The sequence below is a fragment of the Excalfactoria chinensis genome, chromosome 1 (genome assembly GCF_039878825.1).
Source record: "Excalfactoria chinensis isolate bCotChi1 chromosome 1, bCotChi1.hap2, whole genome shotgun sequence".
In the NCBI taxonomy this organism is placed as follows: Eukaryota; Metazoa; Chordata; class Aves; order Galliformes; family Phasianidae; genus Excalfactoria; species Excalfactoria chinensis.
Window position 1 is genome coordinate 74,573,564 of NC_092825.1, and position 72,089 is coordinate 74,645,652.

The following is a 72,089-nucleotide window of genomic DNA, read 5'->3' on the forward strand; positions in this document are numbered from 1 at the left end:
AATTCAGGGTCTTTTACAAGACCTTCTGCAGGACAACATACTGCCCTTCCAAATGAAAGAATCTGATCAGCATTTGTTTCCCCACTATTGCACTTAACTCTAAGCACATTTAGACAACATGGTGCTTAAAATGCCCAGGATTCCTCAAGCTTCAAGCATGAAGGAGTTCCCATGCCATGTAACATTACCTACACAAAGATAAAACACTGGGAAATTTTGAGAATAGGGAAAGAAAAAAAGAGTATCCTTAGATCTTAACATCATTTCCCATTAAGGTATGAGAAAAAGGAAAAAAAAAAAAAAAAAAAAAAAAAAAAAAAAAGGTAACATTAATTCACACGGAGTTGGAAAACACTGTTAGATTATTTGTATTCCTAAAAATAATTTCTTGAAGACATGCTATGTTCCTTAGAAATTTCACATATGTAGTTTACAGCACGGCATGTATAAATCGCTTGTCTTTCCCGGATCCTTTAGAAGAGGTCCTTGGATTCCCAGAAATCTGTGGATCAGATGTTGAAAATCACTGAATGAGGGCACCACACTTAACTGGGAAAGATGAGAAACACAATGGATTAAAGATAAAGAAAGGAAAGTTAAGGTGACCCAGTTGTGTAACAGTTTGGTAATCACCAGGTTTACTTTCACATCAAGGACTGCTTATTCCTATGCGTGTGCTCTTACTTATTAACCCAGGGAAATTGAGTAGTAATTGCTAGCCCTCAGGTATGGGCCAGAGGGTCCAGTAATTCTCCCTTCAGGCATGGGAGCCCATTGGAATGGTGATAAATGGGATCAGTTTTTGCTTGTTTGTAACACACTCTACTTTGTTACACCTAAAGCTAGGAAAGGCTAAAATGCTTAGAGGCTATTTTGGCCTTTTATACCTAGAACTCACGCACATCTAAGGTGATGTGCATGTGCAAGAATCTTGAAGGTGCTATATGTGCACCACTGTAAGGACAGCTCTGCTTGTACACCACTTGATATTAGACATTCTCAGCAGCTAGCAGCCATAGCCAGGAAAATTCATTTTCCTTGCAACTCTGAATACTCAACCCCTCACCTTATTTACTGGAAAGGCCACAATAAGGAAAATAGGCTATGGCTACAGAAGAGAACAAAAGCATGTGGCTCACCACAAACAGATTACCAAGACAGTAAATGTCCAGCAGTATTGAGGGAAATTTCCAGAGTCTTTAGACAGCTGTACAGTGATCATTAATGAAAAGGAAAGAAAACTTCTCAAAGTGAAAATATGCCCAGATCTGTCCCTATCCATTAAAGAAGGAGGAGATATGAGCATCGGTTTTTAATGAAGCAGAGCCTGAAAGGAATTTCACATATGTTAGGTGATGTAAGAAGCATTCTGTCACAGAACAAAAGTGTTTTAGCCATGTCTCACTGCATGAATCAAACTACTACAAATACAGTAAGAATCCAAATGTGGAAGGTATCTCATCATTTAAGTTTGTTAAAACAAAGCATGCATTGCTATGTATAATTTTGCATTGGCAATCAAAAAGTGGACAAAATTAGCTGATGCTTGGGTTCTCATTTATATGCATCTGTATTTGCATGGACAGCATATTCCTAGACTGGATTTGTCAAAGAGCATCCTTTTATTGAAACTTCTTAGCATCACAATGTAAACTTCACCAACTAAGACCAGTGTGATTCATTTACCCATGCTGCAAGTATGATGCTTTAAAAGCAAGTAAAGAATCTACTGTTTATGATCTTTACTGCAAACATTTCAGGATCTTGTACTCCAGCGTGCTGCATCCTCTAGGAACACCCACTTCTGATTTACTGGACTCAAAATGAGACAGTTTATCTTAAGGGAAAAACAAAACAAAACAAAGTTCAGAGGCCAGAGAAACAATTTGCCCAGTTTAATTATGGACATTTACTTCTCCATTCTGACAAAGGATGAAGTATCCAATATATTGATTGCACTGTCACTATAGGAGACTTCCCTGTCTGGTTAAAAGCACAGGTGATTGTATAAGTTGCGACAGAAGTTTCCAGCTGGGTCTTAAATTCTCTGCAGACACAATATTAGGAATCAAAAGTACTGAAGACATGGCCCCTGGCTCAAATGGAAGCTGCTCAGTGTTGCAGCACAGCATTCCCATGAATAACTGACTTTAGGTGTGCCTTACCTTTGCTCATGCAAACAACTGGAAGCACTCCCAGAGCATAATATTAGCACAGGGCAAAACAAAAACAAAACAAAACCTAATTAAAGAGTTAATGGAAGGTGAAAACAGCGGGTGAGCACAGTGCAGGGACATATTTCTCTTTCATACAGACCCCCGGTGGCCACACAGTGTTCACACCTCAGCATCTGACCCAGACTTACAGCCTTACCCAGATCTCAGGGGGAAGACAGAACACCAAAGCTCTGTTATTACTACAGCTCTGATGGATGTGTTAGAGCATGTCACCAGCAACCTGACAGTCCTGTTCCCTACAGGCATCCCATCTTCCAGCACCCGAGGGGTGAAAGGCAGCTGCCATTCACCCCAATAGCAGCTGGAGAAGCCACAGCAAAAGACACTCTGTGTAAAGAGTGTCAAAAGTGAAAGCCTCAGGGGCGAAGAGGGAAAGAAATGACGTCACTGTAATGGAAGCCTTTTCTACTTGTCTGTCTGTCTGTCAGCAAGGACTTCTGAGTCAATAAATACCAGTCAGAATGCACAATTCCTGCTGACCTGCAGTCCCCCCTTCATCTCTGGAGAAAATAAACATGGGTTGTGGGTGCTGAGCAGCTCTGCCTTCTTCAGAGCTTCCATTGTATTAGTGTTTGTGGTGTTTCAGCCAGCAGCACCAGGCAGCGTCCATTTGGTAGTCCCAGGAACTTGGAGGAATTCCCCGGTTATTATAAGATTATCCCTTCACTGCAAAATAAACGATTCTTCACCAATTCCATCTCAGGGGTGTTCTCTCACAGATGTTTGGGAGTCAGGAGGGGTCAGGACAGTAGGGACTTGACTTGATGTATAAATCCTCCTTGTGCAAGCTGCAGTTCCCAGAACAATGCCCTTCACTGTCCAAAGCATCCATGGAGCAGCACCAGGAGCTGCCTCTAGAAAATCCAAACCCTACATGCCTGGAAACAACTCAAAATCAGATGCAGAAGGGAGTTCCCTGTCACTGGTGTCAAGAACAGAAACATCAGATGCCATACCCCAGTGTTCCTGGTAGAAAGTGTTCTGCTTTGTGTTTCCCTCCCTGCCTTATTTCCAACCTAAATATAGAGCAATTTGTCCTCCCTATCAGTAGCTGTAGTTGTTAAAATGCTGATAACAAAAGACCCAGCATCCCCTATGCTTGCTACTTGCCTAGGGAAACAGAGACATAGAAATGTTTTTGTTACTCAGCTTACTAGCAAACTGCCATTTCATATGCGGTCTGACCACCAAAAGGGGGATGTGACAAACTTCATCCATGAGTTTTACAGGTACTTGATGACGGCAGAGTGACTCAAATGCTTCTGTATTGTATTCTACTTTCACCATTTGGACTCTAGTAGTGATAGACCCATCCAGCTCTGTTCTCTAGGACCATGGTGCTACTTGCTGCTAGCCCCATTCCCAGTTTCTAGTTCCAGACTTTCTGTATTTTGTTCTTTGGAGCTTAAAGCACACTAACAGCTGTTTTTACACAATGCCTGGAAAACATCTAATAAATTGTGACTTTCCATCAGCAACTTATTCAAGACTATTTTCTCCTTCTTCCCCCCCACTCTCTCCAAATATTTAGTTAAAAGTATAAAAGACAGAGATATTTTTATCTTGAGGTTCTGGATCATTTACTTGCCTCTTCAGACTTCAAGAAATAATTACCACTGACAATTTCTGACATTAGAGAACAGAGGGGATTTACTTCAGAAAAGAACAGGTTGTACAAATACTCTAGCAGGCTTCAGGTTGCCTGTCTTCTGAAGTATTTAAGTCATTCTAAAAGCCAAGGCTGCCTCAGAATTTGTTTCCTGTGTTTTCATACAGAGAGCTGTCGTTTACAAGGCAGTCTTACCAGCCTGAGAAACCATTCAAGCATAATGCCACGAGCCTGAAGATGAGTTAGTATGAAGGTGAAATGTGCTTCACCAAATGTAGGGCACAGATCAAACAGGTCACAAGGGTGGAGAAGATGTGCATGAAACTGTGTGGCATAAGGTGTTCAAAAGAAATTCTTGGAGGAAAGTGCAGGACAGCCACTAGGTGCTAAGAGCTACACCACGGGACACCACAGTCTGTGGAGCTTTGTGGTCAGAGACCCTGATTCCCACAGCTCTGGAGCCCAGTCATGCTCTAGAAATCAAGCTAATGTTTTATAAATCATTTGCAATTGCAGCTATAGAAATAACTGTGAGAACGTGAACCAAGAGTAAACCATTGTAGCAATGAAGAGCCGCCTTACAGCTGGAAACAATAGTTCTCACTTCACCTTCTCCACAGCCTCATGAACTCATTTACTCTTCAGCAGTGGAATGTGGCACTTTCCCATAATATGAAAATACAGTATTTTATCAATAGCTGTGATGAGGTATCTGTTATCAGTTTTTGACCAGCACAAAGCCAGAGAGCAGGCTCTTCATGGCAGGTGAGGCAGTCCTGACACATGGCAGCAGCAAGGCTGAAAACTGTGATCTGATAAGATGTTGAAGTCATCTACAAGATAACTGCTTCCCAGGCACATACCAGAAAAAGAGTGTGCTGGACCATGCTTCTTGAAGCAATACTTCATTAAGCAGGGCCTGACAATAGAGATAGATCGCCTGGAGACATTGTGAGGCCAAAAAAAGATAAAAGCTTTCTTAAAAGAATGGTTGAAAATATTCATTGCCATATTGTGATGATGACTATTTTCAGCAGCGATGGGCCACAGCTGCACATGTTTGTGTGAAGAAAGGAAGACGAGAATGAAAGGATGTTTTTTATATCATTACAGTTTGGCCCCATCTCACTATATCATACACAGAAGCTGGCTCAGCAAAGGCTGTGTTCTTTTGAATCCTCTTAGCTTGGAGAGAGCTAAGATAAATAGTTGTTAATTAATTTCATTTAAGCCATTAATGAGATTCTGAATCTAACTTGCTTCACAGCAGGATAGGTTCTGGCTCATATGCTGTTCCAGGTCTATGTATTCTATAAATAATACTGTATTAAGAAAAAAATAACATGCAAAGTGAAACATTCAGATGTTGAGGATCATCAGCAATAAATCAGACCTTATTTCAGGCCTATCTATGAGCTACCTTACAGTATTTAATTATATATTCACGTAACAGTTCTCCACTGGATCAATGCTGCAGATACTTTGCATTTGAGATCTTTTTTTTATACTTGTAGTTGGTTCACATCTTACTCCATATAAACCAAGCTCTGCTCTGAAGCCTGCATCACTAATTATTATTTTCCTGTGATAAAGATTATTCTCCTGTAATATTCCATTTTGAAACTGCCAACTTGAATTACCTACAGTGTGCTCTATTTTAGTTAATAAGCATCTGAAGCATGTGTCTCTCTTCTATCATGTTTTCGGTCCTACCCATAAGCCCTTACTTGAATATAGGACTGTCCCAATGTCCTTTTTTTCCCTGTATTTCAGTCCCAGCTCCTTACCTCAGCAGTCTTCTCCCATGCTCTGTCAGATGAACACTGAAAACAGAGCAGATGTAGCAGTGCTGTTCATCTCCTGTGACTTAAGACAGCAAGGCCAGACTATGTACTCCACTATTCTGGTAGGAGAGAAGACTGCATTTCACTCCTGGGTTTGAGAATAAAAAGCCATCCTTCAGGGAACATGCATTTCTAACATCTTTGTGCAAAGCGAGTGCTTCTGAGGCTCATAACTTGAGTAAACGTGGGGAAATTTTCACAGAAATAAGCAAGCACACATTCCTGACATCAGAGGGATCCCCGCCCCAACTGCTGGTCAAAACCCATGTCTTTCATCAAAATTAGGTGGGGATTATGAATTCTTTCTAATATCACCTCCAGGTTTTTTATTTTGTACATGAGAATAAAGTCTCCCTAATTTTTCTCTGAAAACTTGATTAATTATCCTTCTTCCCATTCTCAAAGGAAGGGAAAAAGAAGGATGAGAGGCAGAGACATTAATCTCCTACGTGGGAAAGTTCAGCCCAGTTGTTTCAAACGTAGTGAAGTTCAAACTTAACTGAAACCAAGCTATTATAATAATGTCACACGAATAGACAACATACTTAATTGTAAACTTTTACTTTTATGTAAGTTTCCTCAAAACATTTTATTTCTGCTACATGGGAAACAAAACTCGGTTTTTCTACTATATTGACTAGAAGGTACAGAAAGACCTTGCAAAAAATCTTGCAAAAAAACTTGTTAATAATTCTTCCTGTGTCACACTGAAAATGTTTGGCTCTGAGCAACTGCTTCCACTGAGTTCCCACAGCCAGCCCACAGTCATTATAAAGGCAGATTTTTTTCCAGGGGACCTTCTTGTCCCAATTTACGTGACATGGATAAAAACAAAGGACGGATCTGATTTTGTACAGAAGCATTTAAAAGCTGTAAGTCTAAGCACACCTAAGCATTGTTCAGGTTTTCTTCAGAGAGCTTCCCTTAGACCTGAATTTAATATCAGGACAGCCAGGTTGAAGGTAAAAAGTAGTTGCTGGAACTGCTCAGCAGCAAAGAGACAGAAACCCGCTTCCATGTAAACATTAAATCTGGACCAGTCAGAGCAGTACTGTAGGGTGTCTGATACAAATTACCAGGGGATCATGAAAAGATCCAACCTATCAGCCTGAAGGCTTGCATTCCTCTCCTCCTGCCAGCAGCTGACCTATCCGCCCAAGCACCACCGCCACGCACTCTCCATTCCTTGCCCTGCCACCATGGCACCTCAGTCTCTCCCTAGGGTAGGCACTAGGCCTGGGGTAGTACACTGGCTGGGCCAATGCTATGTGGTCTTTAGTAGAAAATAGTCTAGATTACAACAGGAAGCCATTGTTAAATGTGGTAAAGAAATGAGTGACCAAAAAAGAACTAGTAAAATCATGGAATCATAAAATCATTTGAGTTGGAAAGGACCCTTAAAGATCACCTAGTCCAATTCCCCTACAATGAACAGGGACATCTACAGCTAGATTAGGTTGCTCAGAGCCCCATCCAGCCCAACCTTGCATGCCTAGGGAGATGGGGCATCCAACACCTTGCTGAGTATCCTCTCCCATTGATTCACTACCCTTATTGTAAAAAACTTATTTTTCTGAGGTACAGTCTAAATCTCCCCTCTTTTAGTTTGAAACCATTTCCCTTTGTCCTATCAAAGCAGGCGTTGCTGAAGAGTCTGTCCCCTTCTTCCCCGTAGTCCTGTTTAGATAATGATACTGTTCTATGCCTTGGATCATTTTTGTGGCCCTCCTCTAGACATGCTCAAACAGGTTTATTTCTCCGTCTTACCGGGTACTTCACATTTGGACACAGTATGTCAGGTGAGGTCTCACCAGCTCCAAGTAGAGTGGCCTCCCTCAACCTGCTGACTGTGCTTCTTTTGATACAGCTCAGGATATGGCCAGATTTCTGGGCTATGAGGACACATGGCTGGCTTGTGTCCAGCTTGACTTCCATCTGCACCCCTAAGTCCTTTGTGGCAGGGCTGTGCTCTACCTTTATATCCCTGAGCTTGTACTAATAGCAGGGGTTGTCATGACCCACGTGCAAGATGGATGTAATCTCTTGCACTTGGATGTAATCTCATAAGGTTCACCTAGGCCAACTGCTTGAGCCTGTCTAGGTCTCTCTGGATGGCATCCTATCCCCAGGTGTGTCAACACCACACAGCTTGGCATTATCCACAAAGTTGCTGAGGGTGCACTTGATCCCACTGTTGATGTTACCAATGAAGATATTTAAGAGCGTCAGCCCTAGTACTGACCCCTGAGGAACACCACTTGTCACTGAGCTCCACGTGGACATTGAGACATTGACCACCACTCTCTGGGTACAATCTCACAACTACTTCTTTGTCCATGTAACAGGCTATATCTGTCAAATCCATCTCTGTCCAACTTGGAAAGAAGGATATCATGAGGGACTGTGTCCAAGGTCTTAGTGAAGTCCAGACAGATAATATCAGTGGCTTGTTTACTTATGTCCCTGACTATGCTATAGTCAGGGTTAGCTCTGACTCATTTGTATCAATCCTAGCATCAGGGTTGAGGCCTGGTTAGGAAACTGGATTTCTTTCTCTTCAGAAAAGGGAAGAGAAGAAGGTAGTTTTTCTGACCTGAGTAAGGTGCTTATAAGGGAGCTGGCAGACCAGATGCTTTGGTGGTACCTGTTTTGTGGACAAACAAATGACCTCAGTTTCCAAGGCTGTCAATCTGGAGTCATCAAACATCAGCACCAAATTAATAAAAATCTATTTTAAAAGTGAATAAAAAACATGTAAGGAGTGCTAAGTAGCCAGCAATATGGAGCTTGAAGACCAAGATCAGATGGTGGAGAGGGAGCAGGGGGTCTCTTTCTCACCTAGGTAATGATTATACGAGCCCCATAAGGACATAGTTAAATCAAGAATTAAGAAGACTGCACTTAAGAGGGGGAAAATATGTCAATCACACTTTGCCTTTGACAAAAGGAAATTCCTTGAAACTGAGAATGGGGAGAGAGAGGGAGGGAGAGTGTCTCGTCATGTGGGTGGCCAGGAAACTGGAGGCCAGAAAAGTATGAGAGAGAGAAGGGTAAGAGACAGGGGGAGGAAAAAAAACCACCAGACTGAATTCTAATCCAAATGCTGTGAGGCGTTCACACCAGGCCTTGTGAGAATATTAACAAGGTTACAGGAGAGGGGCCTTTAGCCTCGGGAATTATTAGTGAATATGGAATTATATTTGCACAAACACAACCAGATGCAAGTAGCTAAATGCTCTGCAGATGTGAAAGGAGACGGAGTGTGTTCCAAATGGGCAGCAGCTTCATGTGTTTTAACCCTCCATCATGACGCCTTGTTGCCTGCCTGAGAGGGCTAATTTTTTGAAATGGCAAAGGTACAGGAGAGACAGGGTCTTCCGTTTCATCAGAAATTCAAACAAGGGGATACCTTAGGGATTAATCTCTTCCAGAGCCACAAGCATCTCCCAGCTGACCATCACAGTGAAGATTATGTACTTGAAACATACTTTTTATCTCTTTGTGCTTTATCTGAGAGATTCATTTCCTCCAGGTTTTCATGTTTCTTCCATTCTGCCATGTCTTTTTCCAGAATCTCTCTCCATCCTCTCTTTCTGTTTTTCCTCATTGTTCTGTTTTCTCTGTTTTCATTGTCCAACTTCATCATGGCCTGAGCAGTCAGCCAATACTCAAAACATAGCAGGCTGTTTCCATCAGAATGAGAAATTGATTAAAAGAGCCAGGTATTTCTTTGAAGTAATCCTGTTTTACTACAAACAAAGTCCCACTTCTTCAAATACGGCAAGATGGAATAAGAATCCATGGCTTTGCTCATGATCCAGTACTGCTTGCAGTCTGCATGTTGCACTAAATGCTCCCTCCTCTGGCTTTCTTTCAAGGCCATTGTGTATTCATTTCTTGTATCACGATTTTTGTTTTGCTCCCAGTTTTCTCCTGCTTTTCACTGTTTTAGTCACTCTAATTAATTCATTCAGTGTTTACTTTGGGCATGGCCTCCCCAGTTTAAGTTAAACACTAAACACAGGGACACCTGCTTGTTCCCTCATATAGCTGGCATGTAAGACAGTAAGCACACCTAGCAACCTCTCTGGGGTCGATGGCTGGTCCTAATTCAGAAAGTTCAGCTCCCAGCAACACGCTGTTAGGTGTATCACACTAGTAGACCTCAGTGTTTCAGCTGAGAATGTGGCTTCATCATTCTAGATGAATAACTTGTTCTAAACAATAACAGTCTCTACTCTGAAAAAGAGAGAATACATACTGGGTCTTTAAATATAAACTTCATCAGTTTAAATACAAAACAACAAATAGCCATAGGTCTTAAGTGCATAAAGGTCTTCAGTGTAACTATGGCAGGGTTAAGACTTGTGTTCAAGAGGAAATTTCCAGCTATGAAGAAAAATGTCTGCTCATCCTATAAAAGTATAGGTATGAAACTAGGGAGAAATGTATACTTATGTACGTGGGATTTTAACAGATTGCATTAACAGATTACTTGGTTGAGTATGCTACTCTGATTTTAATGACTTTAAGAGTTTAATGATGTTAAGAGTCTGAACTTCTACTAAATAGCATCTTGCCTATTTCTGTGAATCACAATGCTATGCTTTTTTTCCTCTGCTGTGTGTAATCTCATTTTCCCTCTCAGCAGGGCCTGGAGGCTGCTCAGAGGCCAAGGCCCTCCATCAACATGGCTGCCACTCCCCAGTGCTGTGGACAGGCGGCAAGCAGCAGTGAGCCTCAGCTGGTGGCCACGCTGAGAAAGCTTTTTCCCATTGTTCCCAACAAGGTCTGTGTTTTATGAAGCCCTACAGTATAGCCAGTCACCATCTCCCACAAGGGCGATGGCAGTTTTTGTTTCACAGAGAACAATGAACGATGATGGGCAGCCTAAAAACAATTCTGCATGTGGAAAAAACAACAACAACAACAAAAATAACAGTGAGTGTGGCCATTCATAATGAGCATCTGTGAGGAAATAGCCTATTGTGCCAGACTCTCTATGGAGAAGCCGAGAGGGAGGTGGGAGGCAGCATGCTTGTTTGCCACAGTGAATGGGAGGCCAGGAGCACCGTCCTTGGAGGAGAGATGGAGAGGAAAATCGGGCACGTGCTGAAGGATGGCTCCATGCTCACAGCACTGTGGGCAAAATACTGGTGCTAGGGTTCATCTATCTGCCTGTCTATCTACCATCTATCTGTCTGTCTGTTTTATTATTTGATGTTACCCAGTTGAATTTCTTTGTTTTTCAGAGATACTGTAACAAATTTGCCTGCAGCCTTTTTAGTGTCTCAAAATACACTTGGCCATGCCACATTGATATTGGGATATTTCCCAATTATTATTGGTATCTCACCACAGTCTAATTTTTAAGATCGACATAAAATGATCAGTGAAGTGTATACTGAGCAAAATGGATGTTAAATCACTACCAGTTCAACAGGTGTTAAGTCTCTCAGTTAAGTAATTAGTGTTTTTATTAACAGCATGGAATTAAAAATGAGAGCACAGCTAGTAAAGTTTGCGGATGATGCACAGGAATGATAAAAAAGACTGAGAAACAGCCTGCTATACACAGAGGATTCTTCTGTAAGAAAGGGAACTATTAAGAAGCGTGTCAGGTCACGCACCTGAAAACAAAAACGTAAGTCACTTACAGACTGGAACACTGTGGAAACCACTAACAGAAAGTGGTAGACAAGCAGGAAGAATAGCTCTCAGTGCAGCGCAGCAGGCAACAGTATTCTCAAGGTATATACACATTACTTATTGTTCCAGCAATCTATGCATTAACTACAAACTTTCTTAGCAACATCTCTCTGATGTTTTGTTTCATTTTTTTTCTAATGCAGATCATTGGAAGCAGACAAATTATATGGAGTATTGCTGTAGTATTGCGGCACATTTTGGTACTTAATGTGAACAAAAGAGGCTGAAGAAATATGGCGCAGTGGCGCAGTGGTTTAAGCTGCTGCCTGCGGCACTGGAGGGCCCGGGTTCGAATCCCCCCTGTGGCGCAGGGGTAGAAGTGCCACTTCGCTACACAGAGGGCTCGAAACCCGGGAGTTGGACTCGATGATCTCTAAGGTCCCTTCCAACTCGCACGATACTATGATACTATGATACTATGATGATCAGGGAGCAAAAAGTGACTTAAGATATGTAATGCCTATTTTATGATGACAGTTCTGGAAAAAATAGTCTATGCCACTGGCTTAAGGAAAAAGTTATATTCTTTAGTTATAATGGGAGAGAATTTCTGGAAGTAAAAAGCAATGAAGCTTAAAAAGCAACCATGTTCTACAATCTAAAATTGGAAAGTGAAGTTACGCCAATTCACATTGTTGGAAATAGGGCATAAGTTTTAGAAATGGCAACAATTTATACAAATGTATGGTAGGTTTCTCATTGATGACTTTTTAGAGGTATCTGATGCCTAATGACCCCTGATTTAAATGTGAATTGGGTTGATCAGATCTCTTCATATTCTACTCTCCCAATATCCTTATTCCAGAATCAGTTTAAGGGACTAATTTCATTTTCTTTGTAGCATCTAATGAAACTTTGGGATAGACATATTAAGACACAGGAAAATTACACTAATATATGGTCTAGAGAAAGCAAGAGACATGTTCTGCTAACTGCCATTGTTAAAACAGCAGCTTGGAGATTCTCTTATCTGAAGAAACATAGTTACAAAGGAGAGCTTCAGACAATTTCCAAGGCTGACTGCTTAAAAGATTCTTTTTTAACAGATAATTAGCTAACTCTGCCATGTTGGTTTAAAGCTTTTAAGTATGCTTAATTTCTCTGTTAATTCTAGTAATAACAGTCGCAGTCCTAAGAGTCATCTGGGTAGTATTCACATTGAATGAATATTGGCATACAAAGGTTTTGACAGGAGAGCAGTTATGTATGAGATAGGAAGGTCTTGTGGCACTATCTAAACCAATAAATATCCTTTTTTCTTTTCCCAGGGCTAAATTCCTACAGGAATATCAGGTAATATGAGAGCTTACTGTATATCTGACTCCCTGTGGATCTTGCAACATCTTTTCTAGTCTTGTGTTCTTTCGAAGCAGACAGATATGGATGATACATTAGCACTAGCTTTTTTCTTTATAAAGTTCGTTGACACAGACTTTTTTTCTTCCTGTGGATTTAATTTAATTTATAGAGGACAAGAGCATTCATTTTCCATTTCTAATCACAGTTCCTAAAAACACTATCTAGACAAGCAACATTTGCATACAAAACTGAGGCATTAAAAGTACTGGTTGCATTAAAATATGTTAAGCATTCAGTTATTCTCTCAGATGTAGAATAAAATAGATCTCTGCTGGGAACGATGACTGAAGGTCTTCTCAGACATCCAGGCTTGATTAACCACCAGAAACAATAGCAGATTTGGGTTTTCTATTTACTGTGGTAAACTAACCTTGTCTATAAACTCCTTATTGCTGCAAACTAAAGGTGTGTGTCTGGGGAGGGCAAGCTTTTCCCCTTGATGTTCCAGGACATGGAAATACAATCCTTTTTCAGACACAGATGTTTGCAATAGAAAACTTTCACTCTGCTCTCTTCTGTTTTTAATCTGCTCATGACAGGAAACACAGATTCAAAATGAATGTAAAGAACACAGCCACCATAACTGACGATAATACAAAAGAACATGTAGGAAAGATTTCTTTTTCCCCAATACGTCATAGGAAGAAAAGGTTTTCAGATTTCAGAAGATTCTAGATGTTTTTGTTTCCGAGTGGCTACCAGTACAGTGTTTTTCCATGAACTTCACAGAAAATAGTTCTCTGCAATGTTATGATACTATCAGCAGATTCAGCACACAAAGGATAATATCATTCTCTCTGCCAAGTCTTCAGCACATTCAAATGGCTGTCCAGCTAAAGCTTTGTTGAGCAGGCAGGTTTACAAACATGATCAGACTCTTCCATAGCATATGTAAAATGAAAAAGGTAAGAGTAATGGATTCATTCAGGCTTTCCAAAATTTCAAAGATGTGCTTTTAATCACACCGACCTACACGTCTGAAACGAAGGGGTTGTTTTTTTTTAGGTATAGAAATGTGGGGCTGGACTCCTTGTGCTTTTTATCTGCCTGTTCCAACTTCACCTCTGATTCTGTATTCTTTGGATTCCACCCTATCTGACTTGGTTCTGGCTGAAGAAGAAAAAAAAAACAACATCTGAATTATTTAGTATATTCTAGACCACTGGTGACCCTACTGAGCAGGGTAAAACAAGTTTTGCTGTAGAAGTACACCACAGAATTCCACTACAACACTCCCCAGTTCAAATTTGACAAGTACTTTTAGAAGGCTGTCAGCTAATCAGCTCTTAGTATATTAAACATGCGCTTCTCTAAGCTTAATTAGAATGCTCTGCGGTACTAGTTCAAAGACACTAAAAAAGCCTAAGAAGTATTGTCTTCATACAGCTACATGTATTAACTCAAATTCTAATAACCTTGAAAACAAACATCAATACTTCATACCTATGATCTGTACCTTCATTCTTTAGCCTGATGTCACTGAAACCCACAGAGCTTTCATCTTCATTTGGTATACTGATTGATAATAACACTATAGCGTTTCTACTTAGGAGGTGTGGCAAAGCTTTCTCCTTGGTAATTACAAACACGCAAAGCAGATTTTTGATGTTTTATATTGTAGCACCGCACCAGGAAATAAACGTAAGTTACGACCTAAAGAACCGTAAAAGATACCGCTTTAACATGGAAAAAACGCTATTAACAGCCTGCAGGGCCCGGCCGTCACCCCTCCTGCGGCCCTGCCCACGAACTGCCCCTCAGGCCCTGCGCATGCGTACTTTATCCAAGCACCACAGTAGGACCCCAAGCGCATGCGCCGACCTTTCCACACTTCTGGCCCATTTCACCCCCCCGCCCTTTTCCGCCTTCGCCATGGCGACACCGGGCGGCGCGATCCGAGCCCTGCACCGCGGAACCCTCGCACAGGTAACGACCTGCCGCGCTGCCCGCAGCCTGGACCGCGAGGGGCATTCCCAGCCTCTCAGGCTATGAGCTCGCAGCACTGACCCGCCGCCATCAAGCCCACCCTGAGGCCGGCCCTCCCCCCGGCTTGCTTTGCGCATGCGCGGGGGCAGAGGGGCGGTGCAGCCTCTTCCGGCAGCCCGCCTCCAGCCTGCTCCTCCGGAGGGTTTGGGTTACTGTGGGGTTTTACGCATGGCGACGGGAGACCGGGGGTGTGAGAAGGGGCTGAGCTAGCGAGGGAGTCCTGTAGGCATGCTTGCTTACCCTGCTCGCGCCCCGTCAATCGTCTGGGGTCCCTCCGGCTCTGGAGTGCGGCATTGGTCCTTCCGTGTTCCGCAGTGCGTTACCTCCGGTTGTCAGTGTACCCAAAGGCAACGAGCTCCTTTCTTCTCCAGCACGCACATGGAAAAGTATTGGTGTCTGAGCATTAATTAGACGATGGGTGTCAGCCTTCCCATCTTGGTGTTGCACGGCTTTGGGGAAGCGTAGCAGTGCTCGACTCAAACAGAGTCTCTTGTGAATAGGTTTTGAGGAAATTATTTCAAACTAAAAGAGGGGAAAGTTGTTTGCAATAGGTGCGGTGAGGCAGTGGAATGGGTTGCCCAGAGAGGTGGTGGATGTCACTCAGGGTTGGGCTGGACCTTGAGCAACTTGATGTAGCTGTAGGTGTCCCCATTCATTGCAGGGGCCTTAGACTAAGTGATCCTTAATGGCCCCTTCCAATTCACATGATTCTATGACTCTGGGCTTAAATTTCTTAATGCATTTTGAGTGTAACCATAAGGAATTTTTTTCTTCCTCCTATATTAACTTGGTATATAGGAGTAACTGATTTATTTGGGAGAGGAGCAACCAATTAGACTGATTGCGTTTAGAGAGATTCCCCAAGCAATCATACAGATATGCAGGAATGCACCCAATGAGCATGTAATTTGGAGACATCCTCCTTCACAAAGTTTGCCATCTATGAGCTATTTGCTTTAGCAGTCTGATTCTTTATGCAGCTTGTTGTCTGACCTTACAATGAGTGGAAGAATTAATGTATTAAAATAATCTCACGTGGATAATCGTGTTGTTGCCTCATCTCAGGGAATATTTGTTTTCTCTTGCTGGACACTTGGCTTTTTCATGAAAATCATGTTCATGTATCATCTCAATCCTGACTGATATTCTGTGTATCTGAAATGGAACACTTCATCTAGTATTGCTGTCAGGGCAGATGCATTTCAGGTTGATTGTGAGGAGAAGTAGGAAAAGTGGAAAATGAAATATGACTTTCATTTTCTCATTGCTGATGCCTCTGTGGTTTTGCAGTGAGTGTATCTATTACTCTCAATCAAAAAGCTGTAATTCTGAAAACTTTAAGTGGAAAACGCAGTAATATACAAAAAGTTTGTGCAGACTTGGTAAGTCTGAGTAAGTTACAAGTTGCAGGAACATATGAATGATTTCTGAACTAGGATTGTTAAGGTTACACTTAAGAAATGAGAGCGCATTTCAGTTGCTTATCGACGCAGTTAGTGGTATGCAAATACCCTTGACTGCCCTATTTTGAAAGGATTTGTCAAGGAAGGCAGAATGGAATGGAAAAAACAAACAAACAAACAAAAAAACAAAAAACAAACAAACAAAAAAAAACTGTTATCCCATAGAAAACTTCCATAATCACAGAATCACAGAATGACCCAGGTTGGAAGGGACCTCAAGGATCATGTAGTTCCAACCCCCCTGCCTGGCAGGGCCACCAAACTTCCACCTTTACTAGATCAGGTTGCCCAGAGCCCCATCCAACCTGGTCTTGAACGCCTCCAAGGACGGGGCATCCACAGTCTCCCTGGGCAGCCTGTTCCAGGACCTCACCACTCTGCTAGTAAAGAACTTCCCCCTAACATCCAACCTAAATCTACCCTCTTTCAACTTAAATCCATTTTCCCTTGTCCTGCTATTATCGGCCCTTTCAAAGAGTTTACTCCCCTCCTGGATATAGGTTCCCTTCAGGTATTGAAAGGCTGCTATGAGGTCACCCCACAGCCTTCTTTTCTCCAGGCTGAACAAGGCCAGCTCTCTCAGCCTGTCTTCATAAGGGAGGTGCTCCGGTCCCCCGATCATCTTCATCGCCCTCCTCTGGACCCTTTCCAACAGCTCTATGTCTTTCTTGTACTGAGGGCTCCATACCTGGACACAGTACTCCAGATGGGGCCTCACAAGAGCAGAGTAAAGAAGGAGAATCACTTCCCCATCCCTGCTGGCCACCCCTCTCCCGATGGAGCCCAGGATACCGTTTGCCTTCTGAGCTGCAAGAGCACACTGCTGGATCATGTTAAGTTTCTTGTCCATCAGGACCCCCAGGTCCTTCTCTGCTGAGCTGCACTGAGAGCAGCTTCCATAAGTAGTATTTCACTTAGTAACTGAAGGCTTTCTATGGTTTACTGGAGCTTACTGTAGTTGAGAAATGAGGTTTTCACATATATTTTAGATTTTTGTTGTTTCAAAAATAGGTTACATGTAAGACTACCCAGAAGAGTCTTGATGTGCATAAGCTTGTTAGTCATTTCCATTCCTTTAGCTGTTTTGATTTAACATAAATCTTCCTAGGTTTGTAATGCTTCCAGTTTTGAATAGAGTGTCCTTGTAATTTGCTGAAGCAAGCAAATGCAGGTCTTGCGAAGATGCCTCAAATGACTCTTTATTTTTAGAAAGGGAACTCCAAAGTTGCATGTAAAGTAGTAAAAAGGTTTATGTATCTTTTCAACTACTGGTCCTGGCTCTTTGGGATCCACTCAGTATCCTAGCCGATAACCTCTCCTGCTGTCATTCCTGTAGCGATGGCTTCTACATAGTAGAGAAACGTGCTCAGAGCAGATTTGGCTTTGTGATAGCCATTCTCTCTGACTTGAATTTCTTCTCTAGCTCTAAGCAGCTCATCAGGGTTTTTATCACCTGTTTGCTGTTATCTAATTTACATGTGGTTTGTGTGCGAGAATGTACCCTTTAAATCTTTTAATTTAAAAGCCAAGAAGCTCAAAGTTAGTGTTGTGTTAGTATTTGTCCACAGACACTCCCTCAAACGGCAGTGGAACTTTAAATTGTTTTTCTGTTTTCAAATTTGCAAACCCAGTATGCTGTGGGCTTTTGTCATTTCCCTCTCACGATAAGTGCCCTCTTATGGCTATCTGGATTGAATTGCACTCTATTATGAAGGAAGAAAAACTGTCTTCCTAATTTATGCTGTTCCTATTGCCAGACTTCGGTGTAGTTCAACTATTGACAGCTTGGAATGCAACATGTATTTGCTGTGTGCTAATGAAGAATGTTCAAATTTGAAGCTGGAAATATGTTTGTCTTCAAGTTTCAGCAGTATGTACTTATTGTCACCCTTAAAGATTTGATGTTTTAAGCATTTGGCAGTCCAGTCATAGTTATTAGAAAATAAAATTTCTGTGATTTCAGCTGTGTTTCTCTGGAGTGTGCAGTCCATCAGGCTAGATTTATCTGGCTGTGGAAAAATTTCTCAACCTAGTATGTATTTCTACTACACAACTAAAATAAGCAACCAGTATATGTGGCTAAGAAGAAAATACCATTTGTTGCAAAGATTAATTATATTTTGAGTAGCTTAAATTCTAAGGCCTTTTTAAATCCCTTGATTTACTCTTCATCACTGAGAAGTCATTTCATCAAGACTGTTTCTTTGATAAGGCACTCTTAAAAATAGCAACTAACAGCTACATCAAGGAATTACAGGTAAAATACTTTGAAATCCAAATAGACTATCGCTAGGAAAATTTAATCGCATCAAATCAAAAGAAATGGCCAGTGGTCAAATCTAAAAGGATCTTTAGAACTTCATTCCTAACCATAATGGCTACTGATGGAAAATAATTGAAGTATGTGAATGAGGTAAGCATATGAACTGTATGCATACTTAGGGAAGAAAGTTTGTTTGTCAGCAGTACTGCCAATGCCTGTGGCTAACTGACAAGCATTTTTGTACAGGTGTGAACTTAAGCCATTGAACAGTTCTCTCTTTTCTTCCCCATGCCCCACAAAGGCCTTCTGATTTAATCTAAGTCCAGTAAGCGTTGTATGTGACTCCTTCATATACTGGCACCATTTGACATTTTGATCTACATTAATCTTGCTACAGAGTGTGTTTGAAACATACAATTTAATGCTGATGTTAACTCGCAAAGTCGAAGAGTTAGTTGGTCTTGCTTTTAATTATAGCTTCTCATGCATCAGTAGCTGGCATTCCAGGCTCTCAGCTGGAATTACAGAATCACAGAATGGTTTGGAATGAAAAGGACTTTAGAGCCTATCCAATTCCACTCCCCTGCCACCCATTAGATCAGATTGCTCAAGACCCTCATCCAACCTGACTTTGATCACCTCAGGAATAGGACATTGCAAGATTCTCTAGGCAGCCTATTCCAGTGCCTCTTCACACTCTAGCGAAACCTATTATTATTTGCCTACCTGAGGGTGTCAGGAGGTTTTGGCATCATTTTTCTTCCCTAGTAGCAAGGCAGTCATCACTGGTAATGTTACTGTAAGAACACTGTAATACCTCTAGGACCTTTCATATTGAAGGAAATAGAAGCCTTTCATTTTGCGGGTTTTTTTTCCTACCCTGGTCTTCCTTCTTTTATAGGTAATCTTTCCCTGGCCCTCACACATGACCTATTGCTATGGCAATATCATTACTGCTAAGTTGTATGCCTAATGGGTCTTGTGGCTGAAGTTAGACTCTTAGTCTGACATGCTTTGCTGTTAAGAAATCCATGTTTGCTGTTGTTTTTTGGCTGTTTTTGAGCCTGTGTGTTATTTTTTTCCCCTCTAGCTATATTCTAGGGAATTACAATTGATGCAAAGTAGTATATTCCCCAGGCTGCTTCTCTTCTTTTGTTATCTTGGAGACAGGGATGAGGTTTGTCCTTTTTTGGTCTACAGGTACTTTGGTAGTTCTCTGTGATCCTCAGCAGTTCTGGCCATTGTTCTTAGTAATTTAAGAAGAGAACTTCAGAATAGTTGCTGTGCTGAAATATGATCCATTTTTTGATGAACTATTGTTCCTTCTGTATGCAGGCCACCTGATCACATCACTGTTACTATGCTGGTTGTGTTAATGATTGGACATTGTGGTGGCGCAGTGGTATAAGTTGCTGCTTGCAACACCAGAGGCCCGGGGTTCGAATCCCCCCTGTGGTGTAAGTGGCAGAAATGCTGCTCTGCTACACAGAGGGCTCGAATCCCGGGAGTTGGACTCGATGATCTCTAAGGTCCCTTCCAACTCGCACGATACTGTGATACTGTGATATTTTTTTTAATGAAGATGATGGTGAAAAAGGCATTGAAGATTAAATAAATAAATAAAAATAAATATATATGTGTGAGGATTTTTTATATATATATATACATATATATATATGTGTGTGTGTGGATTATATATATGTGTGTATATATATATATATATATATGAGGATTGCTTTGGAGACAATCACTAAAATACCTCTTTTCAGATCACAAATTTTATCTTTGTTATTTTTATCTATAGCACCATATGGATTATAGAGAAAGGCAGTAACTGAAATTACCACATTCTCCTTGAGGGCATGAAAGATTGAATTTAAAGCTGGAGTGGGTTACAGCGTAATTTTTAGTATTGTCTAGAATTTTTTCTGAATGAAATGCAGTCTATTTAAAGGCATTCCCATCTTGAGTTTGTTGCTGTCACAAAGGGGTTGCTTATCCATTGAGAAAATTAGTCCCCAGATGCATGTAACAAGCTGTACTTATGCATAGGTTACTGGAGCAGATCAGCTTCAGAGCAGCCTTTGAAGAAGTTGTACTCAGGTTGATGGATGAGTGGAGAGTTGAAGTGCCCACCTTGGTTTTGTGGTTGTGATGATCCCTGGTGTAGCATCTGTTTCTTCTGGAAGCCTGGAGGCAGTGAAGTGCTCTTTATTGAGGAAAAGAGTAGTAAACACCCATGCTGTATCCTGTAGTCCAGTATGAGGTTGTTCAGTATGTTGTGATCTATGGTATTTTGGAAAGACCTAAGAGACGTGAGGAATGCCTTCCAAATAAGAGTAGCTGCTATGTGGACTCATGCACAGAAATTGCTACTTTTTCCAGTCTTATCTCCCATTTTCCTGAATTGTAATCTGTTGACTGTTGCTGATGGGCACAGATATTTGGAATTCAGTTACTCAGTTTCTCCTGAAACCACCTGGATTTAGCAACATGTTTCAGCCTCTGGTTTAAATCTTTAGCATCTCCTATCCCATTTGGAAAGGAAGTCTTTCCTAATCATTTGTTTTGATTTTAATCACTAGGTAGCTTGTACTGAATCTTCCTGTGTTCAGTTTTGGGCATCTCAGTACAAAAAGGACATGGAGGTACTGGAGCAGGTCCAGAGAAGGGCAGTGAGGCTTGTGAAGGGCTTGGAAAATCAGCCTTATGAGGAGATGCTGATGGAGCTGGGGCTGTTTAGTCTGGGGAAAAGGAGGCTGAGGGGAGACCTTATTGCTCTCTGCCAGTATCTGAAAGGTGCTTACAGTGAGAGCAGGGCAGGTCTCTTCTCACTGTTGACAGGACGAGGGGAAATGGCCTCAAGTTGCACTAGGGTAAGTTTAGGTTGGACGTTAGGAAACACTTCTTTACAGAAAGGGTGAGCACTGGAATAGGCTCCCCAGGAAGGTAGTTGAGTCGCCATCCCTGGATGTGCTTAAGAGCCACTTGGGTGTGGTACTCAGGGATATGATTTAGCAGAGGGTTGTTAGAGTTAGGGTACTATGGTTAGGCTGCAGTTGGACTTGATATTTAAGGTCTTTTCCAACCTATGATTCTAGGAAAACTGACTTATCTTTCAGATAGTATTAGAAGTGCTCTGTATGCTAGAGTGAAACACTGAGGATGTGTGCCATTTTCAGAGGTGAAAGTTAGTATGCAGTGAGCATTTTTTGAGTCTACACTAGATTGGAGAGAACTCAGATTTCCACACAAAGCTATTAGGAATATCAATTGTAGAGAGACTTTTCCTAATTTGCCTTGCTTATTTCTTTGTCTGTAGTAGATCTGGCTACTGTTATAGCTGCACAGGAGAGAGCCCCCCATTGTAGACAGAAATGAAGGATCTTTGAGGAGTGAACAGGCCCTATTCATTTCCAGAATGGAGTTCTAGCAACAAAGTCTGGCAAATGTAGAATGTTTTAGCAGGAAACAGCCCTTTATTCTTGCGTCGTGACAGAGCTTGGTTTGAGTCCCACCATTCTTTCCCCCTCTGGCTCTTGCTTTGAGTCTCTTGGTTGTTTTTTTTTCTCTTGAGAGACTTCTGTTTTTATTAACTTGTTTTTGCAGAGTGACTTTAATGAAAGATGCTACACTGGCAGTCCTGGATGTTGAAGTTGTGCCTAAATTTTTCTGGTGTATATTGGACGAATGTTTCGTGAATTATACAGCCTGTGGTGGATCACCTCTGTCTCTAGATCACAAACAGGGGATCTTATTTTAATGCTGTTTCTTTGGTGGATAGAATTTCCATTTACTAATAGGACAAGTGCTGTTCTAGACCTTCAACAATTACTTTTTCCATGACACAAGTTGTGGTTTATCCTGGGACTCTAGGGTTCGATGAATAAACATTTTTGTGGAGTGAAATGAAATTACAGCAGATTCAGATGCTGAAGAAAACTCCAAAACATTAAGTCAGTTAAGTCACCTTAGATCATTTGCTTATTTATTTACTGAGTTCCACAGCCTGGAGCTGTCATAGGCAGTGCAGAGCTTAAAGCTGACCTCATAGTTTCAGTGATGTCTGCATGATGTCTGAATAAAGAGCTAGTGTTACGTGCAAGGACTGCTGAGAGAGGTTGCACATGGGTTATGGTGTGACATACTACCAGTGTGATGATTATACCTTGGTCTTCATAGTGTTATCCTCACAGTTTAGACACTTAAGTGTTGATCTCGCTTGGAAGGCTGTTTGCCAGCCTTCAAAAAATTTGAGTTTCTAGTATCTTCACAACTTCTCCTTTTGCCAGGTGTGTAGTTTGACATTTGCCATGTAGCTGTGCCTTGGAAACAATATTTCAACATCTTCATGTTGGTAGGACCCACTTCCAAGCCATCTCATCAAAGATTCACGTAATAACTATTTCTGATGCTTTTTTTTTTCTTGCTTGTAGATACTCTTAATATTTCTGGCAGCAAGATTGCTAAATGGCCTGGTTTGAGCTTATACAACAGCAGAAATAGCTCTTTCAGGGATTCTTCCTTAATCCTAGAAGGTCTCATGGGCATTCTCTTTTCTGCTAACCAGCATTGCTTTTTACATTAACATCAGCAAAGAATTACAGGGAGTTACAAACTTTTGATGACAGAACCACATTATTCTATCCTTCCTAAATGTAATCTTTTTATAGCCACATCAAAGTTCCTTTCAAAGGTGGTCTTTGACTTCTGCTTGAATTGGGTTATCCATTTACAAATATTTTTCTTGAAATCACATACTTGCCAAGATGTGGAAAGACTTTAGTTAATAGGCATCCATAGGGTGCTTTCCTTTTGCATGGAAGAACAAAACAGTTTCAGACATTTCAAAGCCTCTTTGTTGCTTATGCAAGGGGAATGAAGGGTTCAGCCCTCTGAATTCCTAGCCGAATCTCATTTTGCATCTCTGCTGGCAACAAATTAGCCCATGTAATTGCTACCACCAAGGATGCGTACACTTTTTATTCTCTATACATCTATACTGTTGTTTTCTTTGTTCTGTGTTAAGACTATATCCACATTTGACATCTCTGTGGAGTTAAAGCAGTGTCAGCACTTTGCGTATTCATCAAGCATTGAGCCAGGTCAGAACAACCAAAGGTGGCATCTGTCTCTTTAGAGCATCTTTTTTACAACTGGCCATGAAATGTGGGTTGTAAGTCTGTAGTAGAATACATACAAGAACTTGAAGAAGTGTTACGCATCTCTGGGATATCAAACAGTCTACATAATTTACACTGATGTACAAAGAGTACATTTGAACTGGGGAGTTGGTAATTTGTCTGGTTTCCTATGGGCCAGTTTGAGCAATATATTTTAAGTTAGTGGGGGAGATCACATATTTAAAACAAGGGGGTGTCATGCAGACTTAGGAATCTTTGCACTTGATGTTTCTGGGCTCATGTTGCATCACAGGTTGGATTGTGACTACAGTATGCAGCAGCATGGATGGTGTGTGCTGCAGCTATTCTGATCTCAAAGGCTGTCATGCAAACTTCTATGTGCTGTTGTACTGCTACAAGTCTTTATTTGTATTGCTTTTGTTTTACATTCTTTACATGGTTCATGACCAAAGGCAGACTGTTTTTTAAACAGTATTTGATTGTACTAGTGACAAAAAAATGCTAGCGCACATTGGATGTCAGTCCTTCAAGAGCTCACTCTCTTGTAAGCAAGAATATGCTCTATATACTGATTTTTTCAGCAGTTTTAAATTCAGTGGATGCTTGCCTGCTTGTTCAAGCATAAGCAATAGAAATCCAGATATTACGTGCATCCTATCTTCAATTCAAGCTTGAATTCCTCAGGAATAGCACACAGCTTCAACTTAGTCTCAGGGATCAGTGTTAGTATCTGAGCTGAAGCATCCAGATGAGCTTCTGTGTTCCTGGACACAGGAATAGGCTTTGGCTGCATGCTCTTTGAGGGCAAGACCTAGGCATGAATGAACCTCCCTGGTTTTGTTCTCCTCATCCATTCTTCGTTCAGATCTGCTGATCAAAATTAGTTTAAATGAAGTCTCAGAATACTACCTTTCTCACTTAAGAAAATGCTGTCAAAGTCCCTGGTAAAAGTGATTATTAAGTCTAAAGTATTTAAATTGATAAAGTTCTCTTAAGCATAGGCAAGGACAGCCATTTATGGCATTTTCTTCATGCATTTGTGTACCATTATGGAATTTACTGAGATTCCCACTTTGTAAGGCTGCTCAATAGTCATCAGGTGGTTTTAAAACTTAGTTTTTCAGCCGGTGACCATAATGTGGAAGTTTTTAAACAACTGTATTAATTTTGGCTCCCACATGAAATGAAGACAGCTTTTTCCTGCTATAGGTAATTGCCTAATAAACCAACAGAGAGGAAATGAACTGCTCTTTGAGTTTCTAGGACAATATTGTCAAGAAACATAAAAATTCCCCCCCCCCCAAAAAAAAAAATAAAAAAATAGAAATTAACATCCCTCTAGTTGTAAGCTGTTAGTCTTTGTTTATATTTCATATGGCAATCTTGGTAGCATGCAGACTCCTTGTTAAAGCAAAATATATATGAGATATAATAAACTCAGTTTCAGCTAGAGGTCAGAGGAGGAGGAACAGCGATCAGATGGTTTTAAGCCATTTGGATACTACTGTGATCAAAACCATAAAACTTCTCAGTTTTCCCTAAGAGGGAAGCATTTAGTTATGGTGATATTCTTTAGCTTTTTTCTTTGTAAGACTGCAATGTTTTTAATAATTAAAATGGTTTTGTCTATTAAAAGCAGATCAACATTTCATATAGCTAATAGCCTGTATGTATAAATACAATGTGACCTTTCATTTTGATTATGATACCTGTCTCTTGCAGCAAATCAAGTGTTAATTCTTCACTGGTTATCAGTTTTATTCTATTAAAGCAGCACACATTTCTGAATACGGGTGTCTGTTAGACTACAAGCAGTAAATGTTAACTGGTATTTGGCATCTTGCAACAACACACTTTTTTCAAGGCATTTCAGTGTTTAGCTGCTACTTGTGACAAGGCCTTAATTCTCAAGCTCTGTTAAATGTGAGTAGAAAGACTTAAAACTTGAACTACCATGATATTTAGTCTATCTATGTAGAACTCCCTAGCTCCTTTGTCATTAAACTTCAACATTCACCACCCCAATATAAAATAGGAGGATTGTAAGAGGCCCACCTAGAAGTGATTTGGGGCTTCTCCTTTCTCAATTAAAATGAGCTGCCCCTGCATTTTTATCAACATACCTCATGTAGTATTGAATTTTTTGTACTACAACTTAAGCTCATTTTTTTCTCATCCTATTAACCATGATCCCGAAAGTAATATGTTTAGTACTGCATATTCAGGGCTTGTTTAAGATCTTGTCTATCTTTGTTCTTCCTTCCATTGAACCTCAGTTCTTTTAAGGTTTCCTCCTTAGTCTTATTTCTGAGGTCTCTCGTTAGACTTGATCACAATGATGTGGCCTTATTTATTTATTTTTTCTGATTGTCAGCAAGTTGAATCTGAGTCAGCAGTGTGCCCTGGCAGCCTAAAGGGCCAACTGTACCCTGTGGTGCATCAGGCCCAGCACTGCCAGCTGGGCAGGGGGAGTGATTGTCCCAGTCTGTGCTGTGCAGCCTCACTCAAGCACTGAGTGCAGCTTTGGGTACCACAACGTAAGAAGGACATAAAATTATTAGAAAGCATCCAGAGGAGTTGTAGGGCACAGCACCCAAAGAAATAGGACTATAATCAAGCTTTGTCCTTGCTGAGGAAGACTCTGAGGGTGAGACTGGTGACAGCAGTTGGTGATGTAACCAACATACACTGAGCCAATTGCTCATAGAACCTAACTGTTCTGCCAATGACAAACTCGATTTCTTACCCTCAGACCTCCATGGCCAGCTCTTCTCTTCTGTAGGCTCAGCATCCCCCAGCAGGAGTTTGTGTCACCTGCTCAACTCGGTGCTGGAAGGCTCTCTGAGTGCCCTGGGCCCAGAGGTACCCACTGTGGAGCAGCGGTGGGAGCTGTGTTGTGGGTAATCAGTCCTTGTGCCTGCCAGTACAGCTGCTGCGAGCACGTTGAGCGGCACGTGGGGCTCATAAAGGCAAATGGGAGAATATGGCTGTGGGACACAGCATACCACATGAAAGGATCTCCTTGCTTAGTCATCTTTAACGAGGCAGCATGAGAGGGCAGCCTAACCCCAACGCAGTTACGCTGCACTCTTTTGCTAGCCCTAGAGGGCAGAGTTAAATTTATGGAGTGGGGTTAGTTTATGCTGTAAACGTTTCTCCATTAAATGTGTTTCTCATTTTAAATATAAATATTAAAATCTTACTTGTGTTTAAATATAAATACGTTTGACATTCATGAAAAGGGTACCAGGCAGTGCTCTTTAAATCTTAAATTTGGTCGGTTTCTGAGCGCTGATTTAATCCCTTCTTAGAAGATACTCATCTGAAAACTTGCCCTGGCATAAATATGTTTTCTTTCTGATTTAGTGTTAGCTCTTTAATCCCTGATTTTAAGAATTAAGCATGGTGAAATGGCATTTGTACCGGATGAATTTGATGTATTGCATTAAGAGATCGAGATAAATACGTTTTAACGGCTTCTGCACCACGCTTGTGGAGAAGTAATTGCTTAAGAGGCAATAAACCAAGAAAAGCCTGCAGTATGTAGAGGTTGTAAGGTTCCCATTTTAATTTTTTTTTTCCTATCTCTAATAACATTAACACTTAAATTGACCCAATTAGGTTTTAAAATATATGTTTTAACTAGTAAAAACCGACTCTTCTGGGTCCCCTGCTTTTTGCTGCCTAATAGCTGGCTGTAGACAGGTTGTTGCTATGCCAAGATTAACAGGCTGGTGTATCGCTTCAGAAACGAGAGCTTTGAAGTTGCAAAGTATTAATGAGATGAATAAAAAATCCTAGACAGATGCAAGAGTTGCAGTAGTTGGGAACTTGTGTCAGCCAAAAGAATTTCTTTTGTCTCCGAGGCCGAGGCAAGCTTTTCATTTTTGTTTCTTTTCCTCCTTTTTGATCCCTGTTGGGAGGATCTTCATGTTTAAAATTTGGAAATACCTAATTTGTGTGTTTTTACTCGCGTCTGTGTTTACTTAATACCGCTCTTTCTTCCCTCTGACTTTCACATTTGCTTTTCCTCTGCCAACTTTGAACTTGCTGCAGCTCAAGAGAATGAGAGCTAAATGAACCGCCGCGGATAAAACTATAACAAGAAGAGCAACGTCTGCGAGTGATCCTTTGCCGTTTCCTGAGTCGTTCCAGCCTCATTAATCAGTGCTCGCGCTGAGGCGGCTGTGTGGTGTGTTATGTCGCCGGCACAGCAGCTTCTCCGTCCCTTTCCCCCACCCCCTGCGTGCCTACCCAGTGGGGAAAACTAGAGAGGGAAGCCATCAATCTTGCCTGTCGTTTGTGTCAGCAGTGATTCTCCTCTCCACTTCCTGTTCTTGCCGTCCTGCCCACCACCTGTGTTTAGAATTAGCTTGGATGCTCTGGGCTGCGCTTGGCTCTTCACCTGTTCTTCCCCGACAGCATGGCTATCAAAATAAAGCAGGGGGCTAAATACTATAGCATGTGAATGGACACCATTCACAGCAGGGTGGGTTGCAGAGGGATTTCTGTTGCAGCTGTTGTTGTATTACAGCTATTGTAATGCTGCCATTGTCTTCTGTGATAGTGAAGTTTATAGGTCTGAAATCTCTTGCTTCTATTTCAGCTCAAAGGTGAGCTTGTGAGCAATTTTTTTTTTTTTTTATTAAACTAAATAGAAAATATATATTAAATACATTATATAGCTACAGAGGTGTATCTCCCATCAGTTGGCATGCTGGCCTTTATGAATAGAGACTAAATAAATCAGTTACTTAAAATCTTTGTCCTTACCTTCAGTTACCTGGAGTGTACAATTAGCAGAAGATTCTTCAGGAGTTGATTTCCATCTCTCTACATCTGGCCAGTGGGGGGTCTTGAAGATGTCCGTCTCCCCCCTCACTGAGTACCAGTAGACTAAAAAGCTGAGATGTATTGCCTCCATTGTTCTGGGTTGGAAATAATGTCATAATCTTATGGTCTGTTGTATTTCCCTATACTGAATGAAAAGGAGAAAGCAGTCCTATCAACAGCTTTCTCTTATCTGCTTGAATGGATACTAGCTTTTTCAGCTTTTAAAAATAAAGAAAAGGTGAAAGTAACACGAGCTTTCCTTATCATTGTAGCTGTGTTTTCATCTGATATCATTTCAAGTGCGTGATGGCAATATTTATGTGGAGCTATAAAGAAGCGGGTCTTAACCCCTGTGAATGCTTTTACTTGATTTTATTGTGTAACTCCTTTGAGAAGCAGATGAACTGTTATGACTGATTCTGCAACATGTGTGAGAAGAAACTGCCTGTTGACCATGCCACATAGGTATATCTAACTTCAATCCAGCTCTCTTAGAATTCCTCAAGCTAAACGTGACAGGTGTAGCCAAGATACTAAGATCTAGCTTACAAAAATTTTGTTCATCTGCTTGAATGTTTTCAGTCTGATTCTCAGCATTTTCACAGGCTTGAATTGTTTTATTCTTTCAGATGGGTTCAGTTTGAGGCTTCCCAATCAGTAATTCCCTCATTAAACCACTGGATTTTGTGTCCGTGCTTTGTATGATGACAATTCATGTTTGCCTGGGTCTTATCCTGAGCAATTAAAAAAATAATAATAAATTCTTCCTGGTGGAGAATCTTAAAAATAGCAATTAAAAAAATATTTTTTTAATAAAATTAGTAACCTCCTATAATTTTAAAAGAGACAGAGGTAGCTTCTTATACTAATAAACAAAAGAAGAATTTCTCTTTTAAGCACTGCAGATGTAGTGCTGAGCTCATGGTAAGAGCCCTTTATCGTCATGGTCAGTGACAGAATGAAATGTTTGCAGTGATGAGCTTGTCTGTTGCTTTCCAGTTGTTTGGTAAAAACAGTTTTAGATTGTGGTTAATTATATATTTCCGTGCTTGTTTCTGAAGTAACTTCTAAGCTCTTTTCAGAGTCTGCAATGTTTAATTCCAAAGAAAGGCTTGTTTCCACAGGTTCTTTTAAAGAGACTACAAAGTATTTAAATATGAATTTTTGAGTTTGTAAATGTTTCACGTGGGCAGTCTAACTTTTTTAAAGGTATCCTGTAACTGTCATATTGTCTAGATATCAAGTACGAATACATCTAAATAACATGTATTTGGATTGTACAGATGTCTAAATTAGAGGCTATTAACAAAGTAAATTTGAGTCAGCTGAAAGTCATGGAATGAAATTGAGAAACTTTTTGTCAAACTTCTTCTACAGCTGCAAATAGTTTAAGGAGCGTATGACATCCTGCTCTGGAGGTTGCAAAAAGCTTTTAGACACAATTGGAAAAGCAATGTCTGCAGCTACCAGCATCCAGAGCACTGCATGGCTGCACTGAGGGGTTGTGCTGCTGGGCTGCTTGAAGGGCTTGGAAATGTCTCTGTGGGCTCATCAAGAGAGGCCCGTCTCTGCTTTCTAAAGTGTGCAGCTCAGCCTGGAGAAGGAAAGGGGGATTTACTAGAATTGTGGAAGGGATTTTGCTGAGTTCGCTAGTTCTGACACTCTTGTCTGATACATACAGGGAATGAGGACAGATTTGACTCCTTACTGCAGCATGGCCTACTTGAGCTTTGATCCAAGACAGCAGGACTGGAGTTTGAAGCAACCATCTTTTCCAGTATGGCCTTTTGCTTTCAAAATGGGTGTTGGGCATTTGGGACATTATGCTCTGGGACAGGAAAATAATGCTTAGTTGTGGTAGTTCAAGAGCATTTCCATATTGCTGGTTTTCCAATAAAAGGAGCTCCAATAAAGAGGAGCGGCTCATTCCCTAGTGAAGAAGTAAGAGAACACGTGAACTTTAACAAGTTTTAGGCCAAACTTAGTTTAGAAATGCTGCTGGGAAAATCATTGTGGTGTTTGGAGTTGCCATGCAGAAGTCTTACTGAGAGAAAACAAGTAATACATGTTAAAACACTTGTTGGATGCTATGCTTTTGACAGGAGTGTGCGTTAACATAAAGCACTAGTGGAGTAGGTGCCCATACCATACAGAGTTAAACACAGGACCAGCAGGCTCACACTGTGCTCACTACAGATATCTGAATGAGTGAGTGCCTGTGGGCTGGAACTTCATGTCTTGTGGCTTTCACTCTGCCCCTTTGGGAAGTCTTCACTCCTTTTGTTTTCATCCTTTTCCAGCTTCGGTGCACATAGCTCCCATCTCTTGACATAGCAGCTTTGCTGAAGCACATTCCAGTGCTATGATTTCATGGTACCAGGCAGCCCTCCCCTGCCACGCTGCTCTGCTTCTCATGGGATGAACAAACAGCAAACGTAAACTCTCTCCAAAGGAGCAGTGTTCTCTGTATATTTTTAGTGTTAAAAACTCAAGATTCATTTAAGGGTGGGTATTTTTTAATATAGACTTCTGCTAACGCAATTTGCTGAACATCTCATGTTTTATGTTGTTGAAGAGAATCAAAGGAATTAAAGATGAAAGACTCCTAGTCAACTGGTCCCTCAGCTGGGAGCCAGTATAGATTTGTTCTTTGTAGTGAATTTGCTAGAATAGCCTAGCTCAGGTTTTATTATTGGATTTACTTGTTCCTGTAAGTTCCATACTTTAAGTTAAAAAACTGCTGAGCTTTGACTTGCTATAGTGCTTCTACTGTTTGTTTCTCGTGCTTGACTGATTATTTATTGCCCATACACTGAACAAACCTTTTATAAGTGGTTGTTTACCATTTTTCACAGAGGCACCATTAAAATTGTTGTGTTTGCATTCACAGGTAGGCTGTTTCCTGGGTAGACAGAAAACTTTGTTCTCTGTTTATTTAAAATTGCATCCATTTTACATTGTGCATGGGTGTTTTCTTTCCAACTTGTAGCATGTCAGCAAATACTAACTTACAGTTTTACCCATCTTTAATTAGCTCATTGTCACCCTTCAAATATTTTGAGTTAAGGCAGAACTTGAATGTGCAAGGTATACTGAGACACTAATGTTTAATATTTAGTTGGTAAAAAAATGATTTCAAACTGTCAAAATGTCTACTGCATTTGTACCATCTATTTGAGAATATTATACTCCACGGAGGGAACAGTTTTGCCAGTACGACCGATATGTTCGTAGTGACTTAATCTACAAAGTGGGCAGCGATCTGGGAAGATCCTGACCATGTTTTGGGAAGCATATGTTGCAGACACTGAGGCTACAAGAGATCAGAGGCTGAAAGGCTTTGGGCCTGAGGACATTCATGGGTAGAGCTGCACTCCATGGTCTTAAAGTGCCAACTGTGTTTGAGTCAAGGCATTGGCATGTAAGCAGACCCGTGCAGAGTGCACCATGATCCCAGCTTTTTGGTACAGCAGACACTTACCCCAAGGGGTAGAGCTGTTTATGCTCTGGAGCAGCATGAGCTTCAGAGTCCCAAGGGAAATGAAACAATAACAAGGGGACATTTCACATGATACTGTTTTTGTCTAAGCTACAGTCAAAAGATGTGCAAGTTTCTGCACTATCCTTTAACGAAGTCATCTAGATGTACTTTATTTGGTGTATGTCCACAGTAGATTTCTACAGTGTCATAAAGTTTCTTCAGTATTCTAACAGTGCAGCTAGGAATCACTCTCTATAAAGTCACTGCAGTCATGGCAGTAGTAGCCTCCTTACTCAGTGCCTCCTTACTGTCTTGCTGTGCCATGCCATCTTGGTAGCAGGGCATGAGGAAGAACAAGCAGGAGAAGAAAATACTAGGAGAACACGGGAGACGCAAAACTATGTGGAGAAGAAAATGAGAGGGGCTGTGAGCAGCTGTAGCTTGTGTAGAATAGCATGGTTAAACATGCATATAAATAGGCACTGGAAAGCAAGCAGCACTGTGGATAGAAAGGAAGGTGGGAAGGAGCATCAGGATTTGAACTGATTGGAGACAGGAACATGAGAAGAGGAAATGGGCCCTGAGAAACAGCCAGTTGTTCTGGGATCCCTGTGAGTCCAGAACACTATCTTAGTAATCATCTATTTATATCTTGCTTTCTTTTCTGTACTCTTTTTCTCTTGGTGAACCACTGGAACATGGGAAGCAAAAGACAGATGTTATGCCTGTTAAATACCTGTTGCGTTGCTTCACAACTGCTGTGTCCCTAACAGCATAGTTCTGAACCCTAGTGAATCTTGAGTTTCTACTAAGGTTCATTTCATTTACGCATGTTGGGCTTCTTTATGTCTCTTGCACTGGGTGAGCACCTGGTCTCGCCAACAGCAAGTTACCTGCAGTCCGTTGGCCAGGTAATAGCTTCTGCCAGTGACAAATGGGCTGCTACGGGTTCCTAGGTAAACAAGAGGTGTAAGGATTGCATATTTTGTAACGTGGAGAAAAGGAGTACAGTGGTCAGGGGCCGCATCATAAGAACTAGGAGTTAGAATTGCTATGGGAGGAAAAGATGTGATTTTTCAATGCACTGACTACCTAGCAGCTCCAGGGCTAGAGGTCCTCCAAGAGTACCTAGAAACTGACTCAGAAATATACATAGAAGTCAAACTGATATTTGGGATGGAGTGGGAAGGTTATTGCCTGGATTTAAACCTGTGGGCACTTATGAGAGAAATTGGCATGGCTGCCAGCCCAAACTTTCTATTACCAGAAAAACACTAATGCGTTGGATAAGAAAACTGTCTTGATTGGGAAAATTGTCTTACTTTGAAAGCAGGGAGAAATTTTCAGTAAATTTTGAAGGAAACTGAGTAGGCTTTTCTGAACTATAAATCATGTTTTATTAAAAAAAAAAAAAAAAAAAAAAAAAAGTTGTACTTTGAAACACTTTCTCAGTCATTTTTCTTGAGTCCGTCTGAGTCAAAAAGAATTGAGAGGGAATGCAGTAATTTGAAGTCCTGTTTTTAATAGTTAAAAATACTGATACTTGTCCTTGACTAGAGTCTGACAGTTTGTATTGTACAGCTTTGTAACTGGGACTGCCCGTTGAGGTTGCTGAGACCTTTGTGTATAAGTCGAGCAGTCTTGCATACTGTCATAACTTGGCATGTTACAAGCATTTTCTTATAAAGCATTGCTGAATTACTTTCTGAATATGGTGGAATTCTTTGGAAAGGTCAGGAGGTAATTGATCATACAGTGACAGCTTAGGGCTCTGAGAAATGGTCAGATGGAGTGCAAAGATGCAGGAAAACAAACTTTCCAAGATGGTAATTGTCACTTAGCCAAGAGATACATTTTTTTTAAAAAAAAAAGCTTTTTAATCTTCGTTCGCAGCCTCAGCTTTTTAATCCTTTTTCTTTCTCTTTTTTTTTTTCCTGTGAACTCCCTTCAGATGTTCATATTTTCCTGGTACTGGTGTATCCATGCGATCCTAAGCTGTGGCAATGCTTCTTTACAGTGCCCTTTAGAAACTCTCCTGCTGCCAAGATGGGCAGTTTCAAGACTTTGATGGTCTTGACTTTTGAATCAAGAAGTAGTTTTCTTTCAGGAAGCATTCCAAATGTTCTTTGCAACCAACATAGTAAGACTACAGCGTTCATGGGAGTTAAGATGGCAATCGACTTGGATATTACATGTGTTTATAATAAAAATGTTCTCTTTGTTGTGATCTTAAGTATCAGTATCAGAGTGGACAATGTACTAAAGAGAAACACAACGCAAAAAAAAAAAAAAAAGGTGGAAAAAAAGATGAATCTACCACGTGGCTTCTGAAACCAAGTGTTCACTGATCTCGTTTATAGCTGTGTTTGTTTGCATATGTAGTCTGATCTCTTAAAACTGTGCTAATTGTTGGTCTCTGGGGTAAGATAGCTTATTTTGACTGACTTATTGCACTTACTTATAGGCGTCCATAGATAGGGCTTTCTAGTACATTGGGATGCAGAAAGAAAGGACAAGTGTAAGTAAGGTTTTGTTACTGACTTAAAATGTAGAAGAGCCTTTAAGTGTATATATGTGTTTATGCTTCTGTTAATTTTACCACTGCTTTCTAACAGAATATGGTAATGGATCGAATTTTCTCCGGTATCCAACCAACTGGGACGCCTCATCTTGGTAACTACCTTGGAGCTATTCAGAACTGGGTGAATCTGCAGGAAAGGTACAACTCAGTGTTATACAGCATTATGGACCTGCATTCCCTCACCATGCCCAAGGAACCAGCTGTCTTTCGACAAAACATACTGGACACCACTGCTGCCATCCTCGCCTGTGGGATTGACCCAAGGAAGTGCTTCCTGTTCCGACAGTCACTGGTTAGTGCTTGTTATGTTAAAATTGTTTCTGGTTAAATGGCTTTCCAGATATGTTAATGAATGATCATAGCATTATTACTGACTTTCTTTATCTTGTCTGTGTTCATGGTCCTAGGAGATCTTAGCTGAAACTACGATCAGGAAGTCTGTTTGGAGATAAATAAGTTTTAAATTTCTCAGACAAAGTAAGATGCTTGTGCATGTGTGATGGATACCAGGTGCCCACCAGAGTGTTCTCTCATTCTTCTTCCTCAACAGGACTACTAGCTGCTGTTGCACAACACTGAGTTTTCTCTTCTTTAATCTGCTCTCCCAGAGGCAAACCCAGTGTCACTTATGGCTCAGCTTTGGATATTTTGCTCAAGTTCCTTTTGGAGAAACTGTAGCTGGCTCTGATCTAATGTGGGGCAGCTGCTGGGCTTTGCTCACAGATGCTGTCCCTGCAGCCCCACAGCCAACAAAACCTTACCGTGTAAAACCAATACAGCATGTTTTGAATAACACACAGAAAAGACCTGTTAAGCAGTAATTTGGCTCCAAAGGTTTCACTTTGGTCACAAAAGGTTAACGCTTAAGTGCATAAATATAGTCTGTACAACCATAAGGGCCAGTAAAACACGTCTTTGTTTTTGCACTGGCAATTACCACTCAATCTGTTAGAAGTACAGTATCTACTATGAGTGATTGGCAGATGTGTCATAGCTTCTGCTATTGTGAAGACATCTTTAAACAGACATCCAACTTGCAATAGTACTGCAGAGGTGATACACACAGGGCCTGAGTTTTGTCAATGAGAGATGAAATGCAGCCATTACATTTCTCCTTTGAACATGGTTCTTTACCAACAGTTTTCTATTGTTAAACTAAAAATGATAGTCATGACTCCATCTCCTTGATGGATTTTGAATTGATGAAGGCAGATCCACTTCCTGCTTTGCTTTTTCCTTTGTATTAGAAAACAAATCTTAATACATTAACACAGAGTTCCGATGGAAGGTGTGATTAATTTAACCTTTGTTCAAATCTGTTCGTCACTTTTAATTAAAAGTTTGAGTTTCAACTTGGCTCTAATCTGTCTTAATCTCATCTATGTTGATGCTGACATTCTGTAGAAAGTGCCACCAAAGTTGATTCTATTTTATGTTATGGTGTGATGGCTTGTCTTTGTTAAATGTACTGCCTTTTCTCCTAATTTTTCTGGGCTCTCTTGTTTGTCCAGATGTTTTTTTTTTTCTTGTTATTTAATCTAAAACATTACATACTTGCTTTCTATGGTTTGATGTTTTGAACCATGTCCTTACTAGTACTCACCGCAAGTGTATCGGTACAGCTTTCAGAAGCGGCTGATTTTTGCAGACTTTTGTGTTGTGTATTAGTCATACTGCAAACAGCAGGAGTGTGCCACTTGTTCATGAATCCAGACCATTCTGTTAGGTCCAGGATGCAGTGAAGTTGCCTTCCTAAAAAGTAGTCTTGAAGCTATGTGTGGGGGTCAGGTATATACAGAGATGCACTTTGGTCTGTTACAATTGCATTAACAGGACCAGACGTATCTCTGGAAGCAATTAAAAGGAATATCTGCATGTAGCTGCTGATGCGAGGAAAGGAGACAGGAATATTGCTGATGTGATAATTGCGTTAGTATGATAAAGAAATAGTAAGCTATGGAGTGACATAATATTAAAATGACTGTTCTGCATAAAGTTGTGAGATAGGTTGTAGCTATTGCTAATTAAGAGATTATTCTTGACTTTTTGATTGATAATTGCTACTTTAAAAAGAAAAGAAAGATGGTTGCTCCTTTTTGGCAACTGTAGCAGTCCCTGAAGATGGTCTAAAAAAAGACCCACTTTTGTTTACAAGCATTTGGCCTAGGTGTAAAAACAAAATGAGCAAAACTGGCTGGATACAGACATGGCTGTGCTTTCAGAGGACAGCAAAAAAATAAAGAATAATTTCATCTGCAAATAGAGAACTGCTTAACATATTTGGTGTGATATTCTATCAGTTTAACTCAGTATCAAAAAGGAGATCCCAGTAGATTAGCATGTTACAGTTCTTGCTGTGTTTTCTATTCTATCTTGAAAAGGGTGCTGTCACAGTTACATCTGATTAAAACTTCAGTTCATTTTTCAACAAACCCCATGCAATTATGTGATTATGAAATGCAAACTTGGTTTTAATCACTGAAACCAGCTACAAGTAATGACTGGAAGCACCCGTTTTTGTTAGCAGTAAAAGCAGAATGAAATTCTTGCACCACGAAAGTCTGCAGTAAGGGTAAGCTCCTATTAAGAGAATTGGTCATACAGTTACTATTGCAAATTATCCTGCATCCTTTTATATTCTCTGGATCAAACTGGGCAAGAATGGTCTTGAACTGCTGAAGAGAGTTTTTTGTTTTAGCTTACTCCTTCTGTTCTTTCTCTTGTTTCTTGTGTTGCTTCCCTGGAATATGTTTACCATATGTGAAAAAAATATTGATTATCTAGCTTCTCCAAAAGCTTGTGCATTTGGTAAGGGTTTCACTGTCAGTAGCCTTTTATTTACAGCATAGTTTACACAGATCAAACCTTTAATCCAGCGCTATCTGAAATGGCTCTAAAGATTTCCCATGTTTTATCATGATTTTCCAATCCAAGTAGGAGGCAAAAGGCTGAACAATATCAAACACAAATTGTGGATAAAAAAGTATAATGAGAAGCGAGCGCTCTCAGTTCTACAGCAGATCCAGAAGGTACTGCAGTGGTGAGGATACAGGTTACCTTTGAGTCCCAGAACTGATTTCTCTAATTTCCATGCTTTGCAAGTAAGTAAGAGGAATGATCAGGTGATTTTTATATTACTTTGCAGACATATGGCATCTGTTCTTGTTCGTCTTGTATACAGCTCGGTCATCTCCAAATGAAAATTAGCTACGTATGCTTCAGGATTTTGTAAATTACTGTTTTTCAAGACACACATAAACAGAAACTAAATGGCTGTCTGAATATTTGTCTATGTACACATGTATCTGTTCCCTGAATGCCTCGTATACTTCATACTAATTTGATCTCCATCTTTTGGAAGCAGTGGCTAGAATGAACAAGTGATGAGAACTTAAAAGTATTTAGGAACTATGAAGACAATGGTGAATATTTAGGGCTGTGTTTGGAGCAGTGCTATCTGTGAAGAGCTATAAGCTAGCATATCTAGTTAAAGTGTCTAAGAAAACATAGTCATGGCATATGGTGAACACTAGAATGGCCTCCCAACGAGCAAAGCGCCTTCATTACAATTTTCTTTTTCAATTACATTTTCCTAGTTGGGAAGGCGAGTCATGGAAGAGAGACAATTTCTGTAAAAATTAAATTGCATATTTCAAAATTACAAATTCTGCTTTGGACCATAGCTGCCAGATATAAAACCCTCTTTTCTCTTGGAGAAAAGTCAGTGTCAGGATACATACTAAGTAGCTGCCTTCGTGCCTACCAGGCATGAAAAAGAATTAACAGAATAATGACTTCTGCAACATATCCTGAGAATACTATAAAAAAGAAGAAATTTATTCCTTAAATTGTACCATAACTGATAAAAGCTGCAGCAGTCTTCTTTCATAAAACATAGAATGTTTTATTAAAAACAAAAAGCAGAGTGAGGGGAAGAAAAGGAGGCAGTAAGCAATCTGCACACATGGTAAGCTTGTATGGTATAACCCGTTTACTCTGATTTCTGGTGGATACAATGCATGTTTAAGTTCTTACCCATAACCATCTTGTGTCTCATCTGCTTCACAGTCAAAACAATTTTAGAAACTGCTGTTGCTTTAATGTGGTCTCAGACTGTTCTTCCTGTCCACCTACCTATCCTCATCAACACATGCTGAATATCCCAAGGGAAGCTAAAATTCCATCAGAGTTGATTGAGCAGACAGAAGTTGATATGCTGCCCTAATGCTTCTCTGAGAAGTCCTACGAGTTTCTGGACAACATAACATTCAAAATTGTAGTTTTCAGCCTTTTGGATGGGGTGATTTATTTTTCTAGTATAACAAACTGAGTATTCTTGCAATGTGTGAGCAAATTGAAGCAGTAACTCTGGGAGGTGGGAATTTGCCAATTTGTCTTAGCCTTAACTCCAAAAGCCAAAATACGACAGTTTAAATATGTGTGCTAACTGTTGTACTGCTATTATTTTCCAGAAACGTCCATCTGCTTTGTATTGTGGGCAGAGTTTGAATGGATTCAGGATACTTCTTGTCCAATTTTCAGAGAGGCTTAAAAGCTTCCATTGCATCATGGCTTATAAATTCATTAAAGTCCATTTAGTTTAACATAATCCATTGAAAACTTCCTGTTATAGGAGGAAGTATGTAACTAATTTAGAAAATTATTCTGCTTTTCTCATTCCTCCATTTTCTCCTCCATAGGACTGGGCTAGATGTAACTAAAGCTCAGTGAGAAGAAATCATAGTTAAATTTCTTTTTTTTTTCTTTTTCACATTTAATCTTTTTCCACTTCCTCTCTTCTCTCTTAGTTACTTGGTTTATTTCATGGAATCATAGAATCATAGAACTGCTCAGTTTAGAAAAGACCTTAAAGGTCATCAAGTCCAACTGCAACCTAACCTTACTACCCTAGCTCTTAACAACCTTCTGCTGCTAAATCATGTCCCTGAGCACCACATCCAAATGTTTTTTAACCATTTTTAACCCTGGGAGTCTATTTCAGTGTTTAACAATCCTTTCTGTAAATAGGGTTATCCTGATATCCAACCTAAACTTCCCCTGCCCCAACCTGAAGCCATTTTCCCCCTGTCACCAGTGAGAAGAGACCAACCCCACTCTCTTTGTCAGCACCTTTCAGGTATTGGAAGAGAGCAATAAGGTTTCCCCTTAGCCTTCTCTCCCTAGACTAAACAGCCACAGTTCCTTCAGTCACTCCTCATAGGGCATATTTTCCAAGCCAATCACAAACCTTATTGCCTTTCTTTGGGCCTGCTCCAGCACCTCAATATCCTTTCTGTATTGAGGTGCCCCAAACCGAACACAGTACTTGAGGTGAGGCCTCAACATTGCCAAGAACAGGGGCAGGATGACTTCCCCTTTCCATCAGGCAGGTTTCCAGCCACTCCCCCCGAAGCCTGTAGGGTTGCTTGTGGCTGTTGTGACCAAAATGTAGGACCCAACACTTCGCCCTATTGATACTCATGCATTTTACCTTGGCTCATCAATCCAGCCTATTCAGATCCATAATGTAGCTCTTTATACATTCCCATCTCCACAAATCTGATAAACACATTAAACTGATTACTCAGACAGTATTGTTGGTTCAACTAAGAAGATGTTTCTGAAAATGAATTCATTTGGCAATGAACAAAGTGAGGAAAAAGGTTTTCTGGGCCAAGTAATTATGTTCTGACTGATTTTATGACTGTCTGACTCCAGCAGGGATAGTCTTCGGATGTTTGGGACAGAAGAACCCAATCTTACTTTGTATCAGTTTTAACCAAATATAAATGAAGATAAGTTATTACAGTGGTTGAAAGTAACAGTGACAGCTGCGACAACTAATTGATTTACCAGTAATAGCTAATCACCTCCCTCACAGCTTGATATATTGCTTAGCTTATGCTCTTTAAGACAGGTGTTGCCTTTATAACTGTGAATTTATTCCACGCTAAACTTATTTCTTTGAACAGGAATTTGGGATGCCATGTCATATTTTCTATCATGTAAGATTTTTTCTGTCATTATAAGTTTCTCAGTGGGTGCTTCAGTTGTTGTGTGCCTTTGATTCAAGAGCAGCCTAATTTGTCTTTTTTGTGGCTCCTTTATGCTCCTTAACTGCACAATATAAAGATGCATTACCAATTGTTTTGAACATACTGCTTTCAGCATTAGGCATTCATAAAATCTTATCTCTTCTTCTAGAAAACAAATGTGGGGAGCACTTCCTTATAAAAGACCTCCTTAATTTTTTGGGAGCACTAATTGGTATGTCATGGAGTGATAAAAATCCTTAAAAGATGTTTCCTTTCTTTTGAAGTTTAGGTCATGTTCTGTCCTCTGTCCACACTTCTTTTAGTACACAGATATCCAGATTACCTCCCCAGACCTGTTTGTTTGCCTTCGATGCTGTCAAGAAGAGATCTTTGAAGATCTGTGCAAATTTCAAGTATAGCTCTTAGTAAGGTTATGCTGTTGCAGTGTAACAGATATGAGGCAACTTTGAAGTCCCTTACAGAGAAGGATTTAAGTTGAAATTTAAGGAAATCCGTATTCAAAATTAAACAACGAATCTCTGCAGGAAGGCACTTCAGCTTCTGACGCACGACTTTCTGATACTCACACTCAGCAATGAGTAAAAGCTAAGCAGGAACGGGCAGGCTGCAGCTATGCACAGGGGCCTTCTCCAGAATCAGTTGAAAATTAGTACGAGAGTGCTTGTTAAGAACTTTTGTAGTTACATCCTTTAACCAGATTCTCTAGATTTCACTATGAGTAGTGAATCATCTTCTGGAACAGTCCTTCTTACCAGCTCTTGTTGAGTGGTCTCATTTGTACCTTGTTTACAAACACTCAGTGCTAGGCAGCCAATGAAGAGTCACAATCCAAACCTGTAGGAGACTGAGCTGGTAACATCATCAGGGCCTGGATGGAAATTAAATGATCACATGGAATGCAGAGTATTTAACAACTACTAGAGTTTTTCCTACGTACAGAGAAAAAGTATCAAATATCAATTTATAAAGCCAAGAAGCTATAAAGATGCAGCAGGAATCCAAGGCAAGTACAGTCCTCAATAGGATTACCTTATGAGCTTTTCTTCACTCCCAAATCACCACACTCCTAAGCAAAACTACCAGACAAGAGCATATGATGGGGAAAACAAACAAACAGGCCATATTAATTACATTGGAAAGATGAACATTAGATTTTATTCGTCTACAAAGTAACGACTATGCATAATCAAAAGCTGCTAAGCTCCTTTGAGGAGTCAAGTGTTGTGGCAAGAGAATGGGATACCAAAAGAACTCATACAACTAGATGGGGTAGGCGCTTTAGTGTTAGAATGCAACGAAAAACATTTAGCTAAAAGTAGTGTAAACCTTCTTTACGCTTTATTGAGCTGAGTCAGCTCAGTAAAGTCTTCCAGTTCTCTGAAATCATTGGCTCGTCATAGGTATTGCTCAAAAAAGCCAGATATATATCGTCATAATATCAGGAAGGGTATTGAGAAGAAGACAGAGGTGTCATTTTGTCACTACACAGAACTTGAGTGTGTTTGCATGCTGACTACTGAGTGTATTTTAGGGTGTGCTCCTCAAGAACGATGTGGTGCATATGCGGTGATGTGGAAATGGGAATATGTGACAGAGGGACAGAGCAGCTTCCTTGAAAGACTTATAGTCTAGAATGCTTCGGTTTGAAGAGAGGAAGACTGATGCTATGGAGCAGGCAGTATCACAAGGATCAAAAAGAGATTATGTGTTTTTATGGGAAATATGGATTCTTGGAGGAGTAGGCAAGATAAAATAGCTTCTGATATTCCCAGCTTATTATGGTTGCTTGTAGTGTGTGAAGTGAAGACACTTCAGGAAGCGATATGCTCATCTACTGTATAGACGAAATGTTGCTGTGCTTTGCTGTAATCTAGTATGGTATTTCTTATATTCCTCTATGTTTCCACTGCATATTGAAGGCTTTCACTATAATTTTCAATTGAATTAGGCAGCTGCAGGAGGCTAACTGAGTTTGTCCAGAAAAGTGGCTTGTCATAAGTGTAATGCATTGCATTCCTTAGTGCCAGAAAAGTTTAACTGGGCCTTTAATTTTCTTGTATTGTATACATATTATTTTCTTCCAGTTTCTTGGTATACAGAGTTATCCAAATCTAACTGGTGTTGTTCTGTGGCTCGAATTTAAACATTTAAACTGATGCACAGTGACTGACCAAATGCACCAATTACCTGCCCTTCTTGCCAAGTAAAACACAGCAGCTTAAACCATGATTTAGCCTGACAAATGATTTGTTGTTTAAGCCTAATACCTCTTTATTCACAGACTGACACACATTCAGTTACTGCAATTTGGGTGATAAATGCTTGCCCATTAGGCTTCAGTACTGATTTTTTTTCCAGCTGAAATCATTACCTTTCTGAGCACTCTTTTGTGTTTTCTCCCCTTTTTTTTAGTCTTTTTTTTTTTTTTTTTTTTTTTTTTTTTTTTTTCCCCACAGTAATCAACACACTTCTAGCCTTGCTTAGGAAAGGACTGTGTTGTGTTTAAAGATAAGAAGTAAATATAACTTGCTTGAACACAGAACTGCAGATTTGACTGAACAAATGTTATTTAGATCACTTGGAGTTTTGGTAACTGGTGTAATGTCAAAGCCACTGATGCAATGAAATACACATGCAGTCTTGGCTGTGGGAGCAACAACTTCCAGAGAGGGATCAATGAGTGCATAGTTTTTAAAGGGAGTCCTTGTCAACACAAGTGCAACAGAGCACCATCTCCTCTCTATCCGTGACTAGAAGAAAGGAATCAGAAACCACTTTGAACCAGATGGTGATTCCTTCTAAAAGAAATAGAGGTCTGAGGTTAGAATTTCCAATTCGGCACAGTTTACTTCTTTGCAAAATGCACATTTGGTGCATCTTGATGCACTTTATCTTGTACACAGAAAATAGCAAGTCTTATAAGCATGGGGAAATTTATATTAAAAAAATCACTGAGCTTTTGTCTTGATGTTAGATAGCTTTATGCAACATTGGCAACCAAAATAGTCTAATGACTGTTAGCCAGGAAATGACTAAATATAAGATGTGACAACAAAGGAATTGCAGTTAATAATGCTAATTTTTACTTGTTAACAAACACTTCTTACTGCCTTCCATCTGGAGCAAGCATGATGATTTGAACATCTTTGAGGTGGTTAGTGTGCTCTTAAACATCCAAACCTGCCAATATTGAAAGGAGGGAATAGAGCGCATAAGCAGAGGAACAGAATATAGACCACCTTGTTCTTTTGATGATTATGTCAGATACAGCTAATTAGCAACAGAACAAAAGGGCTGAAAGTAAATTAGAAAACAGAGTATACATCAGCAATGCTTGCCTGTTTTGCTTACCTTGAAATGAATATTGGAAAAGCTGAACAGTGTACATCGAGGTTATTTCTTGGCATGTTTCTTGTCTCACCCTGTAAAATGTCTTCCTTTTTCTCATAGAGAGTGGTCAGGCACTGGAATGGCTGCCCAGGGAGGTGGGGGAGTCGCCATCCCTGGCAGTGTTCAAGGGTGGTCTGGATGAAGAGCTACAAGATACCATTTAGTAGCTTGTGGCAAGAGTAGTAGGAGGATGGTGGGACTAGGTGATCTTGTCCTTTCCAACCTTGTGATTCTATGATTCAGGAAGAGGGGAACATCCCTCTGCCTAAAGGGATTCAGAAACAATTAAAATTCATCTGTTGTGATGTTTTGTACAGAATGAATGCCAAATTAAGGGTTTGTTACACAGGATTACACTAGATTGTCCTTTTCTCTCATCTTTTAATCACAGAATCATAGAATGGCCTAAGTTGGAAAGGACCTCAAAGATACCCAGTTTCAACCCTCCCCCCCCCCCCCCCCCCCCCCACCATAGGCATGATCAGCAACAAGGGTGCTTCTAAAACCACCCTTGCAGAAAGGGCCTGAGGCCTGGTCCTTCACTTTCACCTTCAAATGAGCATTTATTTTGGTAGGACTGCAGAACTGCCAAGCCAATCTCTGTCATATCTGAAAAGGCACGGCTGTCAGGTGAAGTCCTTAATGACTGGAAGAAGGGAAACATCACTCTGATTCTCAATAGAAGGAAAAAAGGAAACTACCAGGGAAACTAGAGGCTGTTGAGGAACATGGGGAGCTACAGGCACATGTCTGTGCCTGGGAAGACCACAGAGATGGTCTTTGATGATTTGGAAGATAAGTTAAAGCACTTACAAAACAAGGAGGTGATCTGTGACAGCCAGCACACCTTCAACGAGGGCAGATAGTGCTTCACCAGACTCACAGCTTTCTACGAAGGCATTCGTGGACAAAGGACAACTGAAGTTGCCTAGCTGTATTTCTGCAAAACCCTTGATATAGTCCCACACCACATCCTTATCTCTAAATTGAAGAGACATGAATTTGAGGGCTGGACTATTTGGTGGATAAAGAATTGGATGGTTGCAGCCATTAGATTATGATCAATGGTTCTGTGGCCAGGTGTAGGTGAGTGATGAGTAGTACTCCCCACAGTTATGTCTTACTACCAGTACTCTACAATTTCTTTGTCAGTGACATAGACAGTGGGATGGGGTACACCCTCAGCAGGCTTGCTGAGGACACCAAGCTGAGTGGTGCAATTGACACAATAGAAGGAAGGGATGCCACCCAGAGCGACCTCAACAAGCTTGAAAAGTGGGCCCATGTAAACCTAATGAGATTCAACAAGGCCAAGTACAAGATATTGCTCTTGGGCCAGGGCAATCCCAGACATGTGTACAGACTGAGGGCAGAACATGTGGAGAGCAGCCCTGTAGAGAAGGACTCGGGGATCCTGGTGGAACAAAAGCTTGACTTGAGCCAGCAGTGTTTACTTGCATCCTGGAAGGCCAACTATATCCTGGGCTGCATGAAAAGAGGGATGGCCAGTGGGGAGAGGGAGGTGACTGTCCCCCTGTCCTCTGCCCTTGTGAGGCCTTGCCTACAGTACACTGCATCTAAACCTGGAGCCTTCAGCATGAGAAAGATGTGGAGCGTGTCCAGAGAAGGGCCACAGAGATGATCAGAGGGCTGGAGCATTTCTCTTGTGAGGAAAGACTGTTGGAGATTTGTTTGTTTAGTTGGAGAAAGGAAGGTTCTGGGGAGGCCTCATTGCAGCCTTCCAGTACTTGAGGGTTTTTGTTTGTTTGTTTTAACTGGTTCTGATAGTGACAGGAGAAATGGAATAGCTTTAAACTAAAAGTGGGAAGAGTTTGGTTAGGTATAGGGAAGAATTTTTTTACTCAGAGGGCACTGAGACACTGGCACAGGCTGCATAGAGAAGCTGCAGATGCCTCATCCCTGAAGGTGTTTGAGGCCATGTTGAATGTGGTCCTGGGCAACCTGATCTAGTGAGTGGCAACCCTTTCCATGGCAGGAGGGTTGGACCTGCATGTTGTACTTGCTCATCTGGTATTATAATTTCAGATACACTGAAGTATAACATAGTTTAACCTGAGACATGGAGGTCTGACTTTAAATGGGGCTTCTGGGCCCCTCGTTGGAGGGCACTACTGAGACAGGCCAGGACAAGTAAAGGAAACAAGTACAAGCAGGTCTGTGGTGCAGAAGAAATGTAGCTAGGGTGGCTTTTGGCTTTTATGGTAGATTCACACTGGAAAAGAGAAAGACAAAGACTTTGATTATCTGAAGATGTGAGGAAGTGTGGCACAGTGACTAACATGCAGTTAGTTTTTATGCAAGTTCAGATCTGTTACTGTTGCTAAAGCAGTTTATTTCTTCATTGTAATGTGAGTTGTCCGGATCAAGATCCGAGCTCTGCTGCTCAATCTGTGCTGCATCCAGAACTTTCAGTAACTTTATCACTGCTGGCCTTACTATACAAAAAGGAGAAAAAAAATAAATGAAAATCCACACAAATAAATGATTTTCTGATCTCAGATATTGTCTGTATTAATTTTGAGAAAATGGACATAAAAATGCAGAAGTTTTGAATATGTTCTGACTTTGTGTTTTCAGGTTCCTGAGCACACAGAACTTGCCTGGATTCTTGGATGCTTAACTAATGTGCCACGATTACTACGTTTGCCTCAGTGGAAGGTATGAGCAGTTTATTAAGTTACAATAAAATATACGGGAATTCAGTACTGTTGTTGTCCTTGAAATACTTGTTACTTGTTGAGTATAAACTGCATGTTTGCTATCCTTGGTTTAGGGTTAAGAATTCTCTAGTCCAACAGTAAAAAGATGAAATTACATTTTCTTGGGCAGAAACTTACAGTAGCTGTACCAAAATGGGAAGAGTTGTATAATTCATTTTATTAAAATGATTTTCTTCAAATGTTTGGAGTTATTTTGATACTTGTTTAATAGTGCATAAAGCTACAAGATATTGTAGTGGAAACTTTGAGCCATGTTGATTAAGAAGTTCTGTAAAGGGAAGTGTCTGTTCTGTAAGTCTTATGTCCCAAGAAATGTATGTTGGGGAGGAGTATAAAATTAAAATGGTAAAATTGTTCTCAATTATAAAGTTAATGACCCTTGATTGTTTGCTTTTATAAGTTTCATGCTCATCTTAATCTTGGTACCGTATCAGCATTACCGCATCAACTGCATAGGTACATTTAATTTCCTTGGATTTTATTTGGCATTTAGTAAGCAGAAAAAAACAAAAGGCAGGAGAGAGAAGTATCAAAAAGTGGGAAAAAATCCTTAAGAGCAGTTTGGCTTGCAGAGTTCAGAGCCGTCTTAAATACCTCCAGATGTTTTCTTTTTTCCTGTTTTTCTTCTTAATTAAATAAAAACAGTAAAACTTAAATACAGCAACCAGTGTTAATGCATGGCATAAATTAAAGCCAACCTTTTCAAACTAGAGGTTCTAAAGTTAAGCTCTTAAATCCTACTTCGACTGGATTGACTTTCCAAATCTGTAGGTAAGTGTTACAGGTGCTAGGCTTTGCACAGTAGGTTCCTTGAGCCCGGGCACTTGGGATATAGAGAGAAGACAGGATCTGTATGATATGATGAGAAAAATTGAAAGGTATTTGTATAGTCTTAATGAAATAATATAGATTTTAAGGGTTTTAGTGTAGTTAACTATTGTTAAAAGGTATTGTTAAAAGCTATTGTATTGTTGCTAGAACAGACTAAATTATCTAGAGCCAGAATATCTTGATTTAAGTGATCCATACCCTGTGGTAGTAAAGGATGTCAGGGCAGTGAATGGACTGGGGTTACAGTGAGAACTAATGCAGAAAATTCTGGACCCTGCCTCTGCTGTTCTGGATTCTCCTCCTGGTTGTCACTGACCATTCTGGTGACTGTGATCACTATGTCTTGATCTCTTGTCAGGGAAATACAAGTCCTTTTTGTATCCTGATTATAAAGTATTGCAGAAACTTACTGCCAAAAATGCTATTTTAGAGATAGGAATTATCATTATTAAATAAATTTTATAATGTTTTTTAAATTTAAATTTAAAAAATGCTATGTAAAAGTAGGTTTTATCATTATAATAACCCAGCCTGACTATTTTGTATTCGTAATCATTCTGATTAATAAGGTTACAAAGAGAAAGAAAAAATAAGCTTATGTTCTCATGTTGCTACTGTATTAGAACTGTGTAGGAAAATACATAAATATAGAATATAATTCAAAAAGTACATATTCACAAGAAGCAGATTCTACGTAGTGCACTTTCTCTAGAGTTACATGACAAATGAACACAGTAGCTGAACCTACATTCCAATTAGAGCTTTAATTAACTAAAATCATGGACCTTGATACTGTTAACCAAAAGTGTGATTTCTCTTTCTCTTTTCCAAACAGATGAAGTGCGCCAGCCAGAATAATGATGGAAATGTCGGTTTGTTGACTTACCCTGTTCTTCAAGCAGCAGATATTCTGCTGTACAAGTAAGAGGCAGAAATGTGAGCCCACGGGCAATGTCTATTCAGCTGCCTTAAAGTGAATATTCATCAGGTCAACGTGCTAACTTATGGGTGTGATTAAATTAGAAAATTGGAAATGGATGACAGCTTTTTACTTTTCCAGTGGCTGGTTGAAATCTAGCTTGGGTTCAAAGCAACTCACACGTCTGTAAACAGAAAAAGCAGGTCACCTCAGAGCAATTCCCTGGGAGTTACAACACATTGATTTTAATGATACGTATTGCATATACACATATATTTGTACCTAAGTTTTTAAAAAAGATTAAGTGTACTTTATTTCATGCAGTATACTGTAGAAATACTTGAGCAGATTACATACACCCCAGCTGATAGAGCTTGTAGTGTACCCTGTTGTATTTCATGATAGATTTTAAACTGTCCTCAATAAGTTGTTAACCCCTCAAAAATGTATCTAGACAAATGTAATTCTCAGTTCTCATTAGTAGGAGAAGACAGTAATGTAGGAAGACTAGTACTATATTTCTAATTTATGAGAATTTTATCTAAAACTATTGGTAAACAAGCAAGAGGAAGAATCTGAACATTAAAATGATCTTTTGAACAGCGAGGCTTATTTGATTGTAAAGCACTATTTTAAGTAGACAGCTTTATTGTAAATTGCCCTACTTTGGGTGATTGAATTCAACTATGTATGTCCCTTCTGTCTCCAGTAAGATCATTTCATTCATCCTTCTTTAGTGAAGTCTGTGGTTTGTTTGCTACTACGTGTATTAACAGCAGGTTGTCCAAACAGAGTGCAAAACAAGGAAGTGAAAGAGAAACAATACCTCTTTGAAGAAATTTCGTATAGTATCTTTAATAAGAATTGTTTAAATGTAAAAACATAATATAGGGAACAAGAGTCAGGGAGAAATGGAAACACAGGAAGGGAAGAGTAGTCACAAAGAATTAAGAGCAGGAGAAGGGGAAAAACAGTATGAATTCAGATGAACCAAGGATCAAAGAAAAAGGAAAACAGGCAGAAGGTAAATATGTGACAGAAAGGAACAAAAATAGCAACTGGACAGAAATATTTAAGAAAAGCAGCAAGGGGAAAGGCAAAGAATCATGCAGAGACATTTATAAAAACAATATGTTTTCTGCTTAGTGGCAAACTGTGAATATGGAACCATTTTGTCATATGGAAACATTTCTTTTGACCTGCTTAAAGTATATTGATTATGGTACCTTATTTTCTTTCTGTTAGTTGTAGGCCACTGTGATTTCCTATTGACTACTGTAACTTTTTAGGTCATCTTGATGACTGTTTGATGGGGGATAAAGGTGGACAAAATGATTTCTGGATGTCTGCCTGTAATTTGGAGTTAGAAGGAAGAGGTACCATGTTGAACTAAAACTCTCCAGGAACAGAAAAGATGCAAAGTGAACTTCTTTACACTGGAACATATCCAGGATTCAGAGCTGAATACCCTACAAGCTTTAGGAAAGAAAAATCTGCTTGGAGGGAGGGGAGAGTAATCAAAAGCTGGCTAAACTTCAAGTCAGCTTAATCTAAAAGAATCATATATTTTTAGCAAGTATGATTAACTGTGGGAAAGAATCACCAGGGGAAGTAATGGAATCTTCACCTCCTCATGTCCTCAGTTTCAGATTGTGTTTTCCTCCAGAACTGCATTCACGCTACAGAGTTTAGTACAGGAGATCAAACGATCCTTTGATCCTAACAATTCTAGTCTAGGAAAGATAGCACTCGTGGATAGAAATGCTGGCCCACATTATATTTATATAATTGTGAACCATGAGAAAGAGCCGCTCTTTTCCTTTCTTCCGTTGGTAAATCCACAATACTGACTTCTCAACAATAGTTACATCTTACTGGAATATGACAAGGCAAGTTTGGACATTTTGCCTGGCAGATCTTACTTGCTTTGTTCACAAAGTCTAACACATGCTCTTTGATCTCTAAGGAGACAGCAGGAGATAGGACCAAAACCTTTCTTTGAGCTTAGTTTAATTATTTGCTCTTACCAATATCTTTACCATACATGTTTTTGTGAAAAGATATTTTTACCCTTGGAGATGTGCTTCAGTTCACCACAAAAAAAGCAGATTCATACTGGGATGAGTATGAGCAATCAGTTAAGGATCTTGTTCACACAGCACCTTTACCTAGCCAGCTGAGTATTCAGCTCATTCTGGCCCTTAGTAATGGTAGAGTAACGTTTCAGCGGGACCAGAGAGCTTTGCTGAGTTTCCTGTATCTGTCTTTTATTAAAAGGTCGACACATGTTCCCGTTGGAGAAGATCAAGTCCTGCACCTGGAACTAGCCCAAGATATAGCACAACATTTTAACAAGAAATATGGAGAATTCTTTCCTGTGCCTAAAGCCGTTTTGAGTAAGCCGATCTTTGTGTTTTTTTGTAGTTTATATTTTTTTCCCTAAATTGCGCTTCGAGTCTGAAGATAAATTTAAATATTGTGGAAATAATTTTCAGGACTAGGAAAAGAGGAGACTGATGCTAAAAGAGTAGAAATGGACAAAGTGACAAGAAACAAGAGACTGTGAAATTGTACTCCCAAAATGGACATAAGGCGTTACAAATCCCTGGTAGAGGCATGTATGCAGCATCTATTATTCTAGTCTATGGGGACAGTTATGGTCTGATCTGTCAGTCAGCCCTGCTGTTCAAATTCTAGAGCTTTTAGTGAGGGACTCTATTCCATGTTGCTAGTTCAGGAGGTGTATAACGAGCAAGTCAAAAGTCCTCCAGCATGCAGAATTCTGCAGTGTCTGCATAGCAGATATTAACATTAAGCGTACTAAACAGCTTGTAGGTTTATTGTTATGGTTCACAAAAGTCTTTTGATTGTGTTTAATTTATACTTGTGGATTTCACTAAGGGTCTCTTACAGACCTCAGACTTTCCATTTTTTATCTTAGACTCAAAGAGACTTATAAGTAAAATCTTCTCAGCCATTTTTGAGCTACAGGGTCATAGGCCGGGGGGTGACGGGGAGTCAGATAGCGCAAATGGTGTGTTTGTTAAGAAACGTGAAAAATTGGGCAAGGAAGAAGCATTGCATCTTTGTTATGAGTAATGTAGAGGAATGCACAGCAGAGACCTTCGGCCCCAAAAGGGCAAGGAGCACTCAACTTAGAAAAGACAGACAGTAATAAACCTTTCTCAGTTTTCAGGCCTCTGTGACAAAACTGGTATTAGATCCAGTTAGACCCAGAGTGGGGCTTATTGATTTCTGAGTTTTGCAAGCTCTGTAGTTTCAAATGAAGAACTATATAGTAAATATTGTAAAGAGGAGATGAATATAGCCTATGCTACTGGTGAGGCTGTTTAACAGAAAATAAAAAGCTCAAACTGTAAAAAGTACTTTTCACTTTCCTCTTGAGAAGCATAACCAAGGAACTGTCCTAGATAAATGGAGTGGTTAGGAAGCTATTCACACTCACTAGCTGTAGACAGCTACATTGCCTGGGCTGCTTCAGATTTACAGGGAAATGATAAGACTCCTCCAAAAGGTGTATCAGAACAGAGCCCCTTCTAGGGTCATCTGAATTATTCTTTTAGTAGATACATGATCGGTCAATGAAGAGTATGTGGTGAATTTAGTTGAATTTATTAGATGTCATAAAACATTTAGTGTGAGTACTTTCAGAGGTACTTCTGTGTACTCTATGAGTCATGTTTCTTGGTGAAAGACTGAAACAGTTTGGGCTGATTCTGTTAAATAAAAGACTTTGCAATATTCCCTTAATGTCATTATCCAATTTTGTGTATCTTAGGAGTTTGTACAATACCTATACTTGTTTTATCTACACAGTGCCTTCCCTGTGATGAAGCTGATTATTGTTTAGTTAGAAAGACTAGCTGTCTTTATTGATATTTGGGAGAGCTACCAAGAAATTCTGGGTGGTAAAGCTTCCTAAAATAAGGTGATTACCTCTTCTGGACTTCTTTTTACCAATGAATATCATACATTATTAGCAATTACTATAATAAACAATTGTCTATACGTGTGCATAATTAATACCTTTTTTTTTTTTTTTTTTTTTTTTTTTTTTTAAGGTACAACAAAGAAAATAAAATCCCTCAGAGATCCAACAGTGAAGATGTCTAAGTCAGACCCACAGAAGTTAGCTACTGTTAACATAGCAGACAGCCCTGAGGAAATAGTGCTGAAATTCCGAAAGGCTGTGACTGACTTTACCTCTGAGGTGACTTATGACCCATCTAGACGCCCTGGTGTCTCCAACCTGGTGTCCATTCATGCTGCGGTAACAGGACTTAGCATAGAAGAAGTGCTGCACCAAGCTGTTGGTCTTGATACTGCTCACTACAAAATGGTGGTAGCGGAGTCAGTTATTCAAAAATTTACACCTATCAGGAATGAAATCAAGAAACTCCAGGAAGACAAAACCTATCTGATAAAGATTTTAGAGACTGGAGCAGAGAAAGCCAAAGAACTGGCTACCCCTGTCTATCAAGAAGTAAGAAGACTGGTGGGATTTCAGTAGAAACTGACAGGCAGTTGCAAGGACTTTTGTAATTTGCTCCTGGGACAGCTATTTTGTTTGAAACAGTTTGAAACAAAAACTTTTTTTTTTTTCCCCTCTGCAAAATCCAAGTAGAATAGCTAAGCTGTTTGCATCAAAAATGGGTATGAAGCCAGTTCCTTCCAGTGGGGCCAGCTCTGAACTTGTCAGGATGGTCAGAGGACAAGGGTACAGGCAGTCACAGTTATGAAGAAATTACACAAAGGCAGAATACAGGGTTGCCCAGATGGGGTTTTGGGTTTTTCCGCAGACCACTATGAGAAGCTGAGGTATAGACAAGATGGTATCCATCTTACAGATACTGATATCCATACTGTAGAACTCACTGTGGCTGCTAGTGATAGATGGCCTCTTTGGTAGTCTCTCCAAAGAATACAGAGCAAATGTGAATTTCACTTCTGCCAGCACTGCCATCCTCCTGATTGATTCTGAAGTGCGTTGTCAGAAAGCTACACGGGCTTTAACTCATCTTTTTCCACCTTCTTTTTGGTATAGCAGGGGGAGCCCTGAAATTTTCAGTTCAGTTCAAGTCTAGGATTGCTTTTGAAAAGGTTCGGGGAGAAAAGATGCGTGGAAGAGACCTTATGCTGATCTGTATATAATTCTATATAATTTGTGAAATTAATTATTTAAAAATTGTGCTGAGCTCATAGCCAGGACTATGGTAAAATAGATCTTTGTGAAACCTCACTCCTAAACCTCACCTTCCTGGGTGTCCTGACACAAAAGGAACTTGAAGGACAATCAAAAAATCATGTGGATGATTGTCTTTATATGTTGGAGAAGTTGCCAAGGGAAAGTCAGCCTACTGCCTGCGTTACAGCCACCTCCATTAAGAAGAAAAATTATTGTTATTACTATTATTGTCATTGGTGACTGAGAACAGAGGTCCCAATACGCTGACTAGACCCGCCTCATGGGGAAGACTGCTGCCCCCAGGGGCCTGTATTAAAGATGTTATAAGAAAACTTCTAGCCTAGTGCAGCCCCCAGATTACTACCCATTATTGGTTTCTGATGTAGGCAACAATTAAGCTGTGATGAGATCAGGAAATCAATCAAAAGGTTTTGCAGATTCTTGGGACAATTGGTAAATGGTTTGGGAGTGCTGATAATGTTTTTCTTTATCCATCCAGGTGCTTATATTGAAAGAAATATCCAGGCAGAGCTTATCAATACATGGCTCTGAGGCTGGTGTCACTGGCAAAATTTTGGATTTTTTGATCACAGTATGGTCAGTGCAACACTAGGCCTGCTGGTACTCAATAGGATGCACCATTCTCAGAGAGGGAAAATTGTGTTGTTGTTTTTTTTGTTTGTTTTTTTTCTGGGTTTATTGGGTTAATATTGGGTTAATATTGGGTATATTAGACTTCAGACTAAACGTGAAGATGAAAAGAGATGAAACGAGGCTTGCCAGTGATAAGCTGTGGGATAACATACCAAAGTTAGAAGGATGATGTGCTAGTGAGGTCCTCTAGTCTTCTCCACAAGGTGCTGGGTACACTACAGCACATTTGAAATTTTTCTGCATTAATACATACATCATGAGGAATAAGCAAGAGGTACTAGAAGCCTTGGCTCTATTCCGGAGCTACAACATTGTTGGTATAAGCAAGACTTGAATGGTTACGGGCTTTTCATGAGGGACAGGCAGGGCAGAAGAAGCAGTTTGTGTCACTGTATGTAATGGAACAGCTTGGCTGTATCGAGCTTACAATTGTCAATGACATGATTGAGACCCTCTGGCTAATTATTATGGGACAAGCAGGCAAGCAGATATCATTGTGGTACACTGCTCTCACCACCCAGCCCAGATGACAATGCTAATTAATTACTATGTAAAGAATAGAAGAATATTTCTAGATCATCCACCCTTTTGCTAATGGGTGACATCATTTTGTTAGGTGTTACCTGGGAGTACCACACAGTTGATACAAACAGGTCCATAAAATTCCTGAGACACCTTGATGGTAACTTTTTGAACACTGCAAACAAGGTCAGGTGATGTCAGGGTACTACAGAGGTGCTGTTTACATCTGTAGAGAGAAAAATTTGTCTCTGACCAATGAGCTGAGCTCTACTCTGTGACAGCGACAGGGCCCGAGGGAACAGCATGGAGCTGTGCCAGGGGAGGGGCAGCTGGGGGTCAGGGACAGGGTCTGCACCACAGGGAGGTGGGCACAGAGTTCAAGGAGTGTTTGGACAATGCTTTCAGACATTGGAATTGAATTTTGGGTGGTCCTTTGGAGCCAACAGTTGGACTTGATGATCATCTTTGATGGTCTCTTTCAACTCAGGATACCCTATGATTCTGTGATTCTAGTACATGATAAGATGTAATGAAAGCCTTCCTTGTCCTGTGCTAGCGTATTTAATGGTGCTGTGTTTAAACTTTGAGAGTTTGATACTTTGTGAGCTCGTGCCTGTGGCATTTGTCACGGAGAACTGCAGTCTTATATGACTGAGTTGAAAAAATTGGGAATTTCTATGTAATTCAGATTTTAATAAATAAAGCTGTTTGGTTTTTAGTGTACTTAATTAACAGTGATATGATTAAGAAATAATTAGTTAATTTTGCAAAACAAGACATAGTGGTCTGAGCATCTGGAGTCTGCACTGAGAGCTGTATTTGCTCATTAAGGATCTGAAGAAAGAGAACCACAAGGCAAATATTTGATAATGGTGGAGTTTCTAATGTTAGTCAGTGCAAGAGGAGCAGAGCGAATGGTGAGAATGAGGTAAAACACAGTGCAGTATTGACAAGTCCTCTAGAAATAACAAATGTATTCAAAAACAGTCTTTGATTTCAAAGTAACCGTAGCAGACTGCAACAGGGACACATTGCTGTGGTTACATAGGTATTTCATTAGACTTTTATCAGTGTTTCATAAGATATTAAAAAAAATATATCAGTCTGCATGGGAAACAAGGCAAAAAAGAGGACACACCTCATGATTATTATTATTGATTAATATCAAGATTAAAGCTTACTGAGTTTGTTTAACTGAATGCTTCAGTTAAAGTAAATCTCCACTTTTTAATGATTCTTTTCTTGCACAAAAATTCTCAACCTCTGACTTCTGTACATTGTGAGTCAAAGCATGTAACATTATGAAAAGCAAATACTCCTTCCTGCTGTGATGCTTGGATTGGACCAAAGGCTTCATCTACAGTTGGTTCTTCAGGAGAAACTGGTACTGTACTTGTGAGATGCTGGAGATGCAGAGGATCTTTAACAATAATGGATCTGATTTCTACCTCTTTTTTTGGTTGGTTTGTTTTTTTTCTTTTCCTTTTATTTTCCCCAGGAACAAAGACAGGAACATGCATTCAAATGACAAATTGTAGTTTCACTTTCTTTTTATGCATACGTTGCTCAAATCACGTAACACCTAGGACTGGCATTCAACACATCTCATTTGCAGTAAAAAAAGAAGTGGGAGTATTCATATGCCTTCAATACCATTTTAAAGGGTGTGTGTGTGTGAGTGTGTGAGACACCAACAAGCAATTCTGGCTTGATGCCTGAACTGCTCTGAACTATTGCACTTCTATAAAACTGTCAAGATTTTTCTGAACATTACAGAAATGGAGCAGGAATAACAGCTTCAGAAGGGCCCTTTGTTGGGTGTAAGGTCTTTCTAGCTAGAATATTTAGCAGTGTTTCAATCTAGTTCACTGTTTTCTCATTAACTTAAGAATAGATTGTGTGGGGTTTTTTTCTTCTCTTTCCCTTCTCAGTCGAACAAATCTTGCTTGCCAGTCTTATCTTCTTGGATTAAGGAAATATGCCTGTTTTTTTCCCCTTCAGAGAAGTTAGACTTTTATAAAATGAATATGTTCAGCTACAGATTGTTGGCTTAGCCTCTTTATTTTAGTAGCTCCTGTGCAGGACTTCTCAAAACAAAAGCTACATCTGACCAGTGCAGTAATCCCTACACTGCTAACAGTCACGATCATTAGAGTCCCCTGAGAGAAGACTGTAGATGTTTGATGCCTATTTCAGTTTTCTGAGAGCATGGCTTTCTGGGAAGTTAGCCATCTTGGCATTTGGCTGGACCTAACCTGGCTACCTCTTTGCATTCTTTGTGCGCTCTAAAGGAGTCTGTCAGGAAGAAGCTGAGGATAAAGCAGCATGTACTTACTACTATCAGTAAAAGTTGTTTGATGCCAACCTATTGTGATCTCTTTGTTCTGCTTCTCTCTTTCCCCTTTAGAACATTTGTGTAAGCAGACATTCTAGATGGTGTTCTGTGACAGACAGTGTTTACTTCAGTAAAGAAGCGCAGATGAATTAAAACAGCTCTTCAGAGCAAAACTAATGTTGCAGAAGGCCTGATGCTATGCATTTTTAAAGGGACTTGCTTCACACTAGCTCTAGTCTTGACCCACGGATTTACTGCTTAATTACAACTAGAGATCAGTAGGTGCACTCCTGCAATTAATTTTCTTGTTCACGTTCATCCAATTCATGCTCAATGAAACACCTCCTGTAATGCCTGCTGAGGTGCAGTGAATACGGAAAATGAGAGTTTCCACAAAAGGACGTTTCTGTTCCCAGTCACCTGGCTGGCACAGACAGTCATTGTGGAGCTGTGGAAGTCAAGATAAGGCATTATCCCAGATTGGTTGTGAGGAAGAAATCAAATTACATCTTTCCTGATGGAAGAAAGAAGAGTTGAAAGTGGAAGATGTATGCTTACACCCTCTGCTATCTGTGTTGCTCTTAGTGATCTTCCTTGAATATGTGTAGTAATGTGTGGTCATAGTACCAAAATCTCTTCACATTCCTGAGTGTTCAGTGCATGAGAAGTACATATGATAGTGATTGGGATCAGAAGTATCACAACAGAGATGGACATAGCATCTCTAGGTAACTGAAGATGCTCACTTACACCTAAAGGTTAACACCAATTCCGCAACAAATAGCTGTTGATTAAGATCTAGCTAAAATGTTCATACACTTGAGTCTTTGCCATCAGTGGTTCCAAGGAAATCCTCTAATGACTGGCAAGAAGATGTTGTATATGAGTCACAGTTTGGTGTTCCCAGCTTAAGGCATAGAGTTTGCTGGGAATTTCAAATTCAATCTTCCTAAGCAGAGGCTCCTGAGGAGGATTAACCTCAGAATTAACTCTGGCTTTTACTCTGATATCTTCACACATACGTGCCCCAGATAACTGAAATTTGTGTATACTGTACAGTATCCTGCAGTTTATTTCTAACTCTTAGAGGTGGAGTTGAAATATGCTGTTTTCAAATGCAATGTTCTGTGTTCTCAAGATCTCCTGAAGGCCTTATATGTAGCTCCTGTTCAGTGTATGTTTATTTACACAAAATTCAAGCAAAACTCAGCAGGATTATAGTTGCCTCCATTCAAGGTGACATTGGACCCTTGGATACTCTTCAGGGTCTGTAGGTAATCAGAGCAAGCTCTTCCCATTTTTTGGTCAGAGCACTGGTGATCCTGAAAACGGTGCAGCAGTAAATAATGACTTATTGTCAGCCTTCATAGAAACTCTGTATCTGATTGACTGAGAGCTGTATTATTGCATGAGAACTTCATGTTGGTTATCCCTACAGTTTGCCAGCTGATTGTGTCACCAGAAATCTGTTGGACAACAATTAGCTAAATCTAGTCTTCAAGTCTAAAGCCTCAGGATGCTTTCCCAAAATAGGGGATGTTCCAAAGCAGCTTGTTTTTGGTGAGCTATAATAGCAGTTTCAGTAGTTGGTGTAGGATCAGTAAAAGCCAACAGTCCATTCTGAATTACTTATTATTTACTGCTCTGACTAACATTCTTCTTCATCTGACTCAAAGATGATAACAAAACACAGAAAGGGACTGGGTGCTGTTCTGGTACTAGTGACAATGTGGACCCATGTGGGCTTGAGCCTTGAGTCTAATGAACATTCTCTTTTAGAGGTCCAGCTTGTCTAGAATTCCATGAAGAACAAGAGATGAATCTTTCACTGTATTTTTATATCCATGCTTGAGTTACTAGATGCTGGCTACTTGTTAGTTAACAACCAATTGCTTCACAGAGAGAGTAGCACAGGGAGTCTAGTTTTCTATTAAGAAAATATCCTAAGGAAGCAGCAGCCATCTGTCTGCTATATTGATTTATCTAATTACATAGAATCACACAATCACACAATCATAGAATTACAGAATAATAAAATTACTTGGGTTAGAAGGGACCTTAAATATCATATAGTTCCAACCCTCCTGCCATGGAAAGGGTTGCCACTCACTAGATCAGGTGGCCCAGCACCACATTTAACATGACCTCAAACACCTCCAGGGATAGGACATCCATAGCTTCTCTGGGCAGCCTGTGCCAGTGACTCATTGCCCTCTGAGTAAAGAATTTCTTCCTAATACCTAAAATGTGCTCTTTTGGTTAAAGCTATTTCCCCTTTTTGTTCCTTATCGCTATCAGACCGTGTAAAAAGTTGGTCTCCCTGCTGTTGGTAAACTCCCCTGAAGTACTGGAAGGCTGCAGTGAGGTGGCACCTGTCACCTTCTCCAACTAAATAAACAAATCTCCAACAGTCTTTCCTCACAAGAGAAATGCTCCAGCCCTCTGATCATCTCTGTGGCCCTTCTCTGGACATGCTCCAACACTTCCACATCTTTCTCATGCTGAAGGCTCCAGGTTTAGATGCAGTGTACTGTAGGCAAGGCCTCACAAGGGCAGAGGACAGGGGGACAGTCAGCTCCCTCTCCCCACTGGCCATCCCTCTTTTCATGCAGCCCAGGATATAGTTGGCCTTCCAGGATGCAAGTAAACACTGCTGGCTCAAGTCAAGCTTTTGTTCCACCAGGATCCCCGAGTCCTTCTCTACAGGGCTGCTCTCCACGTGTTCTGCCCTCAGTCTGTACACATGTCTGGGATTGCCCTGGCCCAAGAGCAGTATCTTGTACTTGGCCTTGTTGAATCTCATTAGGTTTACATGGGCCCACTTTTCAAGCTTGTTGAGGTCGCTCTGGGTGGCATCCCTTCCTTCTATTGTGTCAATTGCACCACTCAGCTTGGTGTCCTCAGCAAACCTGCTGAGGGTGTACCCCATCCCACTGTCTATGTCACTGACAAAGAAACTGTAGAGTACTGATAGTAAGACATAACTGTGGGGAACACTACTCATCACTCACCTACACCTGGCCACAGAACCACTGATCATAATCTAGTGGCTGCAACCATCCAATTCTTTATCCACCAAATAGTCCAGCCCTCAAATTCATGTCTCTTCAATTTAGAGATAAGGATGTGGTGTGGGACTATATCAAGGGTTTTGCAGAAATACAGTTAGGCAACTTCAGTTGTCCTTTGTCCACGAATGCCTTCGTAGAAAGCTGTGAGGCTGGTGAAGCACTATCTGCCCTCGCTGAAGGTGTGCTGGATCTCACAGATCGCTGTTTTGTCTCACATGTGCCTTAACATAACTTCCAGAAGGATCTGCTCCATGATCTTTCCAGGCACAGAAGTGAGGATCACAACCCCAAGTCTTCCTTTATCCTTTTCTTGAAAATAAGAGTGATGTTTCCCTCTCCAAGCTTAGTCCAATCTGCACCTTTACTTTCCTTCACATGGGTTGGCAATAATACTTGTAATCTGAATGCTATCTTCTTGTGCAGATGAAAGTCTTGGAAGGACCCAGGCAACTCCTCTCATTATTTCAGAATATACATCATAGGGCTTAACTGTTTGTGTCAGCTATTTTCAGTGAAAGTGCAGCAGAAAAGTTGTAATCTTATGTGACATTCATCCATCTAATTAAAACTTTTGTGCTTAGTTTCATTTTTTCAACTCAATAGATTGTGAAACAAGACTTCTATTTAACACTGCATTTCCAAGCAAGTTCTCTATCCCATTATCCTTTGGTGACCAAATGGAATCTGAAATAATGAAAGATACCCTTTCTTGACAGAAAAGGTTTAGTGCAGCTTCCCTCCATCTTTCCCATTTGGATTCTGTGGTTATTTGTTCGTTTTTGTTGCTGTTTGTTACTTGGCTTGTTGTTGTTGTCGTTGTTGTTGTGCTAATGGCTATATTGTAGAAGATACAACAGAGAAGTATTTATGTTGTTGAGTGACAGTGAAAAGTCATTCTACCTACACTTCCCTATTGCTATGCAAATGAACAGTCTAAGGATCATTTGCTTTCAGGTAGCTTTGATTTCAACAATTGTTTTTTATAAGATGAAATTCCAACCCATGCTAAGGGATGATCCCATGTGCTAGTTTCTAAAAAACGGTTTAGTGTCTGGGTAGAGATTTTGCTCCTGTGGTAAATTGCTGTTGCAGAACACCATGACATGAAGATGAGATTATCCACTACATGAGTGGTCTCATAGTGCCTGTGAACGTGAAGCTAAGCCCTGAGCTTAACGTCTGTTGTGCTGTTGTGCTGCTCTCAGCACTCCAACATGAATGTGAGGCAGGAACAGCAAATCTATGCCACACCAGAAGGCTCAATGAGTTCCAGATGTGCTATATTTGGTCTATCTGCAAGACAAAATGTCAGGACAAGAGTTCCAGTGCTGGAGTCCTTGAGAGTTATTAAATGTTTGGTAGTAACAGCATGCTTGTAAAAGCCTGGGTATGGGAGTATGGTCATAGCCTTGTTCATATGGCTGACATGAGAAGTCACAAGGCTGTGTGTTGGTGGTAAAGTAAGCCATCTGCTTTCTTGATGCAATGCGTGTAAAGCCATTGTGAGTCTAATCTGGAGAGTCAACGGATTCACCCTCGTGGGTGGGAAGCAGCAGCTTGCTGCACAGCAAGATGGCACCAGATCTCTCTTACTACCCTAAATAATTCTGGACCAAGATGTGTACGGATCAGATGGGAACCTCAGGTGACACAAAGTACAGGCTGGAGATCCTGCATTGACAATATCACTTGTGCACATACAAGTGTCCCCAGTCTTGATGTGGTTTTATTGTCATCTGTCCACATGAAACAATGCTCCGCTACTGGTAAAGTTTCCTGATAGAAGCATGGAATATACATTCTTTTTCATGCCTTTGGTGAAAACTTCTTTCTTGATGCCCTAGCATTTGCAGAAACATATTGCTAAGCTAGATACAGATGAAATTTATAAAGCAGTGGTACTGCCTGATGTTACCCAGAGTTTCTTATTCAGGTGGTCACTAACTGCATTCACCTTGTTTATGTTCATGTTTCCTTCCCTAAAGCATACCCCTCACTGACCAAAGAAAGATTTCGTGTGTTGAATGTTGTGGGACTAACAGGAATTATTGTGAGCGGAAGCAGTTGTTCAAATGTATGTCAAGATTGTCATCATGGTGTTTGATGAGTGAATAACAAAGAACTCCATAAGTGGTTCTTGTACCAAGAAAGACATTCTGGAGCAGGGGCTGGGGCTTCCTCTGCCCACATTCATTCCTTCACAGCCTGTCTGGCGGATGTTTCCCACAGCAACATCAGAAAAAGCAGCAATATTCTGTTTAGGGTGGTGGGACATGAGTAACTTGTGAGTGGTTGTATGGCACCCATTCTTTTTAGGCTGCCCTCAACTGCCTCCTGATGCTGACGTGACTGCTTACCAGCACCCATAATTGCAGAAATAGCTCTGGGATATGCTGAAGACCTTTGGATTTGGGTGTGTTGTAGAATCACATGGTTTTGCGGGGTTTTCATTTCTAAGGACCTTACTTACTGCAGACACATGGTATTGTCAAAACAGCTTTCAGATTTACTTATACCTGTAGAGAATAAAAGCAAAATTGAAGCATCACAGCTCTTTCAATCCATCTTGCTCACCCATACCATATGCTGGTAGGTTCCACTGGAGTAGAAACTCCTCTGTTTTCACATCTTTCAGCCAGCAAAACCCTGACTCACGGGGCTTTACTCTTCTCTCCACTTGGCTTTGAGGAGATGGATGAGCTGAAGTGTGAATGTCATCTTTGTGGTTTATGAGGATGCTTCAGTGGATGATGAGTATGTTGTCAGGGGAGATCACTGGGTGGCCTGAGAAGATTTAATGGATATTGGAAGGTTTGGGGGAGTTGTCTTAGCTCTCTTCAGCTTAAGAAAGCGTGTAATGTATCTGCAGCTGAATATCAGCAGCTGAAAAATTAGAATAACTGGAGAGAATTTTCTATCAACTTTGTAGAATGTTTTTCTGCAGTTTCATAGAAAGCAACCAAATGTGTATCAGCAGTCTGTCATCTTCGAAATGACTGGATCTTTGTTGTCTGCCTTCTGGTATCCAGCTCCTTTAGTATTATTTCTACAGAAGGAGGTTTGCTCTCTGTGTAAGAAAAGAAAATCTATTTTGTGTTTAGCCTTCTGTCTCTGATGCACTTCAGCAAATCGCTTAGCTTGCTTTGCCTCCATTCCCTTTTCTGACTTCATAGCAGAGATGCAGGAAGGCTAAACTAATGTTTGCCGAACATTTTGAGCTTCCCAGCTGAAGATGAACTTGGCTTTGAGCTATAGCGCTCCTTCCTGAGGTGCACGGTTAGCAATGCTTGTGGCATAGATGAACACAGAGAGAGTGCTGGAGGGCAGACAGTTCAATCCAAAGTAATAAATAATGCAATCCAATGAAAGCATCAAAGTTGTCTGCTTTACAGAAACCTGCAGGCTATCCCACTCTGGCCTGATACTTTTGATTCTGTCTCACAGGGGAAAAAAAAAAAAGAAAACCTGAGAATATCCCCAAAGCAACTTATGCTACAACCTCTGCCGCGGCTCCTTAATCTTTGTCTCCTGTCTGCAGCCCGAAAGTGAGGGCCTCTAGCGAGGATCTAATATCAAAAGAAGGGTAATGCCACTACAGGGAGGGGAAAAATAATTACCATATTTCCTGAATAGTAAACAGCTTGGGCTTGGATTTGGGGATCTTTTTATTATTTTATTTGATTAGATTTTTTATTTCAGGAAGGCTTTCGCTCCATCGGTGGATATCTGCCTGCCTGCTGCTGCCGCAAGTCCCACCCCGAGAGCGAGCGATGCTCTCGGCCGGGACCGCGCCGCAGGGAGGCAGGGAGCGCCAGGGGGCGGCCGCGGGGCTCTGGGCGCTCTCGGACTGGGGCGGTGGAGGGCAGCTCCGGTTCTCCAGTCGGCTCCTCGTCCCGGCGCTGCGCGAGGGCGGTGTCCCCGTGTCCCCAGAGCTCAATCATCCCCAAGCACTTAGCAGTCCTGTCAAAAGCCGAGAGTAATCAGAGGATGGCCCGGCACCCAGGTCTCGCTTCGCCTTTGCGAGCCCACGTCCGCTCCCTGCCTCCTTCCAGAAGGATGCTGGCGTAGGCACGGGAGAGCCCGAGGTGCCGGCATCCTGAAGAACAGAGAAAGGAGCAGCCCCAGTCCCTAATCCAGCCTCACCGCCGGGGCCAGCCCTCTGGACCCATCCCCTCCCGAGCACTATTCCCCAGCACTTTTATTATTGGGGTTATTGGTTAAGTCCTCCTGCTTCCCAAACACGACAAATAGTTCAGCCGGAGGCAGCTCGACTCATCGCTTTCCTGACTTAGGTGGGAAGGGAGCAGCTTGTGTTATTCCGTGTTAGAGAGAGGGCATGCAATAGCACCAATGGGACCAAATACACCTGACCCTGATAACGACCACGACAGCACCGTGGGTGTGTGAGTAGATGAAGCAGCATCTACTCCTGCTGCAGGACGGGCTCTGACACACGGCCCCTCGGCTCTATTCTTTCATGGCTGTACAGCTAAAAACTGTGCTAAAAACTATGCTGAATCCGGGCTAAGCGATGTACATTACTTTGAAACCAAAGAGAAGCTACGGGTTTCGGACAGCCCCTTTTGCTCCCGACCTTGAGAGCTGCCCCGGAGCCCTCTGGGCCCCACTCGCGGGTGGGCAGCGGCCTCTGAGCCTCCATCGGGACCTCCGCGGAGACGGAGAGCGGCGCTCCGACTGCCTCCGTCCCGCTACAGCCGAGGCGGGCAAGTTGTACCGCCGTGAGGAATAAAGTCGGGAGTTGCCGAGCACCCGCAGACTAAAACCAATTTAGGGGAGAAAAAGAAAGCAGAAAACAATTAGAGAGATGGCACGGTTCGGGAAACGGAGCCCTCAACGCCCGTCACCTCCATCCGGGTGCCATCTCCTCCTTTATTCTTTTATTTTCGGGCGTAGAAGCGTTGCTGTGCCCGAAATAATTGGTCTAAGCGAGCCTTCGCCTCGCATACGCAGATATAATCTCTGTGGGCTTTCTTTTTAATGACTTCCATGGAACCAATGCCGCAAAGCTCTTTATCTCATAGTGCATACGGAATGTGGCGTTGTACACATATGGTTTAGTTTTTTCTCCCCTAATTCTTGCGAGTTGGGAAAGGCGTACTCATAAGAATTTGACTCCTTCCACATTGTAGGGTTTGCGAGGTGGTTTGGGAGATCTGTTTGGGCGGAGGGATTAAATAAAATCTCGGGGAAATACGTTTTCAAGAGGACCCCGAGGAAACTACTATCCTTGGGACTGATTCGTTGCTCTCAGGGAAAGCAGGCGAAGCACTGAGCACTGATGGCTGTAGTGAACAGACCAAGAATTGGAGTTAAGACCCGATGTGAACATTAGTAAGCGAATAAATAGATAGGTGGATGGGTAAATAAATGATAAAAAATGAATAAGCTATTAATTGATTAAGAAGAACAAATGTATTAAAAGGGAAGGCACCGCAACCCCGCTCTTGGAGAGTCCCCAAAAGGAGCGGCAGTGTCCCCGTCGTTGCCCCTGCGCTGATGAGCTCGGCCTCATCACATCCTCGTGTCGCCCTCGTGGGTGTATCGCGTGGGAGTGCTTTACACATGTGGTGCTCTCGGGCCGCCCTCCCCGCCGGGCGCTATGCGGAGCGGCCCCGCAGCGCTGTCCCCGCAGTCCCCACGAGCGCGGCACAGGGGTGAGTACGGACGGCCCCGGAGCCGAGGCCGAGCCTCCAGTATGGGCGGTGGGGCTTTACCCGCAGCATCCCCAGCACGGCTTTACCGCTGGAAGGACAGCGCTGGTGCGAAGCAACCCCGACGAGCGTGCGGAGCGCTTCCGTCCAAATAAACAAATCCGAGCGAACTGCACCCCCTACGCTGTGCCACCCCTCTCCGGGCTGAGCTCAAAAACGTTTTCTCGCTTGCAAAATCGCTGTGACTCCCTCCCCGCCCCCCTCTCTGTCTGTGTGTCCGTCTGTCTGTCCTTCGGGTCGGGCTTTCTGGGAGAGGAAACCTACATTCAGCCGGTGAATGCTCAGGTACATCCTTTGCCGCTTTACCATTTTATTTTGTTGTCTTTTATTTTCTCCTCAGTATTAGTTCTCGTTTGAGAAACGGTGCATACAAAGAGCCGTCTCCCTCCCGAGCTGCTGAGGCCCTCAAACCAAATTCGATCTCAGCAGTAGGAGAGGGCTTTTCTAAGGGAAATGTATTTGTGTTTATATGTGCACACGTGGACATGGACCGGATAAAGCCCCCGAGTCGCCACGCAGCTTAACCGGGAGGTGCGAGAGCGTGCGGTGCGGGAGGAGATCACCTCCATTCCTTGTAGGGCACGTGAATGAACGGGTCACCGCGCCGCAGCTGCTTTCCTTCGGGAATAAACATGATCTGAGCTCGGCGATGCTTCGTGTTCCCACCGGAGTTTATCCAGTCTCTGCTCTGTTGCAAACGGGAACAACGAGTGTTCTCTTGCATTGCCGACGAGAGGTCGAGAGCTTGCACACCCGGCCCGCTCTTGTCTGTAGGATGAGGCGTTTGGGGAAACGGCACTGTGCTAAGATGAAGGTGTTCTGCGGGAGGGAGAGCCTTAAAACCGGGGGAGGGTTGCATGGAGCAACCAGCTCCGGGCTGTTGTTCTCTGTGCCCTATGTCGGAGCTGCGGGACGGGAGCGCGGCGTCACCGCACCCGGCTCGGACAGCGCGGGGCTGAGGTGTTGTGCCTGCGTGAAACGGGAGCGGCCTTCGGGAGGGTCCTGCGGCCCTGGAACTTGAAACCTGGAGAGGAGACGGGCAGCCGCGCAGTCTGTGCTGTGGGGAAGGGGAATAAAACTTAACAGCGGCTAGATCGAGGCTCGCGCTTAACGATTGAAAAGGGGAAGGGAAAAAAAAAAAAAAAAAAAAAAAAAAGAAAAAAGAAAAGAAAGAAAGAAAGAAAACAACAAGCGGAAAGCCGAGGAGACAGAGACACGATAAAAGCGGGTCGCAGAGGGAGCAGAGAGGGCCGTGACCCGTCCGTGCTCCGCTGCCAGGGGCGGGTCGGGCCTTCTGCGGGGTCGCCGAGGTATTGCCGAGGCAGCTCCGGGTCTGACAGCAGCGAGCGGAGCGCCGCGAGCGCTGCTCGGCGGCCTCTGGTGGATCCCCTTTCCTGCTTTGCCACGAAACCTAAAAGCTTTTGTCACGTTTCCCCTCCCGACACTCTCTGGTTTTTCCTCCTCGCGGGCAGCCCACGCCAAAGGGATCTCTCCCCTCTTGCTCCTATCCCAAAGGCTCGGCCCCGAAGCTCCATGGGGACAAAGGGCCGAGGGCCGGGGTCGGTAGCGCGGGGTCGTGGCCCCTACACCTCCCTGGTTTGTTCTCCTTGGTTCCCGGCGGTCCTCCTGAAGGGGAGAACAAGGCGAGGAGCAGGGGCAGCAATAAGCGGATCGCTGCTTGCTCATCCCTCCCTTCCCCATTTTTCCAATTTTGTTTCGGACCATTCATCTCGAGGTCCCTCATAACCAAAGAAGGGAACATTTCCCGCTGTCCCCAACACCGTCCTCCGGATCCCTCCGTGCCGAGGGGGCCCGCAGGAGAAAACCTCCCCGCTGGAAAAATCTCCTTTCCCACAGGTTCTTGGGTTACGCTTGGCCGTTGCATTATACGGGGCGTGTGCGGGCTTTTAGCAGCCTCTATAAAATAATAAAGACTTCGTCTTTGCCCTGTACTCTATAACACGGCTCGTAGACGCCGTTCTGGGGCAAGAAGAAAGCTACGCAAGGTGTTTCCCGGCTGCCCGCGATCCTTTCGCCCTTGGGGCAGGTTCTCCTCTTGGAAAGCCGCCCCGGGGCCCATTGTCTTTATCTGATGCTTGAGAGATCGGGGAGGAGAGGAAAGGGAGAGAAAAAAAATCATTGTTAAAAGCACTTTGAAGTCGTGCAACTGCTGCCGCTCCATATATATATATATTTTTTTTTCCTCCGGTCTCCAGATGCACCACAAATCTTCACTTTGATCTCCCAAACCAGCAATTTATATTATTTATTTATTTATTTATTTTAACTGGTTGGGTAACTCGGAGAGTAATGGCAACCATGCAGGGGATGAGGTCACCTTGGAGGGGGAGATGGCAGGCAGGGAGTGCCGAGGTAGCCGAGACGGGGCAGGCGGTGGCTGAGAGAACATCTGCTCGAGGCCAGCGTAACATCCGCCTTTGCTCACCGAGGCAATGTCCCTGCTCAGTGCACACGGCTCATAGAGCGTGCGGGGTCGATCCTTGTCCCTCGCCCACCCGCGGAGCTCGATGCCGAAGTGAGGGGCGCGCATGCCGGGCTGGGATGGCAGGACCCGGCCTCTCGCTGTCTCCAATGCATGCCCATCCTTGTGGCCCAGGTCCTCCACGGTCAGGGGAAGATCCCTGGGAGGAGCTGGGGATTTCTCGGCCGCTTTCCCTCTCGAGTGTAGGCTCGGAGCAGTCCGATCCATAAGGAGGGAAATGAAAGGCGAAGGAGAGGATAGAGGCCCCCAGGGACGGGAGAGGCGCTCCGCAGTCCCAAAGTCGAAAGTGCCATGCCCAGCACGATGCGTGCCCCCAGCCTCACGTGTGGGCTCGGAGGGTTTTCCCTCTGCATCTTCCTCTCTGCTTTTCTATCCATCTCTAAAGTATCGCCTCGGGTCAGTCGTTGCAGGACTCCCCTCCATCCATCATCTCCCTGTGGGGATGTTCCCAGCTCCTCCTCGGGGAGATGCGTTCGGAATGCTAGGAACTTGAGCATCTCTTAAGCTGTGCGGCTGGGGACGGACCCACAGAGCTCCACCCGCTTTCTGAATCGCGAGGAGCTCAGTGCCATGCCGCTGCCCTGTGGGGACACGGAGACAAGGGTGTCCCCTTTCGCAGCCTCGGTGTGGAGCTGCGAGCGAAGAAATCTCCGTGGGCAGCGCAGAGGCGGCCCGGTGCCGCTGGAGGCGGCCGTGCGGTGCGGAACGGAGCTGCCGCGGGAGTTGCGCTGCAGCCGTATAGGAGTAGATCGAGTTTTTTTACAAAGCGAGAACAGGGTGTGGGGGCAACGCGATGTACAGGATGCGGACACCGGAGAGTCGTAGGGAGAAATCAGACACTGCTGCCTATAGACCGCATCAAAGAGCTGCAGGGCGACAATTAAGTGCCTCGAAATACTCCTTAATGCAATGTTTGCGTTGGGCAAGTCCGCAAACGACGTCGATTTTGCCATCGTAGGGAAAAGATGGCAGCGGCTGGGGAGGTTCAGCCAACATTCCTCCGAGGCCTTTGGAGGGAGTGGGGGGGAGGGGGAGAGGAGAGGAGAGGAGAGGAGAGGAGAGGAGAGGAGAGGAGAGGAGAGGAGAGGAGAGGAGAGGAGAGGAGAGGAGAGGAGAGGAGAGGAGAGGAGAGGAGAGGAGAGGAGAGGAGAGGAGAGGAGAGGAGAGGAGAGGAGAGGAGAGGAGAGGAGAGGAGAGGAGAGGAGAGGAGAGGAGAGGAGATTTGTGTAATCCTGAAAGGCGAGAGGGGAAACCACAGCAGAGGAGGGCGAGCGAACGCCGTGGGGCGGGATCACAGAACACGGGGGGGGGGGGGGGGGGAAGGGAGGGGGCTTGGTGGCCCGTCTGCAGGGTCGAAACCCCAATTCCTTGGCGGTACTTCTGACTGCGAGGTGCAGAGTCCGACTGCCCGGCGGCTTTAGAACATTCGTCGCCGTATCCGTTCGGCTGCCCGCATCCCACACGGACCCCATTGCATGGAGAACCCCCACAGTCACTCCTAGATGCCCTCTCCGGGGCTACCACAACTCCCTTCGAAACTCCTTTGCCAGCCGTGTGCCCCCACCCGTCTGGCTCTCCCACCTTACGGGGCCGCACGCGCAGAGGGGTCCCGAGGCTGCGGTGGCTCCGGGATAAGGGAGGAAAGAGGAACCCGCTCAGAGCATCACTGCGGTGTATACATTCCTAATGCAGAGGGACCCGGCCAAAAACAGCTTCGCACCGAGGCAGACAGGGGGATCCCCGTATGGTGTTCCCCGGTGGTTATGAGGCCGTAGGAAGGCCGAGCCGAGGTGGCAACGAGATCCTCTCACGTTTCGTTCCCAACGCTTCTGTCTTCGAATATAAAAATAAAAACGATCAGAAATAAAAACCTCTCTACGAGAGGCACTGCAAGCAAACGGTCCCGGCACAGCCCGATCCTTACAGCTTTCTGGTTAATGGAATTCGCTCAAAGCAATTATCGCGGCACGTATTGCAATACACGTGGGTGAACTCCGGGCTATGTCCCGAGGCGGCCCTGAGGGGCGGCCTCCGTGGCCGTGCTTGGGGACACGGAGCCGGGTCCGCGGCCCGGTGAGATGGGTGAGATCCGCTCCGTGCGGAGCCTCCTGGGCCGCGTGGATGCCGAGGCCGCTCTCCCTCTTTGGTGATCGTGTAGGAAAACGCCTGAGCTCGAGAGTGGAGTGATGGCATCCTTCAGCCCTCGCTCCCTGAATGATGCCATTAAAGTCCGCTGAGTTTTAGGATCGGCTCTAAACGGGATCGTTTACAGCGTAACACATCGTGCGAGAGGCGGAGGTGCGCGCACGTTCAAAGAGCTTCGCCTCGAAGAAAAAAAAAAAAAAAAAAAGAATTAAAAAAATGCCCCGTATTTATTTTTTTTAAGCCAGAGCACACAGTGAACGCGACACAGCTCGGCTTTCCGCCCTGAGCACCGAACCTCGGGTTCCGCCTGGCAACAAAGGGCCGTTGTGCGCCTCGGAGCCTTGCGGGAGCCGCTGTGTGCGGGATCCGCGGCGACTGGGGACGTGGCGGGCAGGGCGTGGGGACGCGGGGGAGAAGCACAGCTCCATCCGGATAAATAAATCTCCAGAACACCTCGAAACACCCGAAATCCCAATAAGTAGGAAGAAAAGGAAAGAAAAAACACACACACGCACAAAACCGACCAAACGAACACCAGGAGCCGTTCTGACATCTCTTTCAGCCCTCTAGCCAGCATCGCCCCTGAGTCCACCTGCGAACAGGGGACTGGGGCAGGAGGTGGGAGGACACCTGGAGACCCCCGATGGCGGCCGTCTCTTCCCCTTCCCTTCCGCACAGGGGCCGATGGGGTCGCACGAGGCGGGCGCCGGTGCTGGGCCGAACGCTCCCCTCGTCCCGATCCAAGGGCTCCTCTGAAGCATTTTCGGGAGGTCCCCGCCCGGCCCCGGGCCTCTCACCGCCCCAGAGCTCACCTGCTCGGGGCGGGCGGTACGTCTGCAAAGAGAGAGGGAAAACGATGATAATTATAAATGAGTGGGGCGGCAGCCACCGCCTGTGTGTGCGGGGTCTGAGAGTGCGGAGGAGCGCAGGGAGAAGGGGATGGAGGGGTCACTGGAGAAGCAAAAGCTGAACGCTGCGGAAGCTCCGCGGCGCTGAAAGGGGAACGAAATAGGGCTGAAAACGAAAAAACTGAGAAAGAAGGGGAGGAAAATATCGTTTAGCGCTCCGGGATGTTCTGGATTTTGGTCAGTACCCGATGTAGGGCTCTTAGCTCTGCTTTTCTTGTTCTGAGGTAGCAGCCAAAAGTCAGAGGTCTCCGCAAGCCTTTGTATGCGAGAGGTACCCGCTTGTTCCTAAGGGTTCACCATCTTTACCTACAGCACGGGGACAGCCCCAACTCCCGACATGGTACCGGGGCTCTGTAGACGGGCTAAAGCATGGGAACAATATTGGGAGACGGGACATTTTGCTGCTTTGTGGTCGGGAAACTCGCCGAAATCTGTAAAGAAACGAGAGAGGTCCTGGTAAAATGGAGGGAAAGCGGTGGCTGTTTTACGGTCCGAGTTTATAATCGGATTTTTTTCTATCCTGATAGAAAGCAGATAAATTTATGAAGGGAGAGCTAAGAGAATAAT

At 42.3% G+C, this 72,089-nt stretch overlaps 1 protein-coding gene across 2 annotated transcripts; it reads left to right on the plus strand.

Annotated features, from left to right (window-relative positions):
- The first annotated feature begins 14,561 nt into the window (after nt 1-14,561).
- WARS2 (tryptophanyl tRNA synthetase 2, mitochondrial) lies at nt 14,562-55,553 on the plus strand. Of its 2 annotated transcripts, XM_072344240.1 has the most exons (7): nt 14,619-14,684; nt 30,129-30,224; nt 34,544-34,801; nt 46,554-46,634; nt 48,363-48,448; nt 50,724-50,842; nt 52,529-55,547. In XM_072344240.1, exons 1-7 carry the CDS (start codon nt 14,631-14,633, stop codon nt 52,975-52,977), a joined length of 1,143 nt encoding a protein of 380 aa, XP_072200341.1. In that variant the 5' UTR covers nt 14,619-14,630; the 3' UTR covers nt 52,978-55,547. The 2 variants fall into 2 exon arrangements, with proteins under 2 accessions (XP_072200350.1, XP_072200341.1); XM_072344249.1 differs by lacking the exon at nt 30,129-30,224 and having other exon boundaries at nt 14,562-14,684; nt 52,529-55,553.
- The last annotated feature ends 16,536 nt before the right edge of the window (nt 55,554-72,089 follow it).

Coding starts and splice junctions, on each gene's coding strand:
- WARS2 (XM_072344240.1), top strand. CDS start 14,631: ATGGCGACACCGGGCGGCGCGATCCGAGCCCTGCACCGCGGAACCCTC. Junction 14,685..30,128: donor ACCGCGGAACCCTCGCACAG/GTAACGACCTGC, acceptor TGATACATACAG/GGAATGAGGACAGATTTGAC. Junction 48,449..50,723: donor GCAGATATTCTGCTGTACAA/GTAAGAGGCAGA, acceptor TTTTATTAAAAG/GTCGACACATGTTCCCGTTG.